Source organism: Anabrus simplex, chromosome 12 (assembly GCF_040414725.1).
Source record: "Anabrus simplex isolate iqAnaSimp1 chromosome 12, ASM4041472v1, whole genome shotgun sequence".
Classification (NCBI taxonomy): domain Eukaryota; kingdom Metazoa; phylum Arthropoda; class Insecta; order Orthoptera; family Tettigoniidae; genus Anabrus; species Anabrus simplex.
This window is the reverse complement of record NC_090276.1, coordinates 50,003,960-50,076,048: the sequence shown is the minus strand read 5'-3', so window position 1 is coordinate 50,076,048 and position 72,089 is coordinate 50,003,960. Positions and strand designations below refer to the sequence as shown.

Below are 72,089 nucleotides of genomic sequence, written 5' to 3'. Positions count from 1 at the left end.
CTGTGCTAGAACCGTACTCTAGTTGGGGTCTTACCAGGGACATATAAGCCCTCTCCTTTACATCCTTCGACACCAATTAGAGTATGATTATAGTGCATGGGACTACTGATGGGATAATCGAATGCAAAATAATCGCTTATTCGATTATATTGCCCATTCGATCATTTTTCAATTAATCATTCGAATGAATGAGGCAATCGAATAGTAAATGCTTTCGGAATAATCGAACGAAAAATGCTATTTATTCGGGGCGTCGACCCATGTGGACCTTTCGCCCCAACTGGCACCATATTGTAGAACCTGCGTGTAATTGGAATGGCGGTAGTGTGGAATGTTGTGTGTGAGGAAAGGAAGATTAAGGACGTCACAAACACCCAGTCCCCAGGCGAGGAATATTAATCACTACAATTTAAAAACCCTGACCCGGCCGGGAATCGAACCCCGATTACTTGATGCGAGGACTGGAAGAGATACTATTTGTTCTGGGTGATCTCCGACAAAAGAATACGGTACTGTTACTAAAATGTGACGAAATTTAGACTGGGAAGACTTGGGAGTAAGGAAACGAGCTGTTCGACTAAGTGGTATGTTTCCATCTGTGAGTGCTGAGATAGCTTGGAATGACATGGGAAGACGAATAAGCTTGAGTTGGTTTTTTAATAGTAGTAAAGATCATAAAATGAAGGTAAAGTTGGAATTCAAAAGGAGAGTAGGATAGTGCCTGCCGTTATAATGAAAATTCCTCAAATGGAATGTGCCTGGAAGTAGGAAATGGGGCCTGCCATTGTAAGGAATACTCCCCAAATCGATTGCAAGTTGCTTTACGTCGCACCGACACAGATAGGTCTTAGCGACGGTGGGACAGGAAAGGGCTAAGAGTGGGGAGGAAGCGGCCGTGGCCTTAATTAAGGTACAGCCCCAGCATTTGCCTGGTGTGAAAATGGGAAACCACAGAAAACCATCTTCACGGCTGCCGACAGTGGGGTTCGAACCCACTATCGCCCGAATACTGGATAATGGCCGCACTTAAGCGACTGCAGCTATCGAACTCGGTCCAAATCGATTGTGACCGACAGTAGGCAATGGGACCTGCCATTATAATGAACACTTTCCAACTCGATCGTGAATCCGTTTGTCGATACGACGTACCGTTAAGGAGGAGTTAATCTTGAAATGAAGGTCTAATTATTACAAATGAGTATATATAAGTCTGGCAGAAAGCAAGGAAGCGTGCAATTTTTGTCAAAGCTCCCCCACCTGAACGTATCTGACAGTAGACAAGGGTGCCCGCCATAAAAAGCAAAATTTCCCGCCTGGGTTGTGACAGACAGTAGGCAATGTGGCCTGCTATTTAATGGAAACTCACCAACTCGGCAGGACAAATTGTGGCAAATATTCATTTGTTAGGGACTGGAATAATTTATCAGGGAGATGTTTGATAAATGTCCAACTTCTTTGAAATTATTTAAGAAAAGACTAGGTAAAGTTTTTTAAGTTGCTTTACGTCGCACCGACAAAAGATAGGTCTTATGGCAACGATGGGATAGGAGAGGGCTAAAAGTGGGAAGGAATCGGCCGTGGCCTTAATTAAGGTACAACCCTAGCATTTGACTAGTGTGAAAATGGAAAACCACGGAAAGCCATGTTCAGGGCTGCCGACAGTGAGTTTCGAACGCCCTATGTCCCGAATGCAAGCTCACAGCTGTGCACTGCCAAGCGCACGCCCAACTTGTTCGGCAGGTGATTAATTGATTAAGGCAGCAGTGGCAAAATACAAGAATACGGGAATGAACGTGTTAATTAAGGTCACGACCGCGTCCTTCCTACTCCTAGCACTCTCCTGTCCCATCGTCACCATAAGACCTATCTGTGTCGATGCAACTTACAGCGAATTGTAAAGAAAAATTCCACAGTTCTAACCCTTCAACTCAATGTTGAAAACATCCTTGGAATATGAGCTACGAATTTTAGGTAAATGTAATAAAGTATGCTATTTTGCTTTACGTCGCACCGACACAGATAGGTCTTATGGCGACGATGGAATAGGAAAGGTAAAGGAATGGGAAGGAAGCGGCCTGGCCTTAATTAAGGTACAGCCCCAGCATTTGCCTGGTGTGAAAATGGGAAACCATGGAAAACCATCTTCAGGGCTGCCGACAGTAGGGTTCGAACCCACTATCTTCCGGATGCAAGCTCACAGCTGCGCGCTCCTAGCCGCACGGCCAACTCGCCCGGTAAATAAATAACAAAGTATGAGAATATATTCTTCGTTTATTCCGAATAATTACAATCTTTTTTCTTAACCGATTAGATTAGCAGTTTGCCTTTTCCTACCACTACGAGCGCTAATGTAAGGCAATGCAGAGTTTCACTTAAGCCCTTGAAACTACATTCGGTATAGACATTTTCTAAAAAATCACAAAAACGCCTGAGGGTATTAAACCAAGGAACAGATTACAGAAATAATTATGTAATACGTTAATTTGGCTAGGATTTGAATAAAAGACGAGTAAAGAAATAAGCGATTTTAGGCTGTTTTCCGGAATAGTATTTAGGCGGGCAGTGATTTTCTAACTTTTTTTTTTAGTTTGATAGAGCTATCCAAGACTCACAATTTGAAACCTTTCTGGTCACTTTAACCCTTCAACTGACGGCACAACTGAGGAAATTGCTAAATTGTACGTTTTTCCGTAGTAGGGAGACCCCTACTTTGTCTGCTAAGGAATGTTTCCAACATTAAAAAGAACAATCGTCAAAAGTGATTAAGAATAATAATAAAAAATGTTCAAGTGTTATTCGGGCGAGGTTAACTCGACATGTCCTCAGGCTGGGCCGATGAACGACAAAGCGCATGTAATTTCCCGGAACAACAATAGCGCGCGCCCGCTCCAATTTGTTCTCCTCCGCGTCCCCTCCACACATACAACAGAGACAATACAGCACCGGAACTCGCTCGTCTTGTTCTCAATGTCAGCTCCATAATCACGAGAAATGAGCCAACACTAGCCGGTTATCTAGTCAGTCCACGTGATTATCTAACACTGCATAAACAAGTGAGCATAACTTGGTATAAATACAACTACTTAAGTTAGACATGGCAATCTTGTCTGCGTTCTTGTGCTGTTTACGAGGCTTTGTCTCAAGCCAAAGACACGCAATTCAATTCGGTTGTCAGCAGTCGCCATTCTATACAAGCTTTGTTCGTAGAACAGTCAGAAACTGTTAACAACTACCAGACGCATGCGCACATCCAAATTCGCGTTCGTTTTTTCTTTAAACCTGTATTATGTAGGCAGCTCCTTTTTCTTTCTTTCTTCTTTGCGTGTATATATTCACATTTTTGTCTTATAAATTAGTGTTATTTGTAGTTCTTGGTATTTTATTTTAAGTTAATCAATGTCATTATATGGAATAATAATAATAATAATAATAATAATAATAATAATAATAATAATAATAATAATAATAATATGTGTGTGGTTAAGTGTAAGAAAGGGCCAAGAGCCCTAACTTCGCCACAGAAAATAAAGGCTTTATCTATCTATCTATCATCGAACTTGCTGACTACTACTGTGCTGTTCGTACAAGGTTTTCAAACTGTTGGAAACCATCAGCAAACCATTGGAATAGTTTCTGATCGTGGAGGAAAACTCTTTCAGTCAGCGAGTTAAAATTTCCGCACCCCAGTGTCATCTATGTTCGTTTCGTAATTGACATGAGAATTACTTCACGGCCGTGATTAGTTGTTCAAGTAACCTATAAAATAAGTAAAATTTACCAAATATAAAAAATATAACCCCACTTCTGTATTTAAGTGTAAGTACACACTTTTCAGACTTTCAACTAATACCATTTTGTCATTCAAGTCGTTATCGTGCCGTGTTCGTCCATTTTTAAATTTGAAGTTACGAATAAAATCCTACACGGAGTACAAAACATGTTGGTTCTAAACTGCTGACGTCTTCACCCACTTCCGTTCGTGGTGGAAATTAGCTCGTTACGTTTCAAACTGGTTACCAACCGCGCACGCGCATACGGACGATAAATCGAACTATCATGGATTTGTTCTGCGAACAAACCTATTGTCAACAGCATAATTATTCAACTAAAGCCTTAGAAAGTGGCCGGCCATGTTACATGGAAATTTAGCATTAAACGCATTTTGTGAACTCTTCAAAAACTTCACAGTTTATATAAATATAACGTTATGTGGGCATATATTAGCAGTCAGCGGTGCAGGTGATTTTTAATGAATTTATTTATTTATTTATTTATTTATTTATTTATTTATTTATTTATTTATTTATTTATTTATTTATTTATTTATTTATTTATTTATTTATTCTTGTATCCTTGAGGCCCCTTGGACCACGTGGTTCATAACTCTGGTGAACTTTCTTATTAGCCCATTATTCCTTCACCTTTGCACTGTGGGTTGCTTTCCTTTCCTGAGTCCACTTGACTCCTACTCCAGTGACTGGAGAGTGTTAGATGTTCTGATTAGCATTCTACGATGGGCGTAATATATTGTTTTACACTTTTTTTTCCACTCAAATGAAGTACTTTACACACCAGTTGTTACGTCCACCTTCTAAACATAATCTCCTTGTAACAGCTATGTCCAGTTCCGCAAAACGGTCACCACACACGTTCCCGAACATTCGCTTGCCAACTGATGGCACTGCTCGACATTTCCTTGGTGGTGGACTACACCTATGTTTCCATTGCATCGATTGTTGTTTCGTTTGTGGCTCACGGTAATGGAGTCATGTCTCATCACCAGTCACGAGCCTAACCATGAACTCGGCTGAATCTTGATCATGACGTTGCAAAAGTTCTCTGGACACGTCCACACGCCTTTGATTTTCGTTTGCAGACAAGGGTCTAGACACACACGTGGATGACACCTTCCACAACTGTAAGTGGCCGTGCACGATCCGCTGCAGGGTGTTTAAGCTAATTCCCGTGGCTGCCTCCATTTCCGTAAATGTGATGCATTTGTTTGCTTGGATGGCCTGTTAGATCCGGGTAATGTTGGCTGGTGTTGACAGTGTCACATTCCTTCCAGAACTGGTTCCCTCATCCAAAGAAGTGCACCCTGTTTTCCCACCTTCCACCCAGTTGTAAATTACTTTCCGTGACGGCGCCATGTTCTCGACAGACTGCCACCAAGCGCCGATGAATTTCTGCAGTGGTCACGCCTTTTTTCCATAGGAATCAAGTCGTATAGCACAGTAGACAGTTGATGCACGTACACTCAGTACACGAGTGAAACAATAAAACTTCAATGACGGTAAAATACCAGTTAAATTTTGCCGGTTAGTTTAGATTAGGTTTTTTAAGTAAAAAAAACAAATAGTCCCAGTGTATTTTTGTGAAAACCATGACTGTACTATCACGAAGCGTCACCGGATGAAACTGTAAATACAAAATCTGCTATAGATTAAGTTATGATAGTGTCGTCACTGGCGTGAATATCAATTTGGAAGTATGTGCGAGCATGTGGTTCAAAATATGCTTCAAACACCTTTCTCAGGTACACCTTTCCACGAAAAACGCAGCCTTATAAAATGGTAATGTTGACTTTTAAGGAGTGTAGTGGGGAGTAGTATAATTGGATGGTTCGGCCGCCACCTCCACCTCAGGCTCCCAGTGGCCACCTCCACCTCCACCTCAGCCAGAGGCCTCCCAGTGGCCACCTCCACCTCAGCCAGAGGCCTCCCAGTGGCCACCTCCACCTCCACCTCAGCCAGAGGCCTCCCAGATGCCTCCTCCACCTCCCGCGGGAAATTTGAATTTGTAAACAAAGCCACGTGCTTTTTGACAGCTGTCATCGACAACAACGCATCGCTAACCTCAGTACTGCCATCTTGACGGGCCTAAACCTCAGTAGTGCCAACTTAACCTAACTAGCTCGAGATAAACAAAAGCCACGTGTTTTTTGACAGCCACGTGCTTTTTTGACAGATTTGTAAACAAAGCCACATGCTTTTTGACAGACAACAACGCATCGCAAACCTCAGTACTACCATCTTGACGGGCCTAAACCCCAGTAGTGCCAACTTAACCTAACTAGCATGAGGTAAACAAAGCCACGTGTTTTTTGACAGCCACGTGCTTTTTGACAGATTTGTAAACAAAGCCACGTGCTTTTTGACAGACAACAACGCATCGCTAACCTCAGTACTGCCATCTTGACGGACCTAAACCTCAGTAGTGCCAACTTAACCTAACTAGCTCGAGATAAACAAAGCCACGTGCTTTTTGACAGCCACGTGCTTTTTAACAGCTGTCATCCGCCATCTTTAAACTACAGAGCGCTGTGCTGCCCTCTTGCGTCACCTGTCATCAGCAGTGCTGCCATCTTGGCGGGCCTAAACCTTAGTGCTACCAACTTAACCTCACTAGCTCGAGATAAACAAATCCACGTGCTTTTTGACAGCCACGTGCTTTTTTGACAGCTGTCATCCGCCATCTTTAATCCATAGAGCACAGTGCTGCCCTCTTTAGCTACTTACCTTTGAAATGTGGTGGCGGATAATTTGAAAAATGCTTTTTGACAGCAGCCATCTTGCATCGCAAACCTCAGTGCTGCCCTCTTTAGCTAGATACCTGTGGTAGCAGACAATTCCGCGTGACAGCAGCCATCTTTAATCAAGAGAGCACCGTGCTGCCCTCTATGTGGTGGCGGCAAATTGAAAAATTCCACGTGCTCTTGTTTGGAAACAAACTCACGTGCTTTTTTGACAGCTACCATCCACCATCTTTAATCAACAGAGCACAGTGCTGTACTCTTTAGCTAGATACCTTTGAAATGTGGTGGCGGCAATTTGAAAAATTCTATGTGCTCTTGTTGGGAAACAAAGCCACGTGCTTTTTTGACAGCTGTCATCCGCCATCTTTAATCAATAGAGCACCGTGCTGCTATCATGCGGGCAATTTCATCACCTATCACCCGCCATCTTTAATCTACAGAACACCGTGCTGCCCTCTTTATGGCTACTACCTTAAGCATGTAGTAGCGGGCAATTTGAAAAGTTCTGTTAGCTATCATCCGCCATCTTTAATCAAGAGAGCACCGTGCTGCCATCTTTATCTAGATACCTTTGAAATGTGGTGGCGGCAAATTGAAAAATTCCACATGCTCTTGTTTGGAAACAAACTCACGTGCTTTTTGACAGCTACCATCCGCCATCTTTAATCAACAGAGCATAGTGCTGCCCTCTTTAGTTTGAAATGTGGTGGCGGCAAATTCCACATGCTCTTGTTTGGTAAACATAGCCACGTGCTTTTTTGACAGCTATCATCCGCCATCTTTAATCCAGAGAGCACCGTGCTGCCCTCTTTATCGCAGTAGATGTAAATTCGTCACCTGTCATACGCAGTGCTGCTATCTTTAGCTAGATACCTTTGAAATGTGGTGGTGGATAATTTAAAAATAAAAATTCTACAGCAGTCCTCTCTCGACGCTAATTGCATAAGATGGCGGCTATACATGACTCCTTAAGGGTGCTCACGCAAGATGGCTGCTATACATAGACGCCCTTGGGATGCTTGCGCAAGATGGTGGTTATACATGGCTCCTTATGAGATGCCCTAGGGATGCTTGCGCAAGATGGCGGTTGCTCTTATGAGGCGGCTTAAGGGTCCTTGCACAAGATGGCTAGAGACGCCCTAAGGATGCTTGCGCAAGATGGCGGCTATGAGACGCCTTAAGGGTGCTTGCGCAAGATGGCTGCTGCTCTTAGCTTAGAGGCTAACGTGTCGTGCTAGTTCGACTCATTAAATTTAGGGCTTAAATGCAAAATGTTAAATATCTCGAAAGCAGTGCACCGTAGAGCAAAACGGACAACATTTTTCTGCCTAATACCTAGGTTCGCAGTATGAGGAACAAGAAAATCATAGTCTAATGATGGGATCAACGGTTCGGTTCCTACTTAGGCCCTTTGGCATTTGCTCTGTTTTAGCTTGTATTGAAGCGAGTCTTCGTAACATGATCAGGTTTAGCTATGGTAGAGAGTATAACGTGCCGTGCAGGTTCGATTCATTAAATTTGGAGGCTTAAATGCAAAATGTTAAATATCTCGAAAACGATGCATCGTAGAGCAAAACGGACAAAATTTTTCCGCCTAATACGTAGGTTCGTAGTATCAGGAACAAGAAAAAACATAGTCTAATGATGAGATCAACGGTTCGATTCCTACTTAAGCCCTTTGCCATTCGCAGCTATCTATTTCTACAAGATGGTGGCTGCTCTTATGAGAAACAAGATGCCTTGAGACGTTCTAGGGATGCTTACACAAGATGGCAGACACAAAATGGTGACTATACATAGCTCCTTATGAGACGGCCTAGGGGTGCTCGCACAAGATGGCGGCTACTCTTATGAAGAAAGCTAGCTTAGAGGCTACTGCGCAAGATAACAGCTGCTGTTATGCATGTGGTGGAGGGCAATTTGAAATTCTATGTGCTTAATCAACAGAGCACCCTGCTGCCCTCTTTAGCTGAAATGTGGTGGTGGATAATTTGAAAAACTCTTTTGACAGCTATCATCTTTAAACAAAGGCGACTATACATAGGCTGTTAAGGCCTTATCATTCTCCTCCTCCTCCTCCTTCTCTACCTCCTCCTCCGCCTCTTATGTCAAGGCATAGCTTTATATCGAACAAGTTTAAACCTGCATCGCGAAGGCAAGCGTGTGCAGCGATAACATTATTGTGCATGTTTAGACTTTCGAAACATAAGAAGAGTAGAATCAAACGCTGTACTCGATACGACATGTGATCAGAACATTGATTGATGCGTTCAGAAAACAAAATAAGTGATCAAGACTAGAATCGAACAATGTACTCAATACATCATGTGTTTAGAATATGTCAGGGGATACGCTTGTTCTAAGAAGATCAGATTGAAACATAACAAGACTAGAATAGAACACTGTAATCGATGTTGTTAACTTCAACATGTGATCAGAACATTGATTGATGTGTTCAGAACACAAAATAAGTGATCATGACTAGAATCGAACACTGTACTCGATACAACATGTGATCAGAACATTGATCGATGTGTTCAGAACACGAAATAAGTGATCAAGACTAGAATCGAACACTGTACTCAATACAACATGTGTTTAGAACATGTTAGGGGGTACCCTCGTTGTAAGAAGATCAGAATGAAACATAACAAGACTAGAATCGAACACTGTAATCGATGTTGTTAACCTCAACATATGATCAGAACATTGTTTGATGTGTTCAGAGCAAAAGTACAATTTTGATGATTTGCGCAGCTAACTCGCTCGGTAAACGATATAGCCAAAGTATAACTTCAAATTATTTACCTTCCATCATTCGTCTTGTGTGTAAAAATCAGTCGAACAAGTTATCGCATAAACATGGCTGAAAAAAAATCGTGATAGGGTATGGAACCCAGGGGTTACATCTTATCAGAAGGGCAAAAAGGATGAAAGGACTCTTCCTCCTCCTTACCGCACATTCCTTGGCTAAAGGGCTAATGGGCTAAAGGGCTAATGGGCTAATGGGCTAAAGGGCTAAAGGGCTAATGGGCTAAAGGGCTAAAGGTGCAACAACCTCATCGATCGCTATCAGCAAGAACGCTTGTACTTTGTTAAGTGTAGAAAATTAATCTTTATTGGTAAATGGTTTTATGTTCAGAACAAGGAATGGAACCTAGGGGTTACGTCTTACCTAATAAAATCCCCGAGGTGCGATGAGTTACGTTTTTCGAACTAGTGTTTGGAACACTGAACTTTTCAAGATGGCAAGAGTGAGGTTAGCAATGTTCTGTTGTTGGATTTTAAATTCCGCGCTACAACATGCATAAGGTGGCAGCCCTTGAGGTTTACTCCCGTAAAGATGGCAAGAGTGAGGTTAGCAATGTTCCGTTGTTGGATTTTTAAAATTCCCCGCTATAACATGCAAAAGGTGGCAGCCTTGAGGTTTACCGCCGTAAAGATGGCAGCAGTGAGGTTAGCGACGCTCCATTGTCCTTCAAAGTGAGGTTAGGGTTCGTCAAGAAGACAGCTGTCAAAAAAGCACGTGGCTATGTTTACCAAACAAGAGCACGTGGTCGTGACGTCACGGTCACGTAATCAATCCTTAGCTCGACGTCGCTAAGAGCAGCATTAGGATTAGCTATGCTTAAAAGTCTTGGGAACAGAGCAGCAGTATGAATTGCTATGTTTCAAAGCGTGTACACATCACCTATCGATTTTACATACATCGACCATCGAACTAAACTTCATCCGCTAGATCGTGCTCAGTGGCGGCTCGTGAAAAAATCGTCCTACGTGCTACAAAAAACAAGCTAAATACGCTGTTTTAAATGTGCATATTGCCATGATGAACAACGCATACTTCAAACTTGGTAATAATAATAATAATAATAATAATAATAATAATAATAATAATAATAATAATAATAATAATAATAATAATAAGGCGGACCTCCAAGAAATAAATATTACAGACGACATCATGGAAAATCGTGGAGCTTTTAGAACCAAAGTAGCTAATCATAAATTTAGGGAGAAACCAAAAAAGACAACTGGTAGGAAGTGGTCGACAGAACGCAAGATGCAACACAGTGCATTCATGAAGAGATTTTGGGAGGATAAGAAGGCGCAAACCATCAAACCAACTAACAAGTTCAAACGCGCTCTATGAATGGGCATAACGAAGAAATAATAATAATAATAATAAAAATAATAATAATAATAATAATAATAATAATAATAATAATAATAATAATACAACTTTTCTCACAATTTATAACTCAGAACAAACAAAAACAACATTAATTTGGAAGCAGATGAATTCTTCGACAACTGTCTACGAGATAAATAATTCATTGGAGAAATATTGTTTTTACTAACCTAATGGCGCAACTTACATCAGTGCAAATAGAATCGTGGGAATATAGATCCCCACTAAGAACACTAATTTAATTTCACTTTATATACACTGCAGTGGATAAATAATTTGATAAATCTTCGTATAAACTTTAGCACTAACACAATGACAGAAAAAACACGCCCCAGTAATATAACCGCGAGAAAACAGCTAATGACGGAACTGAATAGTGTGAAAAAGGAAGCAAAAGAGAATTATATGAATGGCATACTTCAAGAGGGTAATGACCACAAAGGGAAATGGAAAAAGCTGTATTCATATATCAGGAACCAAAACCGCACAAAGCAACTGAAAGAGCTGCCAACTGATTCATTGAGACCTCCCCTATTACCAGAGTAAATGTCCGGCTCCATGGCTAAATGGTTAGCGCGCTGGCCTTTGGTCACAGGGATCCCGGGTTCGATTCCCGGCAGGGTCTGGAATTTTAACCATCATTGGGTGTACGTATTGTTTTCATCATCATTTCATCCTCATCACTACTCGCAGGTCGCCTACGGGAGTCAAATCAAAAGATCTGCATCTGGCGAGTCGAACATGTCCTCGGATACTTCCGGCACTAAAAGCCATATGCTATTTCATTTCACCAGAGTAAATTACATTGTAATGCGGGATAACATTTAGGGTCAGTCAAAGATTCTTTGACTCACCTACGAATTTCTTATTTTTGACACAAAAGGGAGATGGATATTTTAATAAGCATGTGTGAGATAGATTGCCTCCACTTACGCTTTACTTGCGAGCCCAGACGATGCTACTCTCTAGTGGCAGATTCGCTTACCACGTACAACATAATTACGGCCGACTGGATCCCTCGCTGCGCTCCAAGGAGCTATTTAGAGCGACGCATCAAGTCGGCCGTGAACATAAGGGTAGCAGGAGACATCGAGTACTTCTACCCCCTTGCGTGAGAGGAAGTAACTATAAACGGGATCAGTGAAAGTTGATCCCGGTTTACGGTATACTCCGCCGGCTAGGGGGAGTGTTGCAAGCTTGGCTGCGCCTGAGTATTGCTTCCTTCAGGCTACAGGCAAGGGCTCACTTCACATGAGCACGAGCCTTGTACCCCGGAAGAACGGCGCTAGGTGTTCGACAGATCTCGTCCTGATTTTCACAAAAAACAAATTCATATCGTACTCAAAACAACGAAAAGGCACCAGGATAATTGTACTGTACATAAATAATATTCCTTACAGTTCCAAACTACGTGCTGGAGCCCGGTAGCACGTACTGACCGGCCGCCACTGATCGTGCTGCTATCTTAGCATGACTTTAAAGTACAATGAATAGCCATGTTTCAAAGCGTGTACACATTACCTATCGATTTTGCACGCATCGACTCTCGTACTAAACTTCCCCCGCTAGATTGTGCTGCTATCTTAGCATGACTAAGATGCATGAACTGAAAGTACGAAGAATAACCACGTTTTAAAGCGTGTACACATTACCTATCGACTTTGCATGTATCGACTCTCGTACTAAACTTCTGCAGGTAGATTGTGCTGCTATCTTAGCATAACTTATACGCATGAACTTAAAGTACAGAGAATAGCTATGTCTCAAAGCGTGTACACATTACTTATTGATTTTGCATGCAACAAATATCGTACTAAACTTCTTCCTCTAGATTGTACTGCTATCTTAGCATAACTTATACACATGAACTTAAAAGTAGAAAGAATAGCCATGTTTCAAAGCGTGTACACATTACTTATTGATTTTGCATGCATCAAATATCGTACTAAACTCCTTCCGCTAGATTGTGCTGCTATCTTAACACAACCTATACGCATGACCTTAAAGTAAAAAGGTGTGTACACATCACCTATCGATTTTGCATGCATCGAATCTCGTACTGAACTTCGTCCGCTAGATTGTGCTGGTATCTTAGCATAACTTATACACATGAACTTAAAAGTACAAAGAATAGCCATGTTTCAAAGCGTGTACACATCAACTATCGAATTTGCATGTATCGACTCTCGTACTAAACTTCTGCAGGTAGATTGTGCTGCTATCTTAGCATAACTAAGACGCATGAACTTAAAGTACAAAGAATAGCTATGTCTCAAAGCATGTACACATTACCTATCGATTTTACAAGCATCGACTCTCGTACTAAACTTCTTCCGCTAGATTGTGCTGGTATCTTAGCATAACCTATACGCATGGCCTTAAGGTACAAAGAATAGCCATGTTTCAAAGCGTGTACACATTACCTATCGATTTTGCATGCATTGACTCTCGTACTAAACTTCTTCCGCTAGATTGTGCTGACATCTTAGCATAACTTATACACATGAACTTAAAAGTACAAAGAATAGCCATGTTTCAAAGCATGTACACATTACCTATGGATTTTGCATGCATTGACTCTCGTACTAATCTCCTCCCGCTAGATTGTGCTGCTATCCTAGCATAACCTATACGCATGACCTTAAAGTAAAAAGAATAGCCATGTTTCAAAGTGTGTACACATCACCTATCGATTTGCATGCAACAAATATCGTACTAAACTTCTTCCGCTAGATTGTGCTGCTATCTTAGCATAACTAAGATGCATGAACTGAAAGTACGAAGAATAACCATGTTTTAAAGCGTGTACTCATTACTTATCGACTTTACATACATCGACTCTCGTACTAAACTTCTTGCGCTAGATTGTGCCGCTATCTTAGCATAACCTGTACGCATGAACTTAAAGTACAAAGAATAGCCTTGTTTCGAAGCGTTTACACATTACCTAATGATTTTGCACGAAACGACTATCATACTAAACATTTCCCACTAGATTGTGCTAAAATCATGTAAGTGTGCTGCTATCTTAGCATAACCTATCGATTTTACATGCATCTACTATCGTACTAGACTTCTTCCGCTAGAGCATGTAGCAATCGCTTTTGAGTATCCCTAACCCATGTGCATGAACTTAAAACATAAAGATGAGCTATGTTCTAAAGCGTGTACACATCACCTATCGATAATGTATGTATCGAATATCGTACTAAACTTCTCCTGCTAGAGCGTAGGAGTATCGCTTGTGCGTGCACGAACTTAAAGCATAAAGAATAGCAATGTATAAAAATCTTGTAAACAAAGCAGCAGCATTACGTATAGTTAAGATTAAATGCGTGCACACATCATGTATCCATGACGCACACAGTACTAAACTTATTCCATTAGAATGTACAAAGTTCGCATGTGTTTGTGCTGCTATCTTAGCATAGCCTATGTGAATGACCTTAAAGCTTAAAGAATAGTGATGTATAAAAATCTTGTGAACATAGCAGAGTGTTAACTACGTAGGTGTAGACATTGAACTTTACATGCTGAGGCAGCATACTACGTGACCGTGACGTCACGACCACGTGCTCTTGTTTGGTAAACATAGCCACGTGCTTTTTTGACAGCTGTCTTCTTGACGAACCCTAACCTCACTTTGAAGGACAATGGAGCGTCGCTAACCTCACTGCTGCCATCTTTACGGCGGTAAACCTCAAGGCTGCCACCTTTTGCATGTTATAGCGGGGAATTTTAAAAATCCAACAACGGAACATTGCTAACCTCACTCTTGCCATCTTTACGGGAGTAAACCTCAAGGGCTGCCACCTTATGCATGTTGTAGCGCGGAATTTAAAATCCAACAACAGAACATTGCTAACCTCACTCTTGCCATCTTGAAAAGTTCAGTGTTCCAAACACTAGTTCGAAAAACGTAACTCATCGCACCTCGGGGATTTTATTAGGTAAGACGTAACCCCTAGGTTCCATTCCTTGTTCTGAACATAAAACCATTTACCAATAAAGATTAATTTTCTACACTTAACAAAGTACAAGCGTTCTTGCTGATAGCGATCGATGAAGTTGTTGCACCTTTAGCCCTTTAGCCCATTAGCCCTTTAGCCCTTTAGCCCATTAGCCCTTTAGCCCATTAGCCCTTTAGCCAAGGAATGTGCGGTAAGGAGGAGGAAGAGTCCTTTCATCCTTTTTGCCCTTCTGATAAGATGTAACCCCTGGGTTCCATACCCTATCACGATTTTTTTTCAGCCATGTTTATGCGATAACTTGTTCGACTGATTTTTACACACAAGACGAATGATGGAAGGTAAATAATTTGAAGTTATACTTTGGCTATATCGTTTACCGAGCGAGTTAGCTGCGCAAATCATCAAAATTGTACTTTTGCTCTGAACACATCAAACAATGTTCTGATCATATGTTGAGGTTAACAACATCGATTACAGTGTTCGATTCTAGTCTTGTTATGTTTCATTCTGATCTTCTTACAACGAGGGTACCCCCTAACATGTTCTAAACACATGTTGTATTGAGTACAGTGTTCGATTCTAGTCTTGATCACTTATTTCGTGTTCTGAACACATCGATCAATGTTCTGATCACATGTTGTATCGAGTACAGTGTTCGATTCTAGTCATGATCACTTATTTTGTGTTCTGAACACATCAATCAATGTTCTGATCACATGTTGAAGTTAACAACATCGATTACAGTGTTCTATTCTAGTCTTGTTATGTTTCAATCTGATCTTCTTAGAACAAGCGTATCCCCTGACATATTCTAAACACATGATGTATTGAGTACATTGTTCGATTCTAGTCTTGATCACTTATTTTGTTTTCTGAACGCATCAATCAATGTTCTGATCACATGTCGTATCGAGTACAGCGTTTGATTCTACTCTTCTTATGTTTCGAAAGTCTAAACATGCACAATAATGTTATCGCTGCACACGCTTGCCTTCGCGATGCAGGTTTAAACTTGTTCGATATAAAGCTATGCCTTGACATAAGAGGCGGAGGAGGAGGTAGAGAAGGAGGAGGAGGAGGAGAATGATAAGGCCTTAACAGCCTATGTATAGTCGCCTTTGTTTAAAGATGATAGCTGTCAAAAGAATTTTTCAAATTATCCACCACCACATTTCAGCTAAAGAGGGCAGCAGGGTGCTCTGTTGATTAAGCACATAGAATTTCAAATTGCCCTCCACCACATGCATAACAGCAGCTGTTATCTTGCGCAGTAGCCTCTAAGCTAGCTTTCTTCATAAGAGTAGCCGCCATCTTGTGCGAGCACCCCTAGGCCGTCTCATAAGGAGCTATGTATAGTCACCATTTTGTGTCTGCCATCTTGCGTAAGCATCCCTAGGACGTCTCAAGGCATCTTGTTTCTCATAAGAGCAGCCACCATCTTGTAGAAATAGATAGCTGCGAATGGCAAAGGGCTTAAGTAGGAATCGAACCGTTGATCTCATCATTAGACTATGTTTTTTCTTGTTCCTGATACTACGAACCTACGTATTAGGCGGAAAAATTTTGTCCGTTTTGCTCTACGATGCATCGTTTTCGAGATATTTAACATTTTGCATTTAAGCCTCCAAATTTAATTAATCGAACCTGCACGGCACGTTATACTCTCTACCATAGCTAAACCTGATCATGTTACGAAGACTCGCTTCAATACAAGCTAAAACAGAGCAAATGCCAAAGGGCCTAAGTAGGAACCGAACCGTTGATCCCATCATTAGACTATGATTTTCTTGTTCCTCATACTGCGAACCTAGGTATTAGGCAGAAAAATGTTGTCCGTTTTGCTCTACGGTGCACTGCTTTCGAGATATTTAACATTTTGCATTTAAGCCCTAAATTTAATGAGTCGAACTAGCACGACACGTTAGCCTCTAAGCTAAGAGCAGCAGCCATCTTGCGCAAGCACCCTTAAGGCGTCTCATAAGGAGACGTGTATAGCCGCCATCTTGTGTCCGCCATCTTGCGCAAGCATCCTTAGGGCGTCTCTAGCCATCTTGTGCAAGGACCCTTAAGCCGCCTCATAAGAGCAACCGCCATCTTGCGCAAGCATCCCTAGGGCATCTCATAAGGAGCCATGTATAACCACCATCTTGCGCAAGCATCCCAAGGGCGTCTATGTATAGCAGCCATCTTGCGTAAGCACCCTTAAGGAGTCATGTATAGCCGCCATCTTATGCAATTAGCGTCGAGAGAGGACTGCTGTAGAATTTTTATTTTTAAATTATCCACCACCACATTTCAAAGGTATCTAGCTAAAGATAGCAGCACTGCGTATGACAGGTGACGAATTTACATCTACTGCGATAAAGAGGGCAGCACGGTGCTCTCTGGATTAAAGATGGCGGATGATAGCTGTCAAAAAAGCACGTGGCTATGTTTACCAAACAAGAGCATGTGGAATTTGCCGCCACCACATTTCAAACTAAAGAGGGCAGCACTATGCTCTGTTGATTAAAGATGGCGGATGGTAGCTGTCAAAAAGCACGTGAGTTTGTTTCCAAACAAGAGCATGTGGAATTTTTCAATTTGCCGCCACCACATTTCAAAGGTATCTAGCTAAAGATGGCAGCACGGTGCTCTCTTGATTAAAGATGGCGGATGATAGCTAACAGAACTTTTCAAATTGCCCGCTACTACATGCTTAAGGTAGTAGCCATAAAGAGGGCAGCACGGTGTTCTGTAGATTAAAGATGGCGGGTGATAGGTGATGAAATTGCCCGCATGATAGCAGCACGGTGCTCTATTGATTAAAGATGGCGGATGACAGCTGTCAAAAAAGCACGTGGCTTTGTTTCCCAACAAGAGCACATAGAATTTTTCAAATTGCCGCCACCACATTTCAAAGGTATCTAGCTAAAGAGTACAGCACTGTGCTCTGTTGATTAAAGATGGTGGATGGTAGCTGTCAAAAAAGCACGTGAGTTTGTTTCCAAACAAGAGCACGTGGAATTTTTCAATTTGCCGCCACCACATAGAGGGCAGCACGGTGCTCTCTTGATTAAAGATGGCTGCTGTCACGTGGAATTGTCTGCTACCACAGGTATCTAGCTAAAGAGGGCAGCACTGAGGTTTGCGATGCAAGATGGCTGCTGTCAAAAAGCATTTTTCAAATTATCCGCCACCACATTTCAAAGGTAAGTAGCTAAAGAGGGCAGCACTGTGCTCTATGGATTAAAGATGGCGGATGACAGCTGTCAAAAAAGCACGTGGCTGTCAAAAAGCACGTGGATTTGTTTATCTCGAGCTAGTGAGGTTAAGTTGGTAGCACTAAGGTTTAGGCCCGCCAAGATGGCAGCACTGCTGATGACAGGTGACGCAAGAGGGCAGCACAGCGCTCTGTAGTTTAAAGATGGCGGATGACAGCTGTCAAAAAGCACGTGGCTGTCAAAAAGCACGTGGCTTTGTTTATCTCGAGCTAGTTAGGTTAAGTTGGCACTACTGAGGTTTAGGTCCGTCAAGATGGCAGTACTGAGGTTAGCGATGCGTTGTTGTCTGTCAAAAAGCACGTGGCTTTGTTTACAAATCTGTCAAAAAGCACGTGGCTGTCAAAAAACACGTGGCTTTGTTTACCTCATGCTAGTTAGGTTAAGTTGGCACTACTGGGGTTTAGGCCCGTCAAGATGGTAGTACTGAGGTTTGCGATGCGTTGTTGTCTGTCAAAAAGCACGTGGCTTTGTTTACAAATCTGTCAAAAAAGCACGTGGCTGTCAAAAAACACGTGGCTTTGTTTATCTCGAGCTAGTTAGGTTAAGTTGGCACTACTGAGGTTTAGGCCCGTCAAGATGGCAGTACTGAGGTTAGCGATGCGTTGTTGTCGATGACAGCTGTCAAAAAGCACGTGGCTTTGTTTACAAATTCAAATTTCCCGCGGGAGGTGGAGGAGGCATCTGGGAGGCCTCTGGCTGAGGTGGAGGTGGAGGTGGCCACTGGGAGGCCTCTGGCTGAGGTGGAGGTGGAGGTGGCCACTGGGAGCCTGAGGTGGAGGTGGCGGCCGAACCATCCAATTATACTACTGTGGGGCTACGATTGTTTATGTTAAAAACACTTTTTTGCGGCTAGGGTAATGAATATGTTAACCGCACGCTACTGTAAATAAGATCCTAACTGAGAAGCTACTCAGTAAACGTTTGCCATCCCTGGCCAAGGGCAATCTAAACCTTTTTATCAGACCCTCATTGCTTAATAGAAATAAATATAGATACTACAAAATGCAGAACTGCAATAGACCTATAGCATCTATTTGTGCAATCAGTAGCAGCGATAGTAGGGAATTAGAAGTTTGGGGGGGAGTACGCACAGACAACACAAAGTACTCGAGTTTGAGGGTTATTGGGGGGGGGGGGAGGGATTTTGCATTAAAACTACGGGGGGAGGGAAGCTACAAAATTGTAAGTTTTTTTTATGCTCTCTGATCGACTGTTTACCAACTTAAGTGCGGTAATAATAGTTTTTTTTCTGAGATGTTGATTGAATACTATACAATAAAACTTTCACCAAAGGAACAATATTAAACATGTATTACAATTAAATAGAAGTATGTTGTGATTATACATTTAAAAATCATTTAGTATTTGACTACACACCAAGAAATCAACAGACTCTAAAGAGACTGCCTACCGAGCTCGATAGCTGCAGTCGCTTAAGTGCGCCCAGTATCCAGTATTCGGGAGATAGTAGGTTAGAACCCCACTGTCGGCAGCCCTGAAAATTGTTTTCCGTGGTTTCCCATTTTCACACCAGGCAAATGCTGGAGCTGTACCTTAATTAAGGCCACGGCCGCTTCCTTCCCACTCCTAGCCCTTTTCTATCCCATCGTCGCCGTAAGACCTATCTGTGTCGGTGCGACGTAAAACAACTAGCAAAAAAAAAAAAAAAAAAAAAAAAAGAGACTGCCAGACCGACGAATGCGCGCGGAAAGCGGGTGAACCATACCTGTGTCCATGACCTTGCCATTATATACATACCCCCAAGGTAACTACACTTCTACCCCTGCTACCCTTCCTCACAGCACATGCGAAGTCTCTACTACTTGCTGTGGCACTATACAAATCGCTTAGCCATGACGAACGACATTTTGTGCGTATTTCCGCAAATAATTTTGTTAATAATTAAAGGAAATCAAGGAAATAATTAGCTGTTAAGGAAACAGGGCTTGTACAAATTGATATTTATTTCAATAATTCTTCATTTTAGCCGAATAAAACTTAATAAAACTGTAAAGTTTTCGCCACAAAGTGGGGGGGGCGGGGACGACTACCCCCCCCCCCCCTTGCCCTCCTAATCGCCACCACTGTGTGCAATGACGAATGAAACTATCTACATACTGATCAGGTCATTGACTGGCGGTTTCAGCAATATTTATGGAATGCGAAGATAACGCATTACTCACCGCTGTAGGTGATAGCGCGATCTATAAATAACGAGTGAACTCATGATCCAAGTCGTCACTTGCTGCTGGTCCACTTCCTAACAATGAGAGGAAGTTGAAGGCCTCTACACACGACCCAATCTGCTGGGCCCGATCTGCAGGCTAGATGGCGCGGTAAATCGGGTGCTGCTCTCCACACGGCACAATCTGCAGTAGACTGGCTCGCTCTGGCCTGGAAACGCGTGATCATGGCTCCTTCATTTTCTAAATTTCAAAAAATAGGAATTGCATTGACTATGTTGTCATTAAAGTCCATACGAAAGAGAAAATATTGGGTTAAAAGGTGGTTATTACAGAGAAAGAAATGTAGTCATACGAATATTATGAAGGAACTAGAATCATTCAATTTTAGAAATTTTCTGCGAATGGATATCGACACTTTCAATGACCTGCTCTACCTGGTGGCGCCTTTAATAAAGAAACAAGACACTATAATGGGGGAAAGTGTGAGTGTTCAAGAGCGATTAATCGTGACTCTAAGATTTTCAGCTACTTGAGCGAGTTACAGAAATTTGCAATTTAGTGCAGCCGTGTCACCACAGCTTTTGCCCGGCTCCATGGCTAAATGGTTAGCGTGCTGGCCTTTTGTCACAGGGGTTCGATTCCCGGCAGGATCTGGAATTTTAACCATCATTGGTTAATTTCCCTGGCACGGGGGCTGGATGTATGTGTTGTGTTCATCATCATTTCATCCTCATCACGACGCGCAGGTCGCCTACGGAAGTCAAATCAAAAGACCTGCACCTGGCGAGCCGAACCATTCTTGGGATCTCCCGGCACTAAAAGCTATACGCCATTTCATTTGATTTTACCACAGCTTTTGTCTAAAACCATTCCATAAACATATTGCGCTATTTTCAATAGTCTGAAGGGATACATAAAAGTGATTAAAATATATATTTCTTTAATATAAGAGTATTTATTTCTGGAATTACGTATGAGTAGAAAATACCAGAAGAAACTAACCTAAAATTATTATAATCTAAATTAATCTAAACTATATCATTGTCTATAGTGAACTACTAATCTAACTGAATCTGCTCACTGCCCTCTGAAACACGTCACACGTGCTAGGTGGCGACGAGGCAACTGATAGCTTATCGGCCGACTTCCGGAGTGTAAGTTGGGAGATTGTGTGGTCGGCCCGACCAACCATCCGACAAGTGTTTTGTCGGCCAATCTGGTCCCAACAAAACCTACACACCACCCAATCTGCAGAGACCCTGCAGATCGGGCCAAGCAGATTGGGTCGTGTGTAGCGGCCTTTAACTGGTTCGGATATCCAAAAAACCTTTATGTAAGTCCTCATACTTGCTTCATTGTTTATCGCAATGTTTCTAAATTAGACCGATACATTTTGGGACCAGACACTTTCTTTCGGACACTATTTTGTTTTAAGGAAGCCCTGGACTGCAATGCTTCGATTCAGTGCAAGAGGAGTGTTAATGCCATTAATGTTATAATCAGTGAGGGAAAAGTAATTGTTCCGAATCACAGTCATCTGAAAAATAGTTTATTCAATAAAAATTATATAAATTATTTTTGCAACAAGTAATCAATACAATCACAATTACATCAAGCACAGATGCATTACGTGGCTATCGTCACTAAATAAGACTACACATGATACTTGGTTCGAGTCCCGTTGGTCGAAAATGTTGGCCGGAAGGGTAGGAGAGGTGTTAGTACAAAATTTGTAATCACTAATTGCGTGCCAAAAGCCTGAATTCGATTCCAAATCTCTCCGCATTGTCCATACGGAGTGCTGTTGAAGGTGATTTGCCCGTCGGATGGAGACGTTATGCCTTGAGCTGACCCCTTGGTGCTATCTGCCGGAACCGGATTTCACCCTCACCCTTCCTTCTAGTAGGACTATACATCATGCCATTAATATCATCCCATTAACTTCTTTGATGAGGTTGACAACAGAAAGGGCATCCGGTCGTAGAAACTCGCTACGAAGATACAACTCACTTCATACGCGACCTTGTAGAGAAACGGGACAAAGGCTGAACATATTTAGATAGATAGATAGATAGATAGATAGATAGATAGATAGATAGATAGATAGATAGATGGATAGATGGATAGATTGATGGTGGTGATAACTGCGTTAAGAGGAAGTACAATTAGGCAACCATTCTCTATATAACACAAATGAAAGGGAAAAATGGAAGAGATCCGACACTTAGAAAATTAAGGTATTGGCCAAAGAAAGACGAGAACCGCGAAGGGCGGGAGGCCACCAAGGCCTCGAGTGTTCTAATAGCGTCGGTGTCGGAAAAGAACGAGAGCTGACCAAGTGAAGTCGGATAGTATAGATGAAAGTGAGGATCCTGGCACAAGAAAGTGAAAGCAATGCCAGGACTCAGCTGAGGGTCTCGTGGCTCCTCTTACGACCGTAGATAGATAGATAGATAGATAGATAGATAGACAGCAACCATGACGCCCAAAGGCCTGCACCTATCCACAGAGATGGGTTCAACCGTTCTTCTCCTCCAGTGAATACCTAAAAATGGTGTCACATTTCTCTACGGGAAAATAAAAATATTATAACTTATTATGTCTCTCGGTCATGGCCATCTACCAACGGTTGCCAATTTCAGATGACCGCCAGCCATAAAACACAGCCTGCACGGTTGCTAGGTAACATTGTCTGTCCGTACATCCATAACTTACATCACAGCCTGCACGGTTGCTAGGTAACACTGTCTGGTCATCCATCCATACTTTACATCATAGCCTGCACGGTTGCTAGGTAACATTGTCTGGCCGTACATCTATACGTTACATCACAGCCTGCACAGATGCTAGGTAACATTGTCTGGCCATGCATCCATACCTTACATCACAACCTGCACTAGGTAACATTGTCTGTCCGTACATCCATAACTTACATCACAGCCTGCACGGTTGCTAGGTAACACTGTCTGGTCATCCATCCATACTTTACATCATAGCCTGCACGCCTGCTAGGTAACATTGTCTGGCCATACCAAGACCTCCGTACAGGCCATGAAGGCCCTTGGAGGAGTGGAAGGTAAAGGCTTCCACCATTGTTAACCGCGGCACGTGATGGGGTAGAGTGGCTAGCTCTACGCCCGGCCGCCTTTGTCCCTAGGAATTAACCTGGTACTCATTTTTGATGTAGGCTGAGTGAACTTCAGGGCCATGTCTGGCCATACACCTATACCTTACATCACAGCCTGCACAGTTACTAGGTAACATTGTCTGGCCATACATCCATACCATACCTCACAGCCTGCACGGTGACTTCAGTCACATATTTTGTTACACGACACTACAGTACTCCGTTACACAAATTTTAGGATGAGCCCTAGCTTTGAGACATACTTATATTAAAACAAGTAGCTAAATACTGTATTTTCAACAAAGGAAATGTTTTAATGTGTATACAGGTGTCTCGACGTGTTGCAAAAACATTCCGCAATGTATCCTAGAATCCCATAACCATCTGAAAATTCCAATCCAGTAATATTAATAAAACATTGAGGAAAAGCAATGTTGATAAGTATAGATTTTTTTTTTTTTTTTTTTTTTGCTATTTGCTTTGCGTCGCACCGACCCAGATATGTCTTATGGCGACGATGGGATAGGAAAGGCCTAGGAAGTGGAAGGAAGCGGCGTTGGCCTTAATTAAGGTACAGCCCCGGCATTTGCCTGGTGTGAAAATGGGAAACCACGGAAAACCATCTTCATGGTTGCCGACAATGGGGCTCGAACCCACTATCTCCCGATTACTGGATACTGGCCGCACTCAAGCGACTGCAGCTATCGAGCTCGGTAAGTATAGAATTACGGGGAAATTCTGCTTATAAAGATAGTCGGTGCAACCCTGCATTTCTTCCTTCTCGTGTTTACGACAAACTAGTTATATGCTGCTGTTTAGTCTATACGTTGTTATGGCAACCAGAAAATAGGCAGAGCTCTTAAAATAATAACTGGACATGAACACTTTATAGCTCAGTTTGTTGTGAAGTTTTATTGCTGAAATACTATGTACGATGTTCGCTAGTATAGGTTGTCTTGGTAACCACGTCAACAAACACAGTGAAATTCACCTTTCTGGACAACGACAAACTGCGGTCATTCTAAGTACCTTGACTGCCACTATTGCTGTGTCTCCAATAGTGTATTGGAAGTCACTTATCCTGTAATAAGGCTCCTAAAACTGTAATCACAAACACCACCACCACCACCACCGGTGGGGCGGTAGAATAACACACACTGTATCCGCTGCCTGTCGTAAGAAGCGACTTAAAGGGGTCCCGGGAGCTCTCAACTTGGGAGCGTGGGCCCACGGGGCCCTCAGCTGAGTGCTTGACATTGCTTCCACTTACATGTACCAGCCTCCTTACTTTCATCAATCTTATCCGGCCTCCTTTGGTCAACTGTTGTTGTTTTCCGATCCTGATGGTATTAGAGCACTCGAGGTCTAGGTAGTCTTTCATTTTCACGCCCTTCGTGGCCCTCGTATTTCTTTGGCCATACCTTCATTTTTCCAAGTATCTGACCAATGAAAGCGAGGAGCCTAGCACTTAGTAAGTGGAAGCGATTCCAGGACTCAGCTCAGGGCCCATGTTCGCCAACTCACACTCCCAAGCTGACGACCCTGGGACCCCCTTTTAGTCGCTTCTTATTACAGGCAGGGGATACCGTGGATGTAATTCTACCGCCCCCACCCACAGGGGGATCTTACCACGAAATCCCGGCCTCGAATCTGGCCTAGGTGAGAGATTTTTACCTGGATCTGATGGTTGTTTCGAGCTCCACTCACAAGGAGACCTTGCCAATGTATCCTATCCTCGCCGCTAGATGGGGACCTCGTTTCATTCCTGACCTGGTCGAATGACTGGAAACAGGCTGTGGATTATCATTATCATATTATACACTTGTCTTTAATTACTCCCAATATAATTTCACAATACACAAGGAAACAACATATGGAAACGCTGCTGTTCAGCATTTTTCTGTACGGTGTTGAACCTTGAACAATGGAATGCATCAGATATAAATTCGATAGATGCCTTTGAAATGTAGTGCTAACGGCGAATGCTACGTATTCTTCAGTCATCCTAAAGAACTAACATCTCCATTTTAAATGAACTAGATATTCAGTACGCTTCAGAAGACCGGCAAGTAGTGATGGACAACGCTTTCGCTCGAGACTCTCGAGACTGACGTCGCAAATCTCGAGACTCTTGCGAGAATCTCGAGACCGATCCTCCTGTGGTGCAAGCTGTGCGACGCACCAGTGACTACGACTGCAAACTTGATAGTATATCATTGGCAGTTATTGTGTGAAATAACGTTATCATATGAAAACGTGTGAGCCAATACATTTTGTCAAAAGCCAGGAAAAGTACTGCATGTTCAACTATGAACCCCTTTAATACCATTAACGAAAGTTAAAACAGAATGTCAGTATCTTAAACTGTTCACGACTTATTTGGGGTGGACATCTTAGGTGAATAACTGTAGATAGGACGTACAACTACTTGGATACTAGAGGCGTGCATTATTCGAACCTGAGACGGGGAAGATGTGCTTTGCTACATATGCAACCCCCATTACACATGAGTGGAACGTGTAATCCAAAATGCCCGTCTTTGCTCCAATTCTTTCAGCAGGGGTGATGGGCAACGCTCTCGAGACCGATTCTCGTGTGCTGCGAGCTGTGCGTCGTCCCAGTAACTACGAGTGTAAACTTGAAAGTTATCATCAGCAGTTCTCATATGGAAACGTGTGTGATGATAAATTTTGTCAAAAGCCTAGGAAAGCACTGCATGTTGAACTATGAGCTCCTTAATACCATTAACGAAAGTGAATACAGAATGCCAGTATCTTAAACTGTTCACGAGTTATGTCAGGTGGACTTCTTAGCTGAATAACCTGTATAATTTGTTAATTGTTATTAGGATGTAAACCTACCTGGATGCCTTACAATCGTTGCCGGCAGGGCAGCTTATTGTGATTCAGATCGGGCCGAAGGTGTTCTGTGACGATTCCTCTTCATTGATATGCGTTTGTAAGTGACGGATCATCCCAGAAGTATTTCCGCCGATGTAATTTACTACTTTTGAATAAGCAACACAGTGGGCTGTGCTATGTGGCATCTCTTTAAAATAACCGACATCCACGACTTACGTTGCGTTTCGGACATAGTCTTCAAGTTGTCGCGTACAACTATAGACAATTTCACATGGCACCGTCATATATCGAAGTACCTACTATCTGCGCACTTTTTAGTGATAGATTTACACCCTAGTGCTGAAGTGGTCGAATTCGGTTATCTTCGAGATTCGTATCGGCAACCTTTGAAACACAAACTAAGAATCGCTTATCATCGCTGTGCGACATCTGGCGTACACTTTGAGTACTCGTACTGTTGTTGTTTACACAGCAAAGCCAAACTATAGAATTCATGCTAGGAACACGTTTCGCAACGGGAAATGTTATATAGTATTATATATTCTGTGTGTGACACAGTTGTTTGCTTAAAATAATAAAGGTTTATAAAATTCATATCGATCGATCATATTATCGATTCAATTCAGATTTCATTTCCATTCAGTTGGCAGTATTAACGGAACCCTTCTTACTTCTCCAACGAGTACAAAAATCTATCACTAAAAAGTGCGCATACTATAATTATGACGCGAATACTCTATAACATTGTAAGGAATTATTTCCTTCGTCACCAAAATATCGGTAAACACAAGCAGTGGTCACATGTTATTGAATGCGGGGTCTGATAACGATGTACACCTACCTGTCGAAAGAACTGGAGCAAACTGAAGCATTTTAGATTACACATTTCACTCATGCGTAATGGTGGTTGCATATGCAGCAAGGTGCATCTTGCCTCGTCTCGAGTTCGAATAATGCACGTCTCTGGGATCCAGGTACGTGTACCTACAGTAGCCGTCGGGTTCTGTACTTCAACCACTCATTCGTGTACCTACCAGTGCATACAGTGCCAGAATGCGTATCCTTTATAATTATGTTATACTGCGTCAAAATAGACCTCGGTATAAATGAACGCCCTAGTCGCTTGTTGACACGTATTTACGAAGTTGAGAAGGCCCGTGGTTGGCTAGTCGCATACTCGGTACAAACAACATTCAGCTCCGACTACCTCTAGGCTTACGACACGCTGCTCGCCGCACAATGAGGGGACAACGCTCTCGAAATTTCTCGCGAGAAATAGTGCCTGCGCTAGTCTCGAGAAATCTCGAGACCTCGTCTCAGACTGCCCATCACTACCGGCAAGCGACACCTTCCCACGATGAACGCGTAGCGCAACGAACAAGCTCGTGATCCACGAATAGAATCCCGCCTTCAATTATTGTTCTTATTACTTTTTATTCTTTTTTTCGATGGATGATTCTTTGAGACGCGATTTTTTTTCGATATGCACGATGCCGCATAAATCAATGCTTCTCTTGTTTTTATGATCAGTACCACCCTAATCGGAAATCAACTCTTACAACGATGCATACCGAACTATTAATGATAGACAACACCATATATCAACGAAGACGTGTGTAAAAGAATGCTGTGAATGCTCCGGTCACAATCTTTTATTTAAACGCAGGAAGAACGACATAACTGATGGGTATTCCATTGCGAATTTTGTAATCATAAGTTATAACTGTGTCTACGTTATTCTTAAAACAATTACATCATTACAGCTGCAAAATTGTTTTTAAATATAAAAAATCGTAGCCCCACTACACTCTATAAAGTCACATTACCATTTTATAATACTGCATTTTTCGTGGAAAGGTCTACCTGAGAAAGATCTTTCAAGAATGTTTTCAACCACACGCTCGCAAGTATATTCACAGCAGTGACGACACCATCATAACCTAATCTATGCCAGATTTTAAACAATGTTCTTACAGTTTCATCCGGTGACGCTTCGTGATAATACAGTCATAGTTTTCACAAAAACATACTGGGACTATTTGTTTTTTACTTAAAAAGCCTAATCTAAACTAATCAGCAAAATTTAACTGGTATTTTACCGTCGTCGAAATTTTATATTTTCACTCACATACTGAGTGTCCGTGCATCAACGACAAGCGAGGGGAAATATTTGTCACGACGTATAACTCACGTTATATGCATGAAGAATGCCAAAGAATTCGAGAAACCTTCACCTATAATCCAAGAGGAACACTACAAAAGTTCACTATATAGGCCTACCACCATCGCAGACAACCAAATGCACAATTATTTTACTTCACGCTTAACTCTGTGTTCATACTGGGCAACCTAAATATTTTTCTGTGGCTATCGGACAACATATTCAACACGTGCCATCAATGAATTGCTCGAAAAAACTGAATACATGCCGAAACCCAAGACTAAGATATATTCTTCTATATTACAATTGATTTCATATACTGGATCTATTTTTATTAGCAAGACGATGTGCAAGCGGCTATACTGTTAAGATGTTATTTTTCTTGCAGTCTCTAGTGTGTGGCGCTGAAGACTTAGAGTGTCAAGTATTAAAACTAACAACCCTTACCTAAGCTAGCTGGCCTGTCGCCGTAAATTCCTGTCGGGGGAGGGGGCACAGCTCCGTCTCGAGGAAGTTTCAAGTGCATGCGTCACCCAAGCGACCTTAAATTTCGCTGGGGGTAGTTCTCTATCGCGCCGGCAAGGAAACCCAGCTCGCTGGAGAATCTGAACTGCGGTAGTGCGAGCGGATTGTCGAGACAGCTATACTTGGCTTGGCTTACATGTTCGCAATTTTTTAAACATTATAAAAAGTGTTCTAAGAAGTAATTAGAAAATGTAAATACAAAGTTCTTTACCCCAGCTAGAGGGGGTTCAGTGCACGCCACTTGTTGGACCAGATCATATGCTTCACCAGAATACCTCTATCAGAGAAGCAGAAGATAGGCTGAAATGGAGATGCATAGTCAGAGATGTAACTATGATCACAAGTATAAAGACTGGACTTTCCATCTAATCAGTACTATTATTTATTACCGTATTTAAGTGATTAGGTGGAAAGTCCAATATTTATACTTGTGATCATTGGAATAATCAACACGGGACATGAAGCTAATAGATTATAAGAGATGTAACTAAGGCATGGGATCACGATTCCTCAGCTATGAGGAAAACGAGTCAGAAGAATTATGTCTGGAGCCCGGATTTTTCGGCAGTAATAGGTTAGAATGCACAGTTACTGAAGTACGCTCTAGCCTGCACAACGGTTATGCTACGAGTTTTTCATAAACATTAGGGATACGGCCAATCAGAACCCCTATAATTTATGTTACTTACGCTACATTACGGAAGAGCGGACTTTACGACACGTTTTCCTCATAACCATTTTTTTTTACAATTGGCCTTATGGCGACGATGGGATAGGAAAGGGCTAGGAGTGGGAAGGAAGCGGCCGTGGCCTTAATTAAGGTACAGCCCCAGCATTCGCCTAGTGTGAAAATGAGAAACCACGGAAAACCATATTCAGGGCTGCCCAATATCTCCCGGATGCAAGCTGCGCTCCCCTAACCGCACGGCCAACTCACCCGGTAATAACCAAATCAGGGTTCTAATTACGTCTGTTAACACAATGAGAATACAAAATGTGCAATACCGTACTTAAATAGTTTTGAACAAGAATCGATTCCCTCCTTTAAGCATGAATCTTACAGTTTTGAGTTCTTCTTCTTTATCTGTTTACCCTCCAGGGTCGGTTTTTCCCTCGGACTCAGCGACGTATCCCAACTCTACCGCCTCAAGGGCAGTGGCCAGAAGCTTCAGACTCTGGGTCGGGTGATACAACTGGGGAGGACGACCAGTACCTCCCCGAGGCGGCCTCACCTGCTATGCTAAACAGGGGCGTTGCGGGGGGATGGGAAGATTGAAAGGGATAGACAAGGAAGGGGGAAGGAAGCGGCCTTAAGTTAGGTACCATCACGGCATTTGCCTGGAGGAGAAGTGAGAAACCACGGAAAAACCCTTCCGGGATGGCTGGGGTGGGATTCGAACCCATCCCTACTCGGTCGACCTCCCGAGGCTGAGTGAACCCCGTTCCATCCCTCGTACCACTTTTCGAATTTCGTGGCAGAGCCAGGAATCGAATCCGGGCCTGCGGGGGTGGCAGCTAATCACACTAACCACACCACAGAGGCGGACTACAGTTCTGAGTTACGAATTGCAAATGTCAATGGACACAGTGAACTGTATAGTGCCGGTTAAGAACTAGTAATACGTAATGGCAAAACGCATAATTAACATAAGAAGAAAAACAACCGCATAAAACTGTAAAAATAAAGATCAAGAAGTCTAGGAATTAGCTTCATAAGTTAAAAATCTGCTCATTTTTAAGCGGCAGTGATTATTGTTTCAAGAGCAAGTACAACTGGGCAATCATCGTCTATTAACACTAATCAGAGAGGAAAACTGAAGAGAGCCAATCCGTTGAAAAATGAAGGTATCGACAAGAGAAAGTGAATGGCCATTAAGGGCATAAACATCAAAGATTCCCTAGGCCGCGTAAACCAAATATCGTCGGGGTCGGAAAAGAGCAAGAGTTGACCAATGGAGGTCAGATAGGAAAGATGAGAAATGAAGAGCTGGGCATAAATAAATATAAGTAATGGAAGACTCGGCTAGGTGCCTCGTGGTCGCCCCTTTCATTTGCCTCTTAAAACAGTCAGAGGATTAAGTGTAATTAATCTATAAGTCCATCCAAAGAAGAGAAGTCAGGTAGGAAAACTGCAACACCTAATTTAAACAAGAAGAAATGGAAATAATCCTAGACATAATTCATGGCTCCATAGCACAGTCCGCGAATCATCAGTTGTAAGTCATTGAGGAAGATTTATGCGAATGCAAACCGACATATATGCTATCTCTTCGCTGATATTCTACTGTATATACCTTACGTAAAAGAAACAATTTTGATATCAGTTGGCCATTAATCAATAAACATGTACAAAGCAGCAAAGCGCTAAGAAAACACTCGGATCAGCTGACCGGCATCAAATTTCACTTGACTGTCATGGTTACGCTTCCAACCAAAACATGCCGCATTCTGCTACAGCGTTAGAAGATCGTCATTTATTGATTTCTAAAAGCTTTCTTCATTCACGACCAGTTTCAACGTTATAGTGTTCACAAGGACTTCTCAAAAGAACTATCTCCTTACCTTAACATTTTAGAGTAGCCTATGTTTGTACTAAATTCTACAGAGACCAAATTTGACAGACTGTGTTGACATACTGCAAAAACAGAATCTAATATAGCGGTAGACTACTCACATGACAGGAACTACTGCTGTATTTCGACAAAGCCGATTCAGGATAAGAAGACATTGTCTAATTTTGGTTTCATTTTAAAATAATATCCTAAATCAGTTATAATGCAGAGGGGAGGGGATAATTAAAAACCATGCCTGAGGAACCGCACACGATTGACAGCTGGGAGCTTATCCGACTAGTGGCGACTGAAGGTGGGAAAAGATGCAACTAATAAAGCGGGACGGATAAACTTTTTATTACATTTTGTATTATTATAGAAAATGAGAAGGATTATATGAACAAACAAAAACTGGTAGCAAATATAAAATTTATAACGTACCTACTCTTTCGACACCGTAATTGGAATAGGAACATGAATTACCTTATCGTAGTATACCGTATGTTTTATAACATTTCTCAACTAAGACGTGCACACAATTATGTAACTTGTGCAAAAGAATGGAAACGTTCGCTACCTACATATTTTTCTCTTACTTACTTTTTTTTAAAATTTACGGACTAATATGAATAATAGGAAATCGTTTCTTAGAAATAGGATGTGCATCATGATTTATACATAAATACAGGATTAGAGGAAGAAATAGCAAATGTATTAATACAGATGTTAACGACTGTCAATAAACATTCGTTTACACTCGAATTTCATGGCAAACTAACGTAGTATGATTCACATTTGTTATCTCCTTGCATCTTGAGGAAGGAATGTTGTACGAGTGGCATGGCAGAGAGCATGAAACGCACTTCATGTAAACCAAGAAGGCAGTGACATGAGTCATGTAATATCGAGAGAATGACGAGGTCTTGATAGTTCCATTTCCTCAAAATGAGCAGAGTAGATTTAAAAATAGTGTTGTTAGGTAGTGAATATGTTGGAAAAACAAGTTTACTCGAGAGATACGTTTATGATAGATTTAGAGGATGTGTTCCTTACCAAAATGTGAGTAGTATAACCTATAATATCTGGGTTATGTTCGTCCACAGATGCTGATATTTTCTCTTTCTATGTAGTGAGAATGGTATTATCTGTTTCAATCATGCTGTTTGTGAAGAAGAATTGGTATGGCTATTAATTTCGTGAACGTTATTTGGTAATTTTGTACTGTTTGCTTTAATGTTTACCTAAAGTCATGCTTGTGTTTCCTTTGTACAACAGACCATTGGAGCTGCTTTCGCAGCTAAACAAGTTGAGTCCAAAGGAAAGGCTTTTGTAATTGGAATATGGGACACCGCAGGAAGCGAAAGGTATATCTTCTGTATAGCCTAAAGTGTATTGTTATGTGATTAGGCCTAATCGAATGTGAATTACTTTGAAAGTGGTAAATAGTGTTCGTATATTTTGTGGGTTATTTTACTCAGTTGGTAAAAATGAAAATAATTCTTACAGGTATGAAGCAATGAGCCGTATTTATTATCGAGGTGCTAAAGCTGCTATTGTTTGTTATGACATCGGTAGCCGACCATCGTGGGATCGAGCAAAATTCTGGATATCTGAATTGAGAGGATATGAAGAGGTATGATTGTTTCAAGTCAGTGTGCTTTTAAATGGATTGCTTCAATTGCTTTCAATAGTCTGTTTATCTCTTAATACAAAGGTGTCTGTGATTTAGGTTTCAACGAAGAACTTATTTATCCAAAGCTAGTACCAAAATAACTTAATCTCTTGTTTTATTGGCTATACGTTATTGTCAGTAGGGAAACATACACTTGCCTTCACATATCTCAGCAGTTCATTGTGCACAGAGAGAGGGCTAGATAGAGAGTGAGGTAGCCTACAGCTATCCATGCAAAAGTTTTGTACAAGCCAGAGTAAGTTAGAATGGGATTACAAGCTAGGCCTATGCTAAATGAAAATGACTGGCTCTTAAGAAATCCTACCTCCTTCACGTATATGTTACTCCATACATTTGCTCGGCCATAAAGTTGCCTGCAGAGTAGCCTAGATGGTGTCATTTAATCTATTATCTTTATACTCTTTTGAGTGATCCTTATTACTATTATTATTTAATCTATTATAGCCATCCATTAGCACTAAGATCCACATACTTTGATTGTGCACAAATGCCAAAGAAATATAGGCCTAATTAATTAGAAAATGAGATTTCTAAATATTATAAAGTTTTATTGAGCTCTTATTAATTTGAGTTTGTTGTAACTACATTACATTGTTGAACATTTTAAAGTGAACGTAGGCCCCTTTAAACAACAAATAAATTAGGACCACGACCGCTTCCTTCCCATTCCTAGGCCGTTCCTGTTTCATCTTCGCCATAAGACCTATCTGTGTCGGTGCGACGTAAAAAAAAAAAAAAAAAAAAAAAAAAGCGAAGTTCAGTAGTTCTAAAGATGCAGGAGAAGAAAAACTTAACATCATTATTTTAAAAACTTGAAATAATAAAACTCAACTTGTGGGGAAGGATAAAAATTAAACAATTGTTACTAAATCTCGTCCTATAATAGTTAGAAGAGAAGATAACGTACATCTTATTTAAATACTGTGGACCAACTCTCTTGTTCATCCTCGTACCGTGCAAGCGTCAGTCGAGTTGACGGTTATTTCCTGTGCCGTGGATTGATGCATTAGTTGCCTGACCCATGTTGCTCTCCCAGTAATGTCATGATCTCTGCTAGTGTGCGATAAGCTTCCATACAGCATGATTGCTTCTTATACTGCAGTAATTGACTGATTTACTGCATTCTGTGGCTTCCCTAAATTAAGTGTTGGACGGCATATTTTCACTCACTGTTGATTTTTAAATGCAATTTACAACATAATTTTGAAGATTCATGAGGCTGAATTGCGAAGATTGAACGGGAATACCATCATACGCTAATAACACTTGTTTACAGACTGAGCGAGAGCATTCTCAACTCTTACTGTAATATGGTAAGTTTTTGTCATTCTTGACATAAATTTGTCTTACGACTGGGTGTCATCTGAAAATTTGCATTACGGAAGTTAGCGTGTAATCCTAGCAACTGTGCAGGCTATGATATAAGGTATGGATGGATGGCCTGATAATGTTACCCCGCAGGCTATGTCTTAATGCTGGCAGTCATTTGAAATTAGCAGCCGTTGATGGATGGCCATGATTGAGAAACATATTTGTGATCATTTGATTTTTGCAAAGGGAAAAGTGGTTAGGTCTGCTTTCTTTTCTATCCATTTTTCAACCTGATTATCCATCATTCAAGTTAATGCGTTTTTCTACGGGCATATGGGAACAGTGTGACAGCGACCTCACTCTTGTTTACCGACATGCAACATGCAGGAAGGATGGCAACCCTTACAGGACTCTCCCTGTATATTTTGTAAGAACTTGATATATCCAACTTGTTTTGCATGGAAGAGGGAACTTGTTCAGTATAGATATTTTGTAGCTATGTATAGTGCTTAGGGGCCTAGGTATTTGCACAGTGCTGCAGAATATTTATATAATAATAATAATAATAATAATAATAATAATAATAATAATAATAATAATAATCATATGGCCTCAGCTACCATGTGCAGTCATTTCAATTTGACGCCCACTAGATGGCAGACCGAGTAAACCGAAACTCTCTTGGGTGTCTATGGCTGAGATTTAATGAATTTTGTTGGGTAAACACCAAATGTGTCACCGAAGATCTTTTACATGCCGACATCATACGGCATGGAGTGTCGAATGGACTTTTTTCCACCCTTCAAAAATCCGACTACCTCTGCCGGGTTTGAGCTATCTTGGGATCCGGAGGCCGACACTCTACCACTGATCCACAGAGGCAGCTAATACCTCTCACGTATCAGACACCAAACTGCACAGCTTTGCTCCAAGGCAGCAGTAGTTCGTATACTGGGCAGTATATTTGACTCTTTCATAGTGAAGTGATACGTTCTGTAGTTCAAGATCATGAGGGTTAAAGCTACATAGAACTGTGAGATTTTTAGTTTTACATGTCTCCTCTATACTATTGCAATTTTTTTGAGAGGAGACATTCTTCATAGATCATCAGTCTTGATTTTGAAAGAGTGCATTGTCTGAAAAAAAATGGATAAGCACTGAAAAGAGAGGGAAATTGCCAAGTACTGCAGGGGAAAAAAAAAGGAGTGATACAAAGAATTGTTGATGATGATGAAGACGACGACGGTAATTGCCCAAATTTTGATATCATCTTTTAACTCTTACATCGTACTCATTGCTAACTTATATAAATCCTGCTCATGGCTTTCTGATAACAGAAGTGCGTTTTTATTAAGTAATTTTTCATAATTTTTTTTCCTGTTTTACTGTAAAGTCATTTTTAGAAATTTTATCCATTATTTTGTCATTTTGAGCAATTCGTTGCATTCAATTCCTGTTTTTAAGTAAGTTTTCTTTGTTCTGTTTTATTATTTAGTCATTTTTATGCATTTAAGTTGGCTAATCAATGTATCTGAATATAGTCCGAGCTCTATAATTGCTTCTGGATTTGAAAGGATCTGCCGTCAGCATATTTCGTAATATAGTCTGACGTAGCCCAGGGTACGCCCAATTACTACTCATCGTATTGTAATTGTATAATAGCAGTCTTCAAACATGGACAAAACCAGCTGAATGCTTACCAGCCGGACACAACTTGGACTGGATCACATGGAGATCACTGAACAGATTAAGAACAGGTGTTGGAAAGTCTAAGGACAACTTATGGGGATATCTGGATGTGTCAGCACTATGTGAATGCGGAGAGGTGCAGACTACCAAGCATCTGTGTCAGTGCTCGTGTTGCCCCGATTCTTGAAGTGAGGAGGATTTGCTCAAGGCACAAGGAAATGCAGTCGCAGTTGCTCGCTTCTGGGCAAAGACTATTTAATACCATTTTGGCATATATGTGTAAAATTCCTTCCGTTACATTGTTACTAAATTGTAATGTAAAACCAAATCAAAAAATTTCTATTGTATGCTTCTGACTCGAGTAAATAAAATAACCCGAGCTTTCAATAAATGGGCTTGTCTTGATAGTGAGAGGTGATGTCACTGTAGTTACTAATTCACATTTCAGTCAGGTTGTGCCCGAGTACTGACATACATATACGTGCTCAGACATCAAATATTTGGTATTCAGTTTGAAAACTGTGAGATAAAATAACGTTTTACAATCTTCATCCAAAGTCTTTGGAAATCCAGATCCCTAGAAATTGACGAGACGTTGCTTCTAATCTGGATGGGCTTGTGTTGGTAGTGAGAGGTCTTGTCAGTGTAGTAGGTACTAATTCACATTTCAGCGAGGTTGTGCAAGAGTACTAACATACATATACGTGCTTATTACTTTCATTTTACACAGTGTGAGTTTTCTTTATTTGTGTGTGATTCACTTCAAGTGTTGGAATGCCATTGAAGGAAAATGTGTGAACTGAAAGAGGCAGCGGGTAAAAGATTTACCATTCAACTACATATGGGTCGCGACAAAGATGTGGTATCCAGAAAATCAGTGGATTGCGGGGATTGCATAATATCATAACGATGACATATATGCTCAGTTATTTTTCTGTTAGAACTACTTCTTTTTTAAAAGGACTAAAATATTCTCTCGGGTGTTTCTGTATTATTATTATTATTATTATTATTACTACTACTACTGTGTTATTAATTGTATTCGCTCCATTACTAGTTAAAGGTAGCCTAATGTGGACATTGCACATATTTACTTTTTAGGTAAGTTATTTTTTTTCATACTTTTATGTCTTTTTCTTGCCTGGCTCCATGGCTAAATGGTTAGCGTGGCTGGCCTTTGGTCACAGGGGTCCCGAGTTCGATTCCCGGCAGGGTCAGGAATTTTAACCTTAATTGGTTAATTTTGCTGGCACAGGGGCTGGGTGTATGTGTTGTCTTCATCATCATTTCATCTTCATCACGACGCGCAGGTCGCCTACGGGCATCAAATTAAAAGAACTGCATCTGGCAAGCCAAACTTGTCCTCGGACACTCCCGGCACTAAAAGCCATACGCCATTTCATTTCATGTCTTTTTCTTGTTCATTTTAAGTCATTTTTTGAGGTTTTTAGGTAATTTTCAGCATGTATTAGGTCGTCAAAATCCGGGCCATTATGACGACGGTGATGATGATCACGTCTGTGAAGATAGGAACTTGTGAAAAGCAAAGTTTATCCTTGTCCAATTTTGAATTTATCTTATGTCCCTCCTTTCAGTTGGTCCCTTTACCAAAACTGACCTGTAGTTGTATTTGACTGGTGGGTAAAAGTATTGAACAGTGTGTGCTGGTTTAAAGTATTCTTGTGAACTATAAATATTTAGTAATCGTACCTGAGGTTTGGATGAGGTGAGTGTGAAAATGGTAAGAGCAGCTTCAGAGGTGGGGAACCAGTGGCTGTATTGGATGACGAGAGTTATATGGAAGGAAAAGACATCAGAAGACTGGAAGAAGGGAAGAATAGTACCTATCTTCAGGAAAGGAAGTATACAGGACTATAAACACTGTAAAAGTGTGATTGCAGGTACCCAAAAGATAAGTTGAAATCCAATATGGCATTGCTCGGACGCCATCAGGGTTTAGTAAACAGGGCCGCCAATGTTGGCGCATTAACCTACGTGGCAGATCAGTGCACCTTAGTGCGTTCTAGTATGTTGGATGGACAAAAGTTGAATTTTACCAGGACACCAAGCAATGGGCGAGAGACTAACAAGACCATTTGTTGCTTGACAAACAAAAGGGGTCTTGGGGGGAGGTGGGAGTAAGCCGTGATGTGGTCTACAGGCCTCTAGTGTTCCCTGCGACAACAGCATAGGTCTGCTCAGACCATTGGTCTGGTTATTATTATTATTATTTATTTTCCACTAATTGTAGTTACAATTTAGGGATGGTGAATGGAGAAAGGGCATAGCCCCATATACACAAAAGTGCCTCCATCACCACTTAAAATTATAATATACAAATATACAATTACATTCTACATGATGTTCTTATATACAGTTAAAATATTTACATAGGCATATTTACGGTTAGGTAAGGTCCGGCGAGTGACGACCATTGGCCTGCAATTTCAAACTGGGCGCTTTTCTTACTTTCACTGAATGTGGCAGCTGTGAGGCCAGACATAATGTGAGGTCTAATGGAAACAATAGCAAACTTATCCAGCCAATAGCAACACACATTTATACAGTCCCATATTTCTTCTATATAAGTATGAATACTTCTAGCAGTAGGTTGGTGGGTCCCCGGCAAGCATGAAGGAAGGATCTCTCTCTATTCTACTGCTTCAGGTATTGCTTTCATTTTTATTTGTTTTGAAATGAAAAATGAAAATCCACAGCCTGTTTCCAGTCATTTGACAGGGGCAGGAATGGAATGAATGAAGCCCCGATCTAGCAGCAAGGATAGGAATTCTGCCGGCTGTCGAAGCCTGTCTTGCTCCTCTGGGGCAATGATTAATGAATGTCAGATGAAATGAAATGATATATTGGCATCAATTTTTGAAAATGAGACAAAGTATCTCATAGTGCATTGGTACTGTCGGTGGCTCCAGGTAGCCTACTCAGTGGCCCCCTTGTTATGCACTAGACATGTGTCTTGGTTGGTGTGCTATTTACCAACTGATGAGCCCAATTTAGTACACTGAGGTGAATCGCTGGCTACCAGGAATGAGTTAGCTGGAAAATTTATAATGTCCAATAACGGACCAACTATATTGGTATTATATAAATTATAAATTTACTCATTCGGGACAAATATTTCAGGTTGCCAATGGGAATCTATATCATCATGTGTGGCATGTTTTAAGCTGTCAGTGGTGAGTTGACGTGGAATGACATAAGTAGAAAAATAAGCTTGAGTGGAGCTTTTAAAAGTAGGAAAGATCATAATATGAAGATAAGTTTGGAATTCAAGAGGACAAATTGGGGGAAATATTCATTTATAGGACGAGGAGTGAGGGATTGGAATAAATTATCAAGGGAAATTTCGAAGTTCATTGAAAATATTCCAGAAAAAGCTAGGTAAACAATTGATATAGAATCTGCCACCTGGGCAACCACCCTAAATGCAGATCATTGAAGATTAATTGATGTGATCGATTGACTGAAGATCTGTCAAGATGGCCCCTTGATGACTGTTGATGTTTGCCCTCCTAATGAAGTTGGTAAGAAATGCGGCCAGTATCCAGTATTCGGGAGATAGTAGGTTCGAACCCCACTGTCGGCAGCCCTGAAAATGGTTTTCCGTGGTTTCCCATTTTCACACCAGGCAAATGCTGGGGCTGTACCTTAATTAAGGCCACGGCCTCTTCCTTCCAACTCCTAGCCCTTCCCTGTCCCATCGTCACCATAAGACCTATCTGTGTCGGTGCGACGTAAAGCAACTAGCAAAAAAAAAAAAAAAAGAAGTTGGTAAGCAGAAAAGAGTTCGTCAGGGGCTGAGAAGAGATGGATGTAGAAGAACGGGGATTGATGAGGAGACAGCCTGTCTATTTGAAGATGTGGAGATTGTCCTTGTCCTTTTGTGTTTCTGTGTTTGTCTTCGTCTCCTATTTCTGTTGTTCCCTCATCACACACTGACCTGCTATTGTGTTCATCTTATAGTGTGTTCCTTTCATATTCCTCTCTCTCTCTCTCTCTCTCTCTCTCTCTCTCTCTCTGACTGATTTTAGTTATTTCTATATCAACCTGAATGAGAAAAGAAAAGAAGCATGACTAATCTAGACCAACAGTTCTCAACCTGGGGGAGGCATTGTGAGCAATGAAAAACACACATGAATTTGCTATAAACAGTAAAAAGTTGTGAAAATGGGAAGAATTTACTGTACTACAAAAGCTTTTCTTCGTCGCTGCTAAATCGTACACATAGAAAAATGTTTTTACTAATATTATTGTACTTTATAATAACGTTGGGACTAGAAATTTGTACTTATGAATTGTGTAATACCGAGCTCGATAGTTGCAGTCGCTTAAGTGCGGCCAGTATTCGGGAGATAGTGGGTTCAAATCCCACTGCTGGCAGTCCTGAGGATGGCTTTCCGTGGTTTCCCATTTTCACACCAGGTAAATGCTGGGTCTGTACTTGAGTTAAGGCTACGGCCACTTCCAGCCCTTTCCTATCACATTGTAGTCGTAAGACCTATCAGTGTTGGTGCAACGTAAAGCCAATTGTGAGTTGTGTAATGAAATGTTTAAAAAATTATAAAAGTACAAAAACCGTGAATTATAGTAAAAATTATTCCATTTCTTTTATTTTTTACACGAACTTTTCCTGCGTGTCTAAGAAATGTAATAAAATGACAAAAAGATGGAAATAAAGTAATAAATCAACTGATAAATATGAATGATATGAATGATAAATATGAATTTACAGGGAATAATTTTAACATTTTAAAAAAAATTGTATTGTGTAGTTTCCTTCGACATATCTATGTGACATGTTATAATCCTCATGTTAGGTCCGTATTGAAATGTACGTAAATACAAAGTATGTTACAAGTGTTTATTTATATATCCACCTATTTTTCTCTTCTCTTTCAGCTATTGAATAGGTGGATATATAAATAAACACTTGTAACATACTTTGTATATCTATGTGAATCTTGCGTTTTCTACACTGGCTTACCTCAAATCAAAATACCGAGCACGGCTAGATTTTGAAAGTGATCTGAGGTGTGTACTATCACAGTAGGAACCAAACATTAACTCTGTTCTTACAAAATGAAATCAAATGATATAGTTTGAAATGCTGACTACACTAAGTGCAGAATCCTCCATAATATGTTTACTGTCATTTGTATTATTATTATTTGCGTTATTCATGATTTTCTGTGTAAAGTGATTACATTATAATTATTACTTAAAAAATAATATTACATATTTAAGTAACTAAATAACTGCTTCACTAGTCGGTTTTTGGCATTTTATGGCAAGATTATTTATCAAACAAAAGTGGACATGTTTCGGCTCTTGGAACCATCATCAGCACACACATACTTAAATAAGATTTATAGCACGCACATAAACACATTTTAAAGAAATGAATGTATTATGAATCGGTAATCTTTTTAGATTATGATATTGTCTACTGATAAGTTGGTTGATCTCTATATATTTTTTTCTCAAGTTATATAGTCAATACGGACAAATATGAACATGATTGCTTGTTATAATAAATTGAATAACCTGTAGTGTCAGAAAGTTGTGTAAATTAAATTGGATGAAATTGTGCCATCTGAGAGAGAGATTTTATATATCATACTGGTTTTACTTTCTGTATTAACCCTCTGTGAGTTAACAAACTCATTTTTCTCTTCTCTTCTCTTTCACCAGACATGTAAAATATATTTAGTTGGGACAAAATTGGACACCATTCAGGAGAACAATGCATCACGGCAGATTGACCTCCAACATGTTCAGCGATATTCAGATGGAATTCAAGCGAGGTACATTGAAACATCAAGTAAAACAGGAGAAAATGTTGGTATGTATTCAATTTGTAGAATGTGTTTAATAGTGGAATTCTTTCTTATGTTGGTTATAGACCTGGAGGCTGATTAGACCATGGCTTTGAGTGATGTGTTCTAGTCTTCATTAATGCTGGTGAAGAAGCATTTCTGTCTCATACAGTAGAGACATTACTTTCATTGATCTGTCTGTCTCATCTTTGGCTTTGACACTATGAAAATGACTGAGGTATAGCATTGTTGCAGGGTTTTCTGTATGAAATCTGACTACTTGTATGTGACTGGCCTGCCGGCATCCCACACACCCGCTGCCCACAGTCGGCCTGTACCGTCTTCAAGCTGTAAATCTGCATATACAATATAAGGAATGAAACTAAACTCAACTCTCACCTCCTAGCGAATGCTGGAAATTCAGTCATTCCACAGCTATACAGGCATTGTATTGGGTACACACATTTCGATTCACCAATTACTGTACAGAAGTTGCTCGCAATAACGCACAAGTGCTGTGAGATCAGCTGGTTTTAAATTATAAACTTATGTGCCTTTGTTAGGTTTGAGTTTTAATAATTTGTTTATGTATATACAGAAGTCACTGAAACCCCAACATCCTGTGCTAATTTTGGTAGTGTTTTGTGGAGAAACTGTTTGTCTAACCTTTGTCCCGTTTCTCTACGGGGATGGGTATGAGGTGAGATAAATCTGTCGTGGCTGGTTTTCATGATTGGATGCCCTTCCTTATGTCAACCTCATCAGAGGAGTTAAATTTAAGGAAATGAAATGACACGATACATGATAGTAGGAAGGGAGAGGGTGAAACCCAGTGCCGACGCATAACCTACTCCTGTAGAATAGCACCAAGGGGTCTGCTCAAAGCTTAATGTCCCCATCTGAAGGATGAATCACCATTAGCAGCGTTATATGCCCTCACTCCATATGAGCACTGTAGAGAGGTTTGGAATGTAATCCAGGATTTTGGCATGTAATCCCCTACCCTGCTGGCTAACATTCTGTTGATAAATTTTTTTCGACCAATGGGACTCAAACCGGCTGACCACTGTGTCAGACCGTTCACTATCAGGCTGGCAGGATAGCAATTTCTAATCACTAGATTGCATGCCAAAATTCTGGATTAAATTCCAAACTTCTCCGCAGTGCTCATATGGAGTGAGGGTATATGATGCTGTTGATGGTGATTTGTCCGTTGGATGAGGACATAAAGTTTTGAGCAGACCCGAGGAGGGGGCTTAAATTCAGATGATGGACCCTTGGTGCTATTCGACAGCAATAGATACCTTATCGTTGATCTCAGTTCAATGCGGAAACATTAATGAAGTTCATATCTTTAAGCTATAGGCAATGTACCAACACTGGGTTTCACCCTCACTCTACATCATCATCATCATCCTACATACAGATGTGCAGGTCCTGTATGGGCATCACATAGAAAGCCCTACACCTGGCAAGCCAAACATGTCCCCAGAATCTCCTGACACTAAAAGTCATACGATAAATAAATAATTATGTCTTTCTGTAGGGCTGCCACATTCAGTAAAAATAATGATACCACAAGATTGGAAAGTGTGATGGAGTGAGCGGGATGCGAGAGCTGTATCCCCGATGAAAATGTATTAAAGTTTTGTCCACTGTTGAACGTAGAATGTACTGCTGTCACAGGTGATACTAGAGGTCTGTGGGCTGCTTTGTGGCTCTAACCTGGGGACTAAGCCCAGTGACCTTGTCACCAGTGAGACCTAACCAATCCAGGTCATTGGTTTTGTGACTATCCAGGCGTAATCAATCCAGACCACTGGTTTTCCTTTAGCTGCACCTAACCAATACAGACCAAGAATCTTGTAACTGGCCTGACTTAAGGTCTTAAGTTGACAGCCTTGTGTAACGTGCTGCAACATTGTGTGAGCCTTGCTATGTTTGATTCCTAACCTCTCTTTTGCACTCTTTATCCGAGTAACAATGTGGTATTTGAGCTGCCCGCTCCACCAGTGACCACTTGGTATGCTTGGAGAGTTCTATCTAGGATGCATTTATCTGAAAACAGCATTTGGTGGCTGTTTCCTTTTATTTAGGAAAGGCCTATGACACCACATGATGATATGGCATCCTTTCAGTCCAGCATCAGTGGAAATTCCAATGTTACTTGCCGGTTTATATTGCAAGTATTTTGTCCCTCCATCTATTCCATGTCCGAGTAGTATCATGTTCAGGAAAATGGAGTTTCACAGGGATTGGTTTTTAGTGTTACTCTGTTCGCGATTGCCAAAAACGGTACTGTTGCTGCTCCTGGCTCACCAGTAATACCTTGTGTAGACTATGTCGCTCTGCATTATAGCTCACAAAGTATGGCAGTCGCATAGCGACAATTACAGCAAGCTATTAGGAGAATAGAACAGTGGACCATAGAACGTCGCTTGTGGTTTTCAACTGCAAAGACCTCTGTAGTTCACTTCTGCCACAAGCGCACTCTTCACCATCCTGAGCTTTATTTGGGGGTGAGGGGCGTATCGCTCTTCGTGTAGTTGACTCGTACAGATTTCTTGGGCTCCTTTTTGATGGTAAATCAAGTTAAAAGTGAAATGCACTAAGAAAAAGAATATTTTGAAGTTTCTTAACAGCACTACGTGGGGGCACAGTGCTCCTACGATTTTATAGGGCACATTTTATCCAGGTTAGACTATGGCAGTGCAGCATATGGATCAGTGAGGCAAAGCATCCTCTTGAAACGGAATATCATCCACCACAGTGGAGTTAAATTGGCAACGGGAACATTCCGTAGAAGCTCCATTGCTAGCCTACTTGGTGAATTTGATGCACTGCCTCTACACATGAAGTGCCAACAAACGCTATTGTCCCTACGCTGCAAATTTATGACAGATATTACTTCACCTAAGCTATCCCTGTGTATTTCAAAACTTAAACCGCTGGCTGTACGCTGCTTATCCACGAGCAGTGCAACCGGTTGGTATTTGTTTGGGTAGTAGTTGCAGATTGTTTGATGTACCTTCAATTTCTTGTCTTGTCAGTTGACCAAGGTAAATAATCCTGAATCTTCACACTGGCCCAAAAATGAACACGGACCCCTTCAATTTATCAGAGGCTCTTCCTATCTGTTGTTGGCCGGTATCCAGATTCAGTAGTTGTCTACATGGATGGTTCGAGGGCAGAAGCGAAAGTAGGCTGTGAGTTCATTTTTGAGAAACTAAGCCTAATATAACGTGCAGGCAAAAAGCCTGTGACAAGGAAAAAAATCACTGATGAAATTTAAAACTTTAGAAACAGCAGCATTCTCAATATCTTCTCAATCTAGGTTAACACAATTTTTAGTTTCAATTATTTTAAATTAACACCTGTTTCACTGAATTTTGTCGCAGTGAGTTGTTTTTTGCTCCACATATTGGTGTAAATATTGTATATTTGTGCTAATTTTGTTTCTGTCTAGGCTCTCTTTTGCTTGTTTTTTCATTTGCTCCTTCATTATGTTTTTTGGCATTTTAAAACTTATATTATGTTAATTATTTCAACCCCCCTCATTTTTCACTGAAGATGGCTCAAGAGCCAAAACATGTTTGAATTTGTTTACTCCGTCTAATGATGGAATATATGATGTATTGAATTAGGAGGATACTCTCATTTTTCACCTTTGTAAAGTGACAGTTGGTTTGGTAATGAGTAGAAACTCTCAAACTGTTCATCTAAGAATTGGAGATGAGGAAATGGATATTGTAGACAACTTCCAGTTTTTAGGTAGTGTTCTGTCATCAGACAATACCATACATCAAGAGATTAGTAACAGAATACAGAAAGCTTCCAGATTCTATCACGCTGTACGTCAAATACTTTGGGATGAAACATTTCCGTTAGTTTGCAAGATAAGCTTGTACAAAATATATATAGTATCTATATTGACGTATGGCCTGGAAGCAGCAACACTTACTGGACCAACAAAGAGTCATCTTCAGGCAACAGAAATGAAGTTCCTCTGTTCTTGTCTACAAAAAACAAAAATGGATAAAATAAGGAATGTGGATATCCCACAACAGCTTGGATTGGAAAGAAGTTTGCTGGAGACTCTAGAAGTGAAGAGATTGCAATGGTATGGTCACGTGAAAAGAATGTCCCCTCACAGGACTCCTCGAACATACTTTGACCACAATGTTCCTGGGAAGAGACCAAGAGGAAGACCTCGTGATGTTTGGGAAAAGCAGATAATGAAGGACCTCGAAATTAGAGATGCGAACTGGTGTCGCATATATGAGCAGCATCTGTGGATGGATAGAACAAACTGGAGGAGGCTCATACACAACCACACCCGGCTTGCTGGAGCGAAGAAATTATGATGATGATGATGATCGTGTTTCTTCAGAAAAATCCTGGACTGGTGAATATATCTTCACCATTTCTCTTTCCTTAGTTAGAAACAGACAGGCTAGGATGTATTCCATGTTATCTAGAATTATACAGTACAGTATTAACACGTGCAGTTTGAAGGACTGTCAGTGGCAATATCCCAGAAGTTCCTAAAGTAAAACTGCAAGTATATAGTAATGTGTTTCATATCAAAGTGACTCTCTTGGTCTTCCTTTCTGCTCTTTCCAACAACTTTTCCTTCAAAAATGTTGCTGAGGAAGTCACTGGGTCTGAAGATATGCCCCACAGGTTTTGCCTTCTGGGTTTCAATCTCTTGGATCAGATCTTTTTTCCCCCAGCAATTTCCTTGATAATCTGGCTGTTACTTCTCTCCATCCAGCTTGTTTGGATCGCTTCTCTCCTCATCCACGTCTCTGCTTCTTCCATGTCCATGTTCAAGTGCACTTCACGCCAATCTCTTCACAAAATACCTTCATTGTTTTGATATTTAGGTACTTACTGGTTAGTAGTTGTTTTTTTTTTTTTTTTGTCTGGAAGGCTTTCTTTAGCCATCAACATTTATTTTTTTCACCTCATGGGTACTGTTGTTGGTGATGATGTTTCCAATAAATTACAAAAAATACAAACTACTTATTTCTGCTGTACATTTACAGACTTTGGGAACATACCCTCTGAAAGGAAAGTTGAAAAGTTGAGAAAAAATGCAAAGGATATAAAGTATCAAAATTAGGACCCAAGATTGGCTGATCATTTCCCAAGCAGGGAAAATTTGTCTTCATATTATTATTATTATTATTATTATTATTATTAACTTTATTGGCCACATTGGACCACTTGAGTCTTCCATGTATACTTTTTCTTTGAAGGTTGTACTGTTTGATTCTTCTTATCTGCCCAGTACTTCTTCATTCGTTCTGATTGCAGTGTTCTTAATTCGTCTGAAATCTCTACAGGCCTTCTGTGCATCATTTCAGTTGAAAATTTGTGATTCTTAAGAAGGGTGGTAATTTTATTCTTGTTCTCTGCATCTGTAATTTTGAGTCCAACTGTTTGGAGATCCTCTTCAATTTCTTTTATCCAATACCCTCCTGTCTTCCTTTCCCAGATTTCTCATCACTAGTTGTCATAAAATCCTGTTTTCTGCTAACCGTAAGATGTGAAAGAAATAAGAGATTCTTTTTCATCGTGCTGGTAACTGGTTCAATCTCTTGATAGACAGTTACATCCAAGTGACTCCAAGTGCTCTGAACTGGTTGTCAAATTTGTACATTTCCATCTGATATTATCATTTTCAATTTGGAACAAGGTTTTGCAAGCATAAGTGGCTTCGGGCAAAGTTACAGTTTTGTAGTGTTGGATCTTAGTGTCTATTGACAAGCATTTTTTGTTATAAGTTGACCAGAATAGAAATTGTGCTTTTTTTCATTTTGTTGGTTCTATTTATCCATGTTGCTTTCTCACTTAAGTTGTATTTAAATTGTAGGACTATGTTAATTTTTTCATCATATATGATGACTTCGTTTATGGCAAGGGGTTTCATTGGCATGATCTCAGTTTTCTCAAAGGATATTTGTAATCCTATTTTTAATGCAATTTTCCGAAGACTGGTGATCCGCAGAGAAGCTAAAAAAAGTGTAGTTCTGAGTGGGTTTGGCTTTTCAGCTTGCTTCATCTACTTGCATGGTTATTTACTGTTTAAAATGACAATCTATGGTTCTCTATTTCCTGTATTTAAATTGCATTGTTAATTTTCAGTTTCCTCCCACGCTGTACATTATGATTGAACCTTGGAATCTGCATAACAGTGTATTTAATCAGTTGCTCGTAACAAATTGTAAGCAATAAAGAGACCATTTGGAAGTGCCTTGCATTTACTTTTTTTAGTTGATTGCTTCCAAATGCTATATCTTTTTGCTGTCGGTTGTTTGAGGGAGTTTGCCAATCTCCATCTATTTTGTTGGGATGGAATAAGCTGCACCTTTTGGCCGATGCAGTGAATATTTTTTTCCACTCAAAATTAATCTGCTACGAAAATAAACTGAAAGGCAGTATTTTGACATCACCTGTCCCTGTCTATAATGTTGTAAGATATTCCAAACCATGAGTTTTTATCAATTCATTTAAAAGCTGGCTCTGTTTGCAGACCAACTTTGCTGTAAGGGAATGATAATGTAACAGATATGAAAGTAGCAAGATTGATTGCTGGTATGAACGGATGGAAACTATGATGGGAGGACACAACATCTAAGTTAGGAATTAACTTTATGGATGAAGCTGGCTTCGTTGGTGGTGGTGTGAGGATAATAATAGAGGATAGACTGCCCAGGAGAATGATGGTCTTTGCTTGGGAGGGTAAGCAAAACAGAGGAAGACAAGGGTGGCAATGGTTGGATTCATTTTTTAATAATTCAAAGGTATGAGTTATGTGGCTACAAACAAATTTACAAATAGAGAATTGAAAAAGTCTTGCAAATTGAATACTGAAAGACAAAACAGTATATTACTTGTTTATTATCAATTGGAGGGAAGTATACTGCAATGCTTCATCTAACTGGAATCATCTGTGTTCTCCTGTGGGTGGGGGGTGGTAGAATAACACCCACAGTATCCCTTGCCTATTATAAGAGGCGACTACAAGGGGCCCCAGGGGTTCTGAACTTTGAAGTTGGGGTTGGCAACCATGGGCCCCTTAGCTGAGTCCCAGCATTACTTCCACTTTTTTGTGCCAGGACCACGAACCTACTATGCTGGCGTAGCAGGGGGAGAGGTGATACTCCCACGTGGCGCGTCCCAGGTGGCGGATAGGGGGGTCCTACCCGGCTTGCCGGCGGACTTGAAGGAAATAAAATACCTCTCATGGACCAAACACACTACCCCTTGTGGGTGGGGGACGCAGATGAATACACCCACGGTATCCCCTGCCTGTCGTAAGGGGCGACCCAGGGGATGATTGTCTTGGAGCCATGAAACTATTTGTGATTCGTACCACTACGCGGAGAACATCATGGGTCGCTTTTACTTGCGCGTAGTTCCACTATATTAGGTACCAAATAGGTTTGTGATTAGTAGCACACAGGAGGACCGTGCAGTCGGCTTTTGCAGTACCTGTGATTAGTACCACCATATGAGCAGGACCGTGGGATGATAGCTACCATGGTTCTGCCTTGCCTATGATTAGTACCCACTATATGAGGAACACCACGGGATAGTGGAAGGTCCCTGTGGTTAGTACTCTTATGTGATGAACACTATAGGTTTGCGATGCCTGTAAATGGCGCCGCAAAGTGAGAAAAACATAGGTCTGTATTATATGTCGAATTTCATAACCTGTGAGTAGTACAATAATGTGTGGAATACTGCAAGTTTCTGCTACTTTTGATTAGTACTGCAATATGGACAAATACCATGGTTCTACTTTCCTAGCGATCAGTACCGTTATGAGGGGCCGATAACTTGGATTTTGGACCCCCTTTAGACTGCAAGCATCATCGATTCATTGTTATGCTATAGCAGCAGTCCCTTGGTCAGTAATCCCATTCTTTTATGTCAGTTTCTGTGAATGTAAAGCATGCGGGTCGCTTCCACTGATTGTTTTAAATTCATGTCCATTCATTCTTCGTTCTCACGCTTTGAATTCTGGTCAGTGGAGAATTTTAGACTTTTAATTTGTCATTCCATTTCGTACCATTAAGGGCCGATGATATCGATGTTAGGCCCCTTTAAACAACACTCATCATCATCACTTGTGCCAGGCTCCTCACTTTCATCTAACCTATCCGACCTCCCTTGGTCGACTCGTGTTCTTTTCCAACCCCGACAGTATTGGAACATTCGATGCCTAGGGAGGCTTTCATTTTCACGGCCTTCGTGGCCCTTGCCTTTCTTTGGGCAATACCTTCATTTTTCAATGTGTCGGATCCCTCAGTTTTCTCCTTCTTCTCTCTGATTAGTGTTATATAGAGGATGGTTGCCTAGTTGTACTTCCTCTTAAAACAATAATTATCACCACCACCACCGACAGAGTGACATAACCATTCACTTCTCACCAGTTTGGTCATAGCTTGAATTTGATGACGAATATTAATGGTACAAATGAACGCAATTTCATCTTTCTGTCTTTAATCATATCAAAGTCCAAAAACAACTGTGATGTCAGAATACAGGGTTTGAACAACACCATTAGAAACAGAGGTGCTTAAGCATAATAAATAGCCTAACGTAAACACTTATTAATCAACATAGACTGTATTTACTATTCTTTTGCATCCTCTTCTTTTTCACATGTTTTGTCTCGAGAGCTTTTATAAAACTGTTGGTAGATTGGAGGCACATATTTGAGGAAACTAATGTAGTCCTTAAACTTTTTTTTTTTTTGTTAATTGCACCAATTCTGTTTTTGGAATTGAACGGACACAGAAGATTGTCTTCCAGCAGTTTCCTTCTGAAGATTATCGTGTCAGATATTTTCATCTAACCTATCGGACCTCCCTTGGTCGACTCTTGTTCTGTTCCAATGCCAACGGTATTGGAGCATTCGAGGCCTAGGGAGTCCTTCTATTTTCATGGCCTTCGTGGCCCTCACCTTTCTTTGGGCGATTTGAATGGATTTTCAGCAACAAGTTGATTATCACACTCGCTTGTCCGCCTGTCGCCCGGCGGCCCCGGGTTTGATTCCTGGCTGGGTCAGGGTTTTTAAATTGTAATGGTTAATATCCCTGGCCTGGGGACTGGGTGTTTGTGATGTCCTTAATCTTCCTTTCCTCACACACAACATTCCACACTACCGCCATTCCAATTACGTGCAGGTTCATACAGTATGGTGTCAGAAGGGGCAAAGGATCCACAACAAAAAACTTTTTTTTTTTAAATCACACTCGCTTTGGTCGACTATAGTGTTGTAACTGGCGATGAGCACACTTTACATTCTCTAGAAGGGAGAGCAGGCATGGGGGTTAGCCAGTTTCTCATCAGCACAGCACTTAAAAAAAAATCCACTAAATTTATTAAACTGATATTAAGAGTTATTTGAAAATTCACTAGTGTTAGAGTTTTCAACTCGACACAGTTTTTACTTATTGATAATCTTAACCATGTGGTTGAACATATTGCACACCAAGCTCCTGTCTCCAGTGCAGCGTTGTTACAGACCAGTTCACCTCACACCTGATTGTATGCAGCGTAATTGAGACAATCTAGATTTCACCACAGTACTTGCTGTCACACAGGACTTACGACCTCTCGTAACTCACTTGCTATTTTCATAAGACTTTCTGAGCCTTGTCAGGTTCATTCTTTATATAGGTCTGTAGACGATTGTCTTAGTTTCCACATCCAATGCCTGCTCCATTGTTAATCAGCTTCCAGCTTCTTCTAGGGGCCTCTTTATCATAAAACTTAACGATTTGCTAATGCTATTGTTTTCCTTACTGCTGGCCCTTCTGCATTGTCACTGCTCTGCCAGTATTGTCATCATCCACCGGCCCTTCACACTCTTGGCCTTCATTATCACAACATCGATACAGATGGACAAATACTGACGCAGGGAATTGTCACAGGAAAGTGTTAACATCCTGAAATAACAGACTAATGACTACCAATATTACTCATAATCATCACATCATCCAGGATAAGAGGAAGTAAAAGGGCAATTCGACATATTTAGTGAGGTTATTGAAAAATATGAAGTGAAAATCAGCGTGGAAAAGAGTAAGAGTGTTGACCAAAAGAGAAGGGAATTATAATAATGTTCTTTGCTTTACGTTTCACTAACTACTTTTTTATTTTATTTTTTACGGTTTTGGGAGAAGCCGAGGTGCAGGAATTTAGTCCCGCAGGAGTTCTTTTACACACCAGTAAATCTACCAATACGGTGCTGATGTATTTGAGCGCCTTCAAATACCACCAGGCTGAGCCAGGATCGAACCTGTCAAGTTAGGGTCAGAAGGGCAGCACCTCAACCGTCTGAGCCACTAAGCCTGGCCAGGGAATTATAAAAATAAAGGGACAAAACCTTGAAATTGTGGTGAGCTTCAAGTACTTGGGAAGCGAACTGATGCAGGCTGCAAGGCTGCACACGATCAGTAAAAGGATTCAACAGGGAAATGCATTCTACCAGAGAGTGAGAAACCTGGTGCGGAAGAAGGAAGTGTAAAGATGGGATGTATAAAATTTACTACTGCCCAATACTGATGTACGAAGTGGAGACCTGGACACTGCCAAAAAGACAGGAGAATAAAATCCAGGCCGGTGAAGTGAAATGTTTATGAAGTATGATAGGAAAGACAAGAAAGGATATTGTAAAAACTGAGGACATTAGGAACAAAATCAGAGTGGAAAAGCGTTTTGACTAAATGGAAAGGGATAAACTTAGATGGTTCAGACATGTTAAGAGGATGGAAGAGGGAAGGATGCCGAAGCAGATTATGGAAACCCAGGTAGAATGAGGGAAGGCAAGAGGGAGACCCAGACTAAGGTGATTGAAAATTATTAAAAATAGTATTAGAAGAAATGTGGATTGGAAGACAGTTTAAGGAGGACCAATGGAGGTCGGATAGAGGAAGTGGGAAGGTGCCATAAACGTCCCAGTCCGGCAGGAGCTGGACAAGGGAAATGGATGATGATATTACTATCTACTTTAAAAGAGTACTTTTTACATACCAAACGCCAGTGGTTGAGTGCCAACACATGAACTCAAGAGAGAAGTAGGTAGGCTCAATATTTTTGTGCGAATAACCCCGAATTGTCACCTACAATATCCTTGCACTGATAAACTTCAAGATCCATTTCCTGTTGACTTACAACTGTAATCTGGCCAAGTTTCTTATAAAGAAATTATAAAAGTTATACAATAAATTGTATTGAATAGATGGATTTGACATTCATAATTTATTTTTAAGAATTCTTATCAGATTATCACATCCTTACCACATGATGCAGTTACGACACGTCTCACTCTGTTGTTCCCCTATTTCCTCATCACAGGGCCGATGACCTTAGATGTTAGGCCCCTTAAAAACAACAAGTATCATCATCATCATCTTTCCTCGTCACAAGGTGGGAATGTAAAATGAATACATAAAGATGAAATTAATCACTGGGCACATACCCCACATAAACTTAATTACCAAAGTAAAGAAAACTTACCTTTAGATAACAAGAAGTTCCCGTGGATACTTAGGATAAAACTGGTACAGTATTAACCGGTAATCCTGTACAACTAATTGAAAGAAAGACCAACCAGGCATTGAGTTTCAAAGATTTAATTTTAAGCTATTTTAAAAGTGGTTTAACAGCGTAGAATGAACAATACTATTAAATTGTGCTCAGTGAGCTGCAACATGATAAAATTAATAAATGAAACTTAGATAACAAGAAAAAGAAAAAATTAACGATCAACTCAAAATTCAAAAGATGGCCATCATTTAAATAAAATTAAAAGAAAACAATCTGGTATTTTAAGTAGGCCTACGGCAGGAATTAAGTTACCGATCTACAATCTCAATCTATTTCCACAAAATTCGCAGTTATTTTTCAAAGTTTCTGAATACACTTGAACAGTTTCAAATTTATTGCCGTGAGCTTATACAAGCGTCAAAGTTTTAACCTCCTGAGGCCCAGACCATTTTTCTTTTGGTCAAATCTCATAAAAGTGTTTACTTCCCTAACAGTGCCTTGGTGGGTGATAGTGAAGTGAGAAGCATACCACACCAAGGTCAATGAATTTCCAAAAATTGGTAACACAAACTTTTGCTCAATTTATATTTATTTAATTTTTTAAATATAAATAAATGATCCATATTTGAACAGTGTCCTTTTAAAAGGACACCAGGCCTCAGGAGGTTAAAAGGTTTCAATTATGAACCCAAAACAAGCCAATAAAAGCACAACAGAAAGTCTGACGAAAATAAACAAAGATTACCCAAAAAGGGTAATTGAAACATTAATAAAGAAACCAAGTACACCCGAAAAATAGCGCAGAATATCAAATTCATGCTCCAAAGGAAAAATCCAACGCTCGTACACGTGTGATTGGAGTCCACTTGCATGACCACCATGGCCCCAGCGGACACGAGTTTTCCGAGAGGTCACACTTACTTTATTTCCTTTTTTATCTTCTTTTCAATTATATGCATGGTGAAATATTGCTACTGAAATGGCAGGGAATAAAATGTACAGTATTAGTGGTCCACAGAGGAAATTTTCAGATTTTTGCTTGGCACTCAACTTGTTAATTTTATACCGTAACCACTTCAATTTCTGAAATGATATATATCATGGCCCTATGGTTTTGGTTCCTGATGAAACTATAAACCTTATGGTTGTGATCATAATACTTGCAATTGCATAAAACTACAAACTTCCATCATTATTCTTTGGCGTGTAATCCTTTCATATTTTTGCCTTCTCTGTATCTGTATTTTTTTCAGCTTCTCTGCTTTTATTTTATTATTATTCATCAGAGAAGCTTGTAACTTTATGCCACTATTGATATTGTCATCATAGTATTTGGACCTCCATTTGTACGTGAAAGAGAACAAGGACATAACCTTTTTATTTCTTAAATCTTATATGCTTTGGCCTAATTCCAACCCGTACATGGAGTTACTATGCTACTCTGCTATTAAACTCCCTCATCAAATTATATTAAGGTTGGTTTTTTTTTTTTTTTTTTTAATTATTCTGCCATTTTGGCTTGTATTTATGTATAATGTTCCATATCCTTTACTTTTACAGCAGAACTATTCCAGATGATAGCGGATGATTATATGGAATGTCCTGAGAATGCAAAACAGGTGGAAGAAACAATCTCCTTGAATGCAAAAGAGAAACGATCTAGTTGTTGTGTTGGTGCTTTATGAAAATAAGAACAATGTATTACTATTAAAGAGATTGTGAAGCAGATCTTCTTATGGCTGTGAGTGTCGAGTGTGTTTCTTACATTAGGGAGTCTGATGTATCTGGAAGTGCAGTTCAGTTTGTGTGCTGGATGCATGCGTACAGCCACTGCTGTTCTGTCATCGTAAGAAATCACTCACGTGGTTTCCACAGTGCTCTGTGTGATAGCTGGTGGCAAGACTGACTGTCGGCAGTGGCTGCATGCATGTTGATGATGTTACCTGATTTTCAGCTCGAATGAAGATTTCTTTGCATTATGAAAAATATATCCCTTTGTTGAGTTAACAAAGATAAAAGTGCTGATTTTGTTGTCGTATGCAGATCAATATGATCTCATTTCTAATATTGATCTTCCAATAACCCATCTAGAACATGACACTTTTAACAGTATTCTTTATGTAGCACTCATTATTTAAGTTTTATGTTTAATGTGGTTATTACTATCAAATAAGTCTTTCAAGATCCAAAAGAATTTTAAGGTGTAAATATGTGAATGAAAAAATAAATATATATATGGAGATGTCAGACTGAACCCTGGAAGTCCGTATTAAATGGGACACTAAGCTTTACAATCTTATGTTTTGATATGTTATAAGACAGAATAACATTTAAGGTTTATATTTCAAAACATAGATACTTTTTACCAGAGTTATATACATACACTTTGCTCAGTCTGTTGATATTTCAGGCCTATTGCTATCCATTTTATAAGAATAAGTAGCCCAGAGGTATATTCCTATTTGTATTGCATCTGAGAAACTTGTTTATAATAGAAATCAAAGCGTTCCTAAGATAGCAATAATCTTCAGGTCCATGTTATTGGGGTTTTTATTTCAAAATTGAAGAAAGGCTTCTGTTCTTTGAATTATGACTGAAAGTTCAGCGAACCATTCCTATAAATAAACAGCAGCAAAAAAGAACAATATTCAGAACATTCATCAGAAATGTGTGTTCACGCTCTGAAGAAGGTATTCTGTGTTGCACTTGTATTAGCAAGATGTTTTGCTGTTATCTTTGTACCATTCAGAAGGTAAGAAGCGGCTTTAGGAAAGTTGATATTTTGACTTTGTTGGAACCTACCATAGATTAGGCATCTTCTTGTAATAGCTTCAAATGTAAAAGGTATTCAATCACAATTGACTTGTTAAACTTTGGAAAATATGAAAACTTGTTTACAGATAAACTGTTGTAAACTTTTGTGGAAGAAAAATAATGATAATAATAATAATACCAGTTCAGTGACTTATTTAATGGCAAATCTCTATATTAGCCAGTTGTTAAAAGTGACATAATTACAGTATGTCACTAGTTCTTTGCTCCCTTTTAACTACAAGTCTAATGGTGTCCTGTTAGAAGAACAGAATTTATTCAGTCATTAAATATGTTACGCACAATAGACTTTGTCAAAGAAAATAAAACCTTAAATGTATAGTCTCTCAATCAAAATATAATTTATTGCCTTGCATGTAAGTACAAACCCTGTGGATACCCACAAGGAACATTATATATGTTGGTTCACTTGTTTCTGAGAAAAGTGTACGTGTGAAGAATTTATACAATACCAAGCACTTTTTTTTTAGCGACTGTATACACATTACTAATTTTATAAAGTTTTCCTGTTCTGAGTAAAAGGGATGCATGGTTAACCACTTTCACTTTTTAAGCTTACATCTAATATATTGCACGGTAGATCTTTTAGTTCTGATGGCAGTTTATTACAAACATTTTAAACTGAATAACGATATAGCTTGAATGTTCTTTGTGACCTATGATGAGGTATATTGACTTAGTTAAGGTTATTTACTTACATATTTTATGCTCACATTGGAGCACTTAAATCAAACCATATACATCCAAATCTTCAAAGAATTAAATGGGAATTTAGCTTTCATTGTCTTCCTCCTCTCCCAAAACCTCTTCATTCTTTCCGACCTGACTGCCTTTTCTTCATCAGATACGACACATTGTTTTCGTTGTAAAGTTTTTAGTTTAAGTATTATATGTTTGTTCTTCGGAATCCTTTCCTCTTCTCTGTTTTCAGTTTGTAGCATTGTAATATTGAACAGTTAACTGGTAATTATATTTGTGAACATATCTTCTGAGTTTTATTTTATTGGTTTCTCTGTATACCTTATAAATAAGTGTTCACAAAAATCGTGATAGACAAGTCAACAAAACAAAGCCTGCAGTAGGCAGTCACAGGGGATTTTTTTTTTTTTGTAATACGTAATGCCCTTTTTTGGGCGGGGGGGGGGGGAGTAAGACTTCAGAAATTTGGCTACTGATACCCTAGGGTAGAGAAATATATGGTCAGATAAGCATCAACATAATCTACAAACTTTTTACTATACTAGTAGACTCATGCTGAAAGCAGTGTCTACATTCAAATCATGTCATTTAAAACACTATTTCTTTCATTGCAAGAAAAAATACATTACAATATTACAAAAATATAATAGATAAATGTTTTAATCAGATACGATTTTTTACAGTAATACTGTTATTTCTTGAATCAGACATTTTTTTCTCTCAGAATTTCAAGTGAAACATCAGGGGTTGTCTTGCATTCGTGACCTAACAGTAATGAACACCACTGGCAGCTACCGCGGTTACCATGCTGCTTCCCTTCACACACATACTCACCCTCACTGTGCTCACAGAAAACTTCTCAACCATCAGCATCTGCGTCTTTATTATACATCACTAGCAATGTCACCGGTTCTCGGGAAAATTGTGAATAACATTCTACTAGCCTCTACAAATCAAATCTGCAGAATGTCATCAAAACATTACTCTCTTGAGCTCCCAGCTGCACAGGAAATATCATTTGAATTCGAATAGCAAGGATGGGTCCCTTCAAATTCTTACGAAGTCCACGGCTACTCAGTGGCAGAGTTATAATGTGTCTACTGTACCTAACGCTTAATAAAAGTAACAGTTTTATATAAAGCAGAATATTTTTGCGATGGATCGTCATTGCCGGCAGATTTTCAACGGCTACTCGTCGATATTATGATGCCAATTTTAAGTTAATGGTTATCAAACACGCTGAAATAAAGAAGAATTGTACAGCCGCAATAAAATACTGTATAACTAAACCAATGTTCGGCATTGGCGTGAAGCGATGTATAATAAAGAAGCAGATGCTGATGGTCAATAAGTTTTGTGTGAGCACAGGGAGGGTGACTGTGTGTGAAGGGAAGCAGCGTGGTTACCGCGGTAGTTGCCAGTGGTGTTCATTACTGTTAGGTCACGAATGCAAGATGACCCTTGATGTCTCACCTGAAATTCAGAGATAAAAAATAAATGCCTGTGATTCAAGAAATACGGTATTGCTGCAAAAAATTGTCTTGTAATAAAAGAAAAAGATAAGAAGTCTAAAAATGCATTCATTGGCCTGCAACAGGGACACTTTAAAGAATTCAAACATGAAATTGTGAGTATGAACACAAAAAACGCAAGGTCAAAATGGTCATAACACAATATGCAATACGAATATGGGCTCGCAAAGAGGAATTCCTGAACTTTCAAAGGCGGTATCAGATACCTTTAATGAAAATTATTTGGGAGCTAGATAGGATTTAAATCATAATTGTGTGTTTATTTTTTTTCTCAAATTAAATATGAAATTTATTATAAATAAAATTATTTCACAAAGCACTCTTTAAGCCTGATTTAATATTTTTGAGCGCAAAAGTGGGGGTCGTCTTGGATTCATAAAAATACAGTATTTTGATTTCGGTAACAGTGTCATTGAAGAATATTACTTGCATAACAGTGAACTCTTAGAGGTCGTTGATGTTGACGTGTGCTGTGTGTCATCCTTCATACCACTTCATTCTCTTACCTCCGTAGTAACCTGCTTTCCTAGTATCTTTCTCCATTGTCACCATCTCTGCACCTGTATCATACTGGCTTCCAAAAGTTGTTCATGACAATTTATTTATTTATTTATTTATTTATTTAGCATATGGCTGAGAACATGTTTGCCTCGCCCTGCGCATATCTTCCTGTTTGACGCTCATGGGCGAGGACTTGGATGTTTAAGACCTAATAATAGCCCAAATAAGCAAGTGAATATGATCTCAAAACTGGAGAAATATGACTTAAAAATTACAAAATATAACTTGAAAATGATTAGCCTAAATATGGACATTTTGAATAAATTATAAATTGAAAGTGCAAATCCTTCGATACATATTCATGAACTAAATTCTCTATCCTTACTTTCACATTAATTTTCTAAATATACATGTTTAGCAGTTATTCACTGTCTATTGTCCTCGATTCACTTATCGAACATTGGTGAATACCGGTACATAGCTATAAAGTACCGGTACTAGGTTCGATAAGATTATCAAATCACACAACATTTTAAAAGTTAAAACATGTTTGCACCCTATAGTGGTGGTTTAAAATACGAGAAAACTAGAAATCAATCTATTTTTTAAATATTTTGGAACGTTCAAGCCCAGATTTCATTAATATTATTAAATGTGTTGAAGTTTAAATTGAGCACCACGAAACGAATTAAGTAGATGTCTTTCAGTACATTATGGTAGGGCGGCAGGGCCCACAGTGCAAACGGACATATCTTTTTCATTCTTCCCCGCGGGTTGAATTGAAGTGTATGACGAGATTCATCTTCAAATCATCAGGCGCGAAGAACTCTCATTATCACTTCTTAACACATTCCTGTAAGAAGAAAAGCTCGTTTCTGCGTCACAAGGTTATTGGCGTATATTTAAATCATGTAAAAGGTGCAGTGAAGTCTATGGCCTTCATTCTGTACAAACGGTATTCCACTTGTATTAACTGCAGATGTGATACCGAGAAGCAGTTTTGTGAACACTAGTTCGCATTCAATAAGTTGATTTTGCACAGCTACAGCTGTCATCAGACCGCAGAAATATGATGTTTCTACAAAAATAGCTCAAAATATGACCTTACGACAAAAAATAGCCAAAATATGTATTTATATGACAAACATCGCTTAATTGTGACGATAATCACCTGATTTGCACCAAAATACAATCAGGCAAGAAAATAGAGACAAAGAAAAAATATGACTTTTCCTAAACATCTGAGCCCTAGTAATAATATAATCGTATAGCCTCAGCTACCATATTTGAGCATTTTAATTTGACATCATCTGCCTGTTCATCAAATCTGACATTTGACACCAAATGTGCTACCAGAGAATCTTTTACATGCCGACATCGTACAACATGGAGTGTCGAATGGACTTTTTCCTGCCCCCTCAAAAATCCAACTACCTCTGGCAGGTTTGAACCCGCTATCTTTCGATCCAGTATATGCCCATACATGAAATGGAACGATAGATTTAACTATGTATGGGAAGCGAAGAAGAGGAGGGGGTTAGCTAGTTATACCTCACATTAAAACAATCACCGCCATTATCACATCATCAGGAAGTTTTAGGAGACAATATTTACTCTTTGTTTTAAACAAATAATAATAATAATAATAGCGTGTGGCCTCTGCAGAGGCCTGGTGCAAGTCTTTTGAGTTGACACCTTATAGGTAACCTGCACTCTGTCAGTATAGAAACCTAAATATGATGCAGATTAGCACAAGCACGGAAGAGCTTTCTTAAGAAAAGTAATTTGCTCACTTCAAACATTGATATAGGAATTAGAAAGATGTTTTTGAAGACTTTCGAGTGGAGCGTGGCATTGTATGGAAGTGAAACATGGACGATAACCAGCTCAGAAAGAAAGAGAATAGAAGCTTTTGAAATGTGGTGTTACAGAAGAATGCTGAAGGTGAGATGGATAGATCGAATCACAAATAAAGAGATACTGAATCGAAGTGGCAAGAGGAGATTGATTTGGCTAAGAAGAGATAGAATGATAGGACACTTCTTAAGACACCCAGGACTTGTTCAGTTGGTTTTTGAAGGAAGTGTAGGTGGTAAGAATGGTAGGGGTTGACCAAGGTATGAATATGACAAGCAGATTAGAGATGATGGTGGATGCAGTAGTTAAGTAGAAATGAAAAGGTTAGCACAGAATAGGGTGGCATGGAGGGCTGCATCAAACCAGTCTATGGACTGATGACTCAAATGACAACAACATATGATGAATTCTAATGCTGAAGGCAGCACAACACCCAGCCCCTGAGCCATCAGTGAAGGTTAAAATCCCCTATCTGGCCAGAAATTGGACCCAGGATCCCTTAGGCCATGAAGCCAGACTTAGTTTCTAATGATTTGAAGGCAAGATCATAAAATCAGGAGAGTGTAGGTGCAAATAGAGGACTATAGGGGTGCATGGTTTGTTCACAGAGGCTTGGATACTGAACAGTGAAAGGCATAAGTCTATAATTAGAGCCCTGCACGGATGCGGATATCTGTGAAGATAGTGTTTTGGTGAATGCAAAATGTATGACAGTGCTGATAATTTTTTTTGATAATGAAGTTTATTGACTTCCACTCAGGTATACGCTTACTTGTGGTTACATCGGTATGGGAGAATGGTCATATATAAAGAGCCTTGAGACCATAAAGCTGTAAATCTGACTTAAGCCTAACTGGTTCCTGCCTGCAGTTAATGGAAGGGAGAAACAAAGGTCAGTACATCGGTAGATGTTGTAAACCTGTGACTTTAGGGGTTCTGATGCTAGGTATCAGGCCTATTGTATTATGTTAACAGATCTATCTGTTTCAATACCTTGTGTGTATTATACTGTAGTTAAATATCCACAATATCCATGGATGTCCATTCGCGGATGCAGATAATATTTTGTATATCCACGCAGGGCTCTATCTATAATGCATATATTGGGCTATGGCTTGGATATACTGAACATGAAGATTGAAGGTAATGATTAGATCTTTGATATGTATGAACTACAAGGAGTTAGGGCAAAACATTTATAAACTTGTAGAATTTTCATCTTCTTCTTCTGTTGCCTATCCACTACTGGATGTTGATCACATGTCTGAACTTCATGTTCTCGGAGACAGAAAATGATACACTGAAAAAAAATCTTCACTCTTCAGTTCATAATTCATCAAATGAAATATATTTTAGCACACATAATGGTAACCAAGAAGAAATCGTGGGCCTTGGGAGTATTTCATAGAAGTACTAGACCAAGCAAGTAGGCTGTGTGGTTAGGGTCACGCAGCTATGAGCTTGAATTCAGGAGATAGTGAGTTCGAACCTCGCTGTCGGCAGTCCTGAAGATCGTATTCCGTGGTTTCCCATTTTCAGCCAGGTAAATGCTGGGTTGCGTTCCCACTCCTAGTCCATTCCCATTCCATCGTCGCCATGTAAACAAACTGTACAGTACCAGAAAATGAAGTCCAGTGCAACGGTTTGTTCGTTTCTAAAGCAAAAATACATTCAAACAGCCATGATATATTTCAAGGCAGACAAGCATTAGCTAGGCTAGTAGCTCTTCTACTGTACAAGCTGCATTTGTTACTTAAGTTATGTACTATTCTTTTTTGTACTTTCTCTGTGAATAAATAGTAGTAATTTTTCAGTTAAATACAAAGTTTTAATGAAAATAACCCTGAGAAAGCATAAATCGAAGGAATAACGACACTCAGTTTTTATTGAATTGTATATATTTTGTTTTTGAAGACTTTCTAAATTTGGTTTTGTTCTACTTCATTTCTGTTTTTGTTTATTTTTAATGAGTTTCCAAATTAGGTTTTATGCTATTTCATTTCTTTCTTGCAAATAAGCAGTTACATTAATATTAACAAAAAGACAAAATAGGGGGTACTTATTCTGAAGGCAAGGAATGCTAAAAACATATTCCAATGTGTTCCAACACACTAACAAAAAATGTTATCCTTTAAAACAGCTTGAGTCCAGCTTTTTGAGAGAGAATTCAAACATGCATACAGAGTGCAGTACTATTCACTTCCACTCGAGAAATGTCGCGAGATTCTTGAAATTTTAGGTGCCGGCTTTGGGAATCTCAAGTGAGAAAAATTCCCATCCATAATAGTCAAGGCTTCCTTAAAAAAAAAAAAAAAAAAAAAAAAAAATTATTATCTGTCAAGATTCCTCTGCAAACTCTTGAGAGTGAGTTAGAGGAATTCCTAACCGCTGTGTTTTATGTGAGGAAATTTTTGTTTCCTGCTCCATGGTGCAGCATTATTCAAGTTTGTTTCTACTATCTGTTACAAGGTTCAAGATTATTATTATTATGATACTTTCACATTTCCTCACCAACTGTGTCTAGAACTGAAATGATCCAGATCATTACCAGCTGATACATGCAGGAGGCATACAAACTGAACTGCACCTTTACTCAAACAAGAGACTGTTTAAATGTAGTTATGTCAATAGTGAGTCTTAAGTACAAAGTATTTGAGAAAGAAAAACCTTCAAATTTCCTTTCTAAATACTTTGTTATGCACAATCAGTGACCAAGATTAACCTATGAAAATAATTTTTTTCTAGTAATAAAAAAAATATTTGCTACTTCAAAATAGCTTCTTATGTATGAATTGATCTGCCTTGTTAACTGTGTGTTGTTTTTATATGTCATGAAGTTTTTGCATTTTATCGAAACTTTATTGATTTTTGTTGTTACAATGAAAGAGCCTTGATTGTCCATTTTAACAAACAGAGTGGGATGAGTGGTTAATCTTGTGAACTACTTTTCTGGAAGTGAACAGTCTTTAAATATGCACATTTCTGTTTTATGGGGGTAATTTTTAATATATAAGGTCTTTTTCATCGATCTCTGTAAACTTACTTCTTGGAGTGTACATCATACTCTGTGCCATATTTTTATATGACACTAACTATTTAGTTACAACAAACTAATCTTTTCTGTGGCTTTTGATGTCTTGGCATTCTATCAGTTGAAACATGAACGTTTTAGGAATGTCATCTGAGGGTTTTATTTCAATACTCTTCATTCTTAAAATGTAAATTCAGATGTACCATTCCCTGTAAAGTGTAAGACTGATGACCATGATATTAATGCCCCATTAACCGAATTGTCTTCCTTTGTTGTGTCTGTGATAATTGTCAGTGACTGTTCTCACTGCTCAAAATAGTTCACTGTATATAAATTAGACCTGCATTTGAATATATGCATGGAAAAAATAAGATTACAATGAAAAGGACTGACAGTATGCAGAATGCCACACCTTGTACGGCTTGCATCAAATGTTGGCATACTACGTAGTATGCTACATGCTGCTTGTGCATTACGTTCCATCTGTCATAGGGATTGTGAACTTCGTCAAACTTCTTTTTACAAAGTGATAAGTGTATTGTTACCTCTTCCTTTTAAGTGGCTCTCTCAATAGACTTTTCCTTTGAGCAACTTGAAAGTCATCAATTAGCATTGTGACCATAGGAGGAAGCAAAGATTTCTAAATGAGAGTACTTTGCTTTTGAACAACAGTTATGATGACTCGGGTGATAATGGTCTTGATTCCTGATGATAAGTTTGTTTATAAGTGATGTTGCTGTGCTGGAAATTAATGTAGAAATTGAAAGCAAGGTGCATTCTAGTAGGACAGTACATTCGCTCGTGATTCAGAGGAAAGTATTTTGTGTAGATTAGAAACAATGTGCTATACTGTACCAAAATTTTATGGCCATACATGCTGAAGCTATTGAATTACAGCAGTCCCAATATAGCACATTTTAAGCTTCTAACTTGCAGTAATGCTGCGATTGTTTCCATGCTGAGAGGTTAAATGAAATGACAACTGGAAACTGTTTGAAACAGAATGGTGCACTTAAAGATGTTGATAAAATCTAATGCTAATTAGAAAAAGCAGTTCACAGTATTGAAGAAGTACAATGTTTCTTAGAAAACCATGTAATTTAAAATCCCAGAAAACACTTAATAAAATATTCCCAAGAAATTGGGAGGTAAACTGGTTTAAGAGGATACACACATGGGGGGGATATCATATAACTAAAATAAAGTTGCATATTTACTACAGAATTTGAAAGGTTATTTAGTCAGATCTGGGTGAAGAGGTAGCTATTTTCCAAAAATTTACTTGGAGGAAATGAGCACGAATTTCTCAATTAATGTGCCAAATCTTGGGTTGTTCGCATAGAAGAAAATATTAAAAAGAACTTGCACAGAGATTGGGGGGGGGGGAGTTTGTTAAAACTTACATCCAGAACGTTCGAGTTTTTAGTTTAAATGTAGAAGTTATTTCAGCTGGTAATTCCTATTTAAGATATCTTTACCACAATTCAGTGTCTAACAAAAAGAGATTAAGAAATTCCTATTTGTATCCTGAAGAGTTCCATACATCCTGAAACATCAAACAGTGACTAGAAAACTATCCATTGTATAAGGTGAATCTGGACACTTTAGTTATTTTTCAGGTACATGTAATGTTTACGTGTAATTGTTATTAATATTGTTCTGAATTAATTACCTATACCTCATTATATTGATAATTTAAAAAATATATACTCTTTGCAAGTAAATATTAAAATAGCCTAAATTCTCCTCTTAGATTAGTTGAAATGGATAATAGAAGGTTCTATTCCAAAGTGTGTACCTAGTTGACTTGAAGTTGCTCTTTTGACTTTTTTCACTATTTTAAACTGAAAGAAGAGAGGAAAGTGCTTTTAAAACAATAAGTATTTGCTCACTATTTGTACGCATATTGAGAATGAATGATATAATTATTGCCCAAATCTTAAGATTTGTACAGTATTTACCAAAATAAATGTATGTTACATATTGTCATTTTCATGTTAATTGATTATAAGCAAGCAATGGGACTAATTTTAACAAAAAAAAAAATCAGTCAAGATTATGGAATTAAATTCCATTTATTCATCTATCATATGGCTTTTAGTGCTGGTAATCCTCCCGTGGGTGACTTGCACATCTCGATGTGGGATGTAGGTAGAGAGTAAAATCCAGTGTCGGCACATAGCCTACTCCTGTTGAACAAGGGGCTGCTTAAAGCTTAACATCTCCATCTGACAGACAAATTGCCATATCGTGCCCTAATGATATACAAACACTGCAGAGAGGTATGGAATTGAATCCAGGCTTTTGGCATGCTATCTGGTAACTAGAAACTGTATACCACCATGTCTCCTATCAATCAATACTGATCTGCATTTAGGGCAGTCACCCAGGTGGCAGATTCCTTATCTGTTGTTTTCCTAGCCTTTTAAATGATTTCAATGATATTGGAAATTTATTGAACATCTCCATTGGTAAGTTATTCCAATCCCTAACTCCCCTTCCTATAAATGAATATTTGCCCCAATTTGTCCTCTTGAATTCCAACTTTACCTTCATATTGTGATCTTTCCTACTTTCAAAGACGCCACTCAAACTTATTCGTCTACTAATGTCATGCCACTCCATTTCTCCGCTGACAGCTCGGAACATACCCCTTATATAAATAACACTCGTATGTTTTTATTGTTCTCCCACCTATTCAGTACAATACAATCTTAAAAGTTAGGACTTTGTCCTTATCAAAATGTTAACATAAAATGAATACATTGGATGGTACTCGTTTCACCTATCAATAGTAGGCATCATCAGCCATTTTATACCTTAAGAATAGATCAGGTACTTGATTGGGAATGACTTATGAATACTGTTAAAAACTATGTCTTGTAAAATGGATTAGAGATCATTAAACAACTATTACAATATGAAATGTGGTATACCATTACTTAACAATATTTGAGTCTAAAAACAAGACAGTTATTTGAAGATTACAACATAGGTAGTTGGTTCTTGATATTAAAAGATGTTACAATAAAGATAAAAATCAGAAAGTACATTCCATTTGATTGTCAAAAGGCATGTCATTAAAAACTTGAGGAAAGTTTAGCATTGGTAATGCTCGTTAGTTCTTGAAGTTAATAAGTATTGATTTTCATATGGCCTGGTTCTTTTTAAGATGATATTAGTTGGAATGCTGGTGCCATAGGCTATGTTGAAGTTTGTGTAGATCTATTCCTAAGGTATAAAATGGCTGATGATGGTCAAGTACTAACAAACATTCAATAAAAAAGATATATATAGCAATTTGGGAGTATACCCCCTTGTGACAACTGTAAAATGTTTTATATAGGAAGAACTGGGCGAACCTTAAATCAAAGAAATCAAGAACATTTCAAGGCAATAAAGTATAACAAATATTCAGCTTTTGCGGAACACATTTACAACAAGAACCACAGCTTTTTAGGGATCGAAAAGGACATGAAATTAATTTTTAAGGGTAATTATGGATTTGAATAAAATACACGTAAAAATATTGAGATATTTTGGCGCAGACAAGGGATCCAGATAAAATTTTAAATGAAACAGTCGCAAGCAACATTTTGTTTACAATCTTGAGTTGACGTAACATCAAGTGCTTGCAGTGCGTTTCCGTACTTAAAGCTGAACGTTTGTTAGTACTCGACCAACAGCCTGAGCATGAAGAAAAGCCAGCCTTTTCTATGGTATGTTCATACCTTTCACAACAACATTGTTAGTTTAAATGTATTTTCATACTTTTACACTTATTTTTATTTTTCTTATTTTACAGTTGATGTCATCAGGGCTACATTTTAAACTCATTTTAACTAATTTTGACGACACACTCATGTGGAATTAAATTTAAATTCTAACACTGATGATGGACCTTAGTGTCCGAAAACTGGTTATGTTTTAAAAAAGTGTGTGCTGATATGACTGTATATAATTAATAATAATAAAATAGAAACATACTGTCTAGGACAAAATCCTGCATTAGGGCAAACCTCAAAATGACAGGAACAACATAATTTTTAGTTATTTAGTTATACAAGGTAAAATTGATGAAAAGAGGGGAAGAAGAAGAATATCTTAGTTATTTTAATAATAACAATAATAATAATAATAATATAAATCCTTTACTGAAACACACAGGAAAAAAAGATTGCCCAAATGGGCATTCATTTTTATTGTGTTCACTAACAGATTTTGTTCTTTTGTGGCACTTCGTTAGATGATACTTGTTACACCTTTGATAACATAGTACACATACACATTTGTCACTTGGGCTGTGGAATGTTCTGATTGAACATATCTTATGGTGAAAATCATGAAAGGAAAGTCTCATTATTATGTGCCTTTGATCTTGATTCTCGTTGGTCCACGTTCTGTCCATCATGGCGTCGATAATATAAATAAAATACACTCATGTTCATAAAAAACAGAATACCTTAAAAGACTAGAGATAGGAAGTTCATATTCACAGGACATGTTCATTAGTATGTTCTGCAGAAACGATTAGCATTTCAGTCACCTAGGTTCAGCATGTGTCCTGTTGCCTAATAGGCACTGGGTCCTCCATGCGCACTGATAACTTGTTCCATGTGTGATGGCATCGACGCATATAAGGCGCGAATGGCGTCCTGGTATATAGCCATCCATGCTGCTTTCACCTGGTTCCACAGTTCATCTTTGGTGGTTGGCATTGGGTCACAGTGCCGCACCAGTCGTTTTAGCATATCCCACACATTTTCAATTGGCGACAAACTCAGTGATCAGGCGGACCAGGGCAACAGTCTGACATCCTGGGACAACAAGAAGGCACGTGTTCGTGCAGCAACATGTGGTTGCACATTGTGCTGCTGAAATATGGCATCTGGGGTGTCATGCAGAAAGGGAATGACTACGGGTCGCAGGATATCATTCACGTAGGTCAAACTGGTTACACTGCCCTGGACTTGCACTAACTGTGACTTGTGGTTTTACCCAATAGCACCCCACACCATAACGCCTTGAGTTGGTACTGTATGTCTTGTGCGAATGCAGTCTACGTGATGCCTCTCCCTGTCTGCGGCGAACCAAAATGCGGCCATCATTTTCAAACAAACAGAACCTGGATTAGTCCGAAAACACTATCTGCTGCCATTCCTGTCCCCAGTGACGTCGTTCCATACACCATTGCAGTCTGGCATGCTTATACACATTAGTCAAAGGTAGGTAGAGAAGTGGACAACGCGCCGGTAACCCAGACCATAATAAACAGCGACGGACTGTCACTCCTATATGATGTGATACATTGTTCCACTGTTGTGCCAGAGCCGAGGAGAACGCAGATCTGTCCCTGCAATGCCATTCAGATGAGGTGTCGATGCTCTCGAGGGATGGTCTGGGTGGTGCGACCCAACCCATCTCATTGTGTTCTATGGCCTTATGTGAACCATTCTGTACACTCCCGTTGCACTGCCGACACACTTCGTCCTATATGAGCAGCAATTTCTGGATGGATGCATCATGTTCTCTCATGTCAAACTCGCTCATTTGACTGTATGGTTCTCGCATATGTCTGCGATGCATCTTGCACGTCTGCTCATGTCATACTGATCCATTACCTTTGGTTTATAACGATGACAAGAGGCGCAGGCACATTTTGCCAGTCAGTGGTGATGCACCCAGACATCGACGTGGACCTTGAACCTGAGGGCCGGCATGGTTCAAATGCTAATTATTTCTTCAGAACATACAGTACTAATGCACATGTCCTGTAAATATGAACTTCCTATCTATAGGCTTTCAGGGTGTTGTGGTTTTTATGAACATGAGTGTATAAAAGTCTTGATCGATCTCTCTTCTCTTTGCTTGTCTACACTCAAATAGGTGTGTAGATAGTGCTGTAGCTGCCAATGAAAATTTCATCCTAAGGTCCTCTATGTAGAAGGATTCTTTTGATAGCTCGTGAACTTGTCTTGTAGGGGCCATTTTTCCAACTCTTACGGTACATTATAAGAAATGTGACTTGACACTGTCTATTCTTTCAAGATCATCGGTTGTGAGGTGATCCCATATTATATCTATGCCACATGTCGCATTGGACGAAATGGACACATGGAATAGTGTCAAAGCTGTAGTGAAAGTTAGGGCTGTTAGATTTTTGATCTTATAGATGGCTCTGATGGCTTTCGATGACCTCTCTTGCAGATGAATGATCTTGCTGGTCTGGGGGGTTATACTCGGGTAATTAAATTTGTTCACTGCGATTAATAGTTCGTGGTACAATGTGAGAGTGTCTTAAAGAGTAGATTTTCCACCTTTCCGAAATGTTATTTGAACTGTTTGACTGAGCTCGATAGCTGCAGTCGTTTGAGTGCAGACAGTATCCAGTATCCGGGAAATAGTGGGTTTGAACCCCACTGTCAGCAGCCCTGAAGATGATTTTCCGTGGTTTTCCATTTTCACACCAGGCAAATGCTGGGGCTGTACCTTAACACATTGGAGATGTCACTCGTAGAAACTACGGACACGCTATTTCATTGCTGCTGATGGAGCTTGAAGAATCTACGGGCACATTTTCACTATAGCTAAAAAATAGTAGCTGCTGTTTCAGTGAGCTGTGACTTCACTAGGATACTGTTGAATGCTTCTATAAACATAAAATGTACTAGTTATAAGCATAAGACGAGAGCTCTTCTTTCAAGGCATTGATAACACGGCCACGTTCTTACATAACCTAGGGCTGCCTCATCATTGACTCTCAACTGTGAAATGGGCAGGAAAATACGTACAGTACATGCGGACAGGAAGAGTAAGTGTTAGAGAGGCAGGCTTGTTTGTGTAATTCTTGTGAATACTTAGCATGTCTAATTCAAATGTATGAAATTTCAACAACGAATCCATAATGGATGTTCTTACGGAAGACACAAGTTCTGAAAATGAGGATGAGGATAACAATTACACGCTAAGTAAACTTCAGGCAAGTAAATATATATAATAGCTAATTTCAAATTGGTGTGAAGTGTAACATAGTTTTATACCGCTTTCTGAAGTAGGTTCTGTAATGCCTTTTTATACCGTTTCCTGAAAATGTGGGTGTACAGATGACAACCTGTAGCAACTTGATGCAACCCCATCGTCCAACAATGAACAGTAGGAAAGCAAATTCCTGGTTGTAAACACGGATACCGGCGCCAACTGACCAATTAGGTTAGAATCTATATTAGTGTGTTTCAGTAGATGTGTCCGCAATATTAGACAGATTTTAAAATATTAACCGAACTGGCATCCATAGCTGCATCAGATTTTTTTTCTGTTTGTACAACTTATTATATTCATAAATTTATATTTAAAAATTGCAGCACTATTATGATAATCAAAACTCATTTTTTTGTAGAAGAAAGTGTGATCTTTCTAAATATTCCAAAAGTTGTTATAATCATGGCTTACCACAGCAGTGAAAGAATTTCAAAAACCATTAAAAATCCTGCGATTTCAGGAGGATAGCACATTTAAACATGGGCGTCTCCAATATATTAATTAAGGCCATAGCCGCTTCCTTCCCACTCCTAGCCATTTCCTGTCTCATTATCACCATAAGATACATCGGTGCGACGTAAAACAACTTTAAGTAAGATTCTATTAGAATAAAATGTATTGTAGTCACCTGCTCAATACAATTCACCGTTTGTGGTGATTAAATTCTAAGTGATTTGTATACACTACATAGGTACATGTTTCGGCCTGTTTTTGGGCATCTTCAGCCTATTGTCAGTCTTAAGGTCAAGACCCAGGTCTTGCCTGAGTTAGACATTTGGAACCAATATATAAAAATATGACCTTATACTAAGAATCTTCCTATTTTTTACAAATAAAAAAAGGGTCTTACTCTAGGTGATATGTACAAAAATGTACATGTACCTATGTAGTGTATACAAATGACTTAGAATTTAATCACCACAAACGGTGAATTGTATTGAATAGGTGGCTACAATAAATTTTATTCTAATAGAATCTTATTATTGTTATCTTCAATACGGAACAAACATGAGATTAGTTACTTGTAAATTTAAAAAACTTTTTCAAAGGTGAATTTCAAAGCGATTTTTATTTACCCATTTTTCTAGTTCTATCAATGTTTGTTTGAGGACCCTAATACCATTTCATCTG

At 39.5% G+C, this 72,089-nt stretch overlaps 1 protein-coding gene across 1 annotated transcript; it reads left to right on the top strand.

The window, feature by feature from the left end:
- Window positions 1-32,231: 32,231 nt before the first annotated feature.
- Window positions 32,232-55,194, top strand: LOC136884236 (ras-related protein Rab-24). Its single transcript, XM_067156297.2, has 5 exons — window positions 32,232-32,432; window positions 32,649-32,737; window positions 32,880-33,006; window positions 41,776-41,926; window positions 55,029-55,194. Exons 1-5 carry the CDS (start codon window positions 32,319-32,321, stop codon window positions 55,151-55,153), a joined length of 606 nt encoding a protein of 201 aa, XP_067012398.1. The 5' UTR covers window positions 32,232-32,318; the 3' UTR covers window positions 55,154-55,194.
- Window positions 55,195-72,089: the final 16,895 nt, after the last annotated feature.

Bases quoted from the DNA above. Each gene is read 5' to 3' on its own strand.
- LOC136884236 (XM_067156297.2), top strand. From the start codon at position 32,319: ATGAGCAGAGTAGATTTAAAAATAGTGTTGTTAGGTAGTGAATATGTT. The intron at 32,738-32,879 runs GTATATCTTCTG...TAATTCTTACAG, and splicing joins GACACCGCAGGAAGCGAAAG to GTATGAAGCAATGAGCCGTA. The intron at 41,927-55,028 runs GTATGTATTCAA...TTACTTTTACAG, and splicing joins TAAAACAGGAGAAAATGTTG to CAGAACTATTCCAGATGATA.